The sequence below is a fragment of the Musa acuminata genome, chromosome BXJ3-4 (genome assembly GCF_036884655.1).
Source record: "Musa acuminata AAA Group cultivar baxijiao chromosome BXJ3-4, Cavendish_Baxijiao_AAA, whole genome shotgun sequence".
Classification (NCBI taxonomy): domain Eukaryota; kingdom Viridiplantae; phylum Streptophyta; class Magnoliopsida; order Zingiberales; family Musaceae; genus Musa; species Musa acuminata.
In genome coordinates, this window is record NC_088352.1 from 33,711,349 (window position 1) to 33,783,135 (window position 71,787).

At 38.6% G+C, this 71,787-nt stretch overlaps 5 protein-coding genes across 13 annotated transcripts; 1 reads left to right on the forward strand and 4 right to left on the reverse strand.

The window, feature by feature from the left end:
* Nucleotides 1–283: 283 nt before the first annotated feature.
* LOC135634856 (bZIP transcription factor 1-B-like) lies at nt 284–6,153 on the reverse strand. Of its 6 annotated transcripts, none has more exons than XM_065145528.1 (13): nt 5,939–6,153; nt 5,549–5,743; nt 5,368–5,433; nt 5,173–5,259; nt 4,387–4,479; nt 4,231–4,290; nt 3,966–4,132; nt 3,795–3,849; nt 2,903–2,945; nt 2,541–2,821; nt 1,141–1,218; nt 933–1,058; nt 284–852 (listed from the first exon to the last, which is right to left on the reverse strand). In XM_065145528.1, the coding sequence occupies exons 2-13, from the start codon at nt 5,597–5,599 to the stop codon at nt 712–714; spliced, it is 1,248 nt and encodes a 415-aa protein (XP_065001600.1). In that variant the 5' UTR covers nt 5,600–5,743; nt 5,939–6,153; the 3' UTR covers nt 284–711. The 6 variants fall into 6 exon arrangements, with proteins under 6 accessions (XP_065001600.1, XP_065001597.1, XP_065001601.1 ...); XM_065145525.1 differs by having other exon boundaries at nt 5,549–5,747; XM_065145529.1 differs by having other exon boundaries at nt 3,795–3,846; nt 5,549–5,755.
* A 427-nt stretch (nt 6,154–6,580) lies between these two features.
* LOC135636399 (cellulose synthase-like protein D3) lies at nt 6,581–7,588 on the reverse strand. Its single transcript, XM_065148086.1, has 2 exons — nt 7,571–7,588; nt 6,581–7,363 (listed from the first exon to the last, which is right to left on the reverse strand). Exons 1-2 carry the CDS (start codon nt 7,586–7,588, stop codon nt 6,677–6,679), a joined length of 705 nt encoding a protein of 234 aa, XP_065004158.1. The 3' UTR covers nt 6,581–6,676.
* A 589-nt stretch (nt 7,589–8,177) lies between these two features.
* LOC135584459 (inactive poly [ADP-ribose] polymerase RCD1-like) lies at nt 8,178–13,949 on the forward strand. Of its 3 annotated transcripts, XR_010495814.1 has the most exons (8): nt 8,178–8,334; nt 9,632–10,869; nt 11,061–11,302; nt 11,388–11,464; nt 11,878–12,054; nt 12,139–12,234; nt 12,308–12,430; nt 13,709–13,949. XR_010495814.1 is itself a non-coding variant. In XM_065147674.1 (7 exons), exons 2-7 carry the CDS (start codon nt 9,794–9,796, stop codon nt 13,815–13,817), a joined length of 1,800 nt encoding a protein of 599 aa, XP_065003746.1. In that variant the 5' UTR covers nt 8,178–8,334; nt 9,632–9,793; the 3' UTR covers nt 13,818–13,949. The 3 variants fall into 3 exon arrangements, 2 of the variants coding, with proteins under 2 accessions (XP_065003746.1, XP_065003747.1); XM_065147674.1 differs by lacking the exon at nt 12,308–12,430 and having other exon boundaries at nt 12,139–12,257; XM_065147675.1 differs by lacking the exon at nt 12,308–12,430.
* Nucleotides 13,950–15,206: 1,257 nt separating this feature from the next.
* On the reverse strand, nt 15,207–20,603 carry LOC103982072 (homeobox-leucine zipper protein ROC3). 2 transcript variants are annotated; one of them, XM_018824453.2, is made up of 12 exons: nt 20,401–20,603; nt 19,963–20,243; nt 19,619–19,836; nt 19,385–19,502; nt 18,989–19,177; nt 18,309–18,782; nt 18,116–18,217; nt 17,829–18,041; nt 17,043–17,211; nt 16,667–16,935; nt 16,471–16,566; nt 15,207–16,239 (listed from the first exon to the last, which is right to left on the reverse strand). In XM_018824453.2, the coding sequence occupies exons 2-12, from the start codon at nt 20,107–20,109 to the stop codon at nt 15,832–15,834; spliced, it is 2,403 nt and encodes an 800-aa protein (XP_018679998.2). In that variant the 5' UTR covers nt 20,110–20,243; nt 20,401–20,603; the 3' UTR covers nt 15,207–15,831. The 2 variants fall into 2 exon arrangements, with proteins under 2 accessions (XP_018679998.2, XP_065003745.1); XM_065147673.1 differs by having other exon boundaries at nt 19,619–19,833; nt 20,401–20,601.
* A 42,893-nt stretch (nt 20,604–63,496) lies between these two features.
* On the reverse strand, nt 63,497–65,745 carry LOC103982044 (9-cis-epoxycarotenoid dioxygenase NCED1, chloroplastic). The gene has a single exon (XM_009398842.3). The coding sequence runs from the start codon at nt 65,578–65,580 to the stop codon at nt 63,697–63,699; it is 1,884 nt and encodes a 627-aa protein (XP_009397117.2). The 5' UTR covers nt 65,581–65,745; the 3' UTR covers nt 63,497–63,696.
* Nucleotides 65,746–71,787: the final 6,042 nt, after the last annotated feature.

The following is a 71,787-nucleotide window of genomic DNA, read 5'->3' on the forward strand; positions in this document are numbered from 1 at the left end:
TGCACTATGAGAAGAAGTAAGAGTCTTGAAATTATTTGGTGGCTCTGCAACTTTCAGATTCGTAATGCTGGCAGACTTTATGATGCACTGTTGATTGTGTGCCCTTAACACAGTGATTTATGAGGTCTAAGTTGCCCACCTTGGAGAATCTACAGAGTTTGCATTTGACCTGCAACCTTAGAGAGTGGCTGAAAACAGTAAAATTGGGATTGCAGCCGATGAGAACTCAGATTCAGCCAAAGGAGTTATAAGGCTTTCACATACATATAAAGACCCAACAAAGGGAGCAGTAAACTCTTGGAGAAGTCCATTACATCTAAGAATAGCGTACACACAAGCTTCATAGTTTTGTCCAACAAGGACAATACATAAAACAACTTAATTGTCATAGGAAAGCACTTTTAGCTATCCAATACTCCAATCACGTATCAGTAACAATACCCATATCCTTCTAGTGTGGATGAAAGTACCTATCCTTGCTCAAAATGAAGAGCCAATTGATTCCAGCACTATACACGCTGCTTGGCTTGACTGCTAAAAGATCAGCCAAGACCATTTCATGTGAGCAGCCATGATGAGATGTCCATATAGACAACATGGAACCATAAATTAGCAACTGCATCAATTTTATGTCCGTCTACTAAAACATCGGACACTGTCGAGGTCTAGTCAGGGTTAGGTTTGAGGAAATGGTACAAAGCAGTTGCAATCTCACTGACCACCCTGCTTATCATCTGATTGCCCTGCTTGTGGGTCAGAAACCAAGTTCCTCTTGGTGTTGTCTTCAGCGCATTGGTTGCATTTCTTGATTATTGCATCTTCTTCTTCTTTAGTTTGTTCTCCAGTTCTCTCCTGAAAAGATGGAATATCATTCCTGCAACTTACGTATCACAAGCAGAGAAGAGGTAGCAAACGGTGGCGAAGTTCAATACCTGCAGAGAGCCATTCTGAGCAATAAGTCCATCATATTCTTTCTTGATTCGGTCTACTTCTGCTCTGAGGGCACTATTCTCCTCTTTTAGAACCTCAACACGCTGTGCCAATTCTTCGTACTCTGCCTGGAAGTAACAACCCATTAGCCATGACAATCGTCCACCAAATGTTCTTCAAACAGCTCAGTTTCCACTATACACACTATACCTGCTTGCGCAACCTTGATCGACGTGCAGATTCCCTGTTTGACTGCTTTCTTCTTTGCCTTTTCAGTTCTCTTTCATCCTAAATTCACCAATGATCATACATTTAAACAACAAAAAAGTTGAAAGTCAAGGTGTTGTGTGTTGCAGAATAGACTAAAAGGTTACAAGAAAAGAAAACCAGAAACAAATTTATAGCATCACAGGCCTCTGAGAAGACAAAAGGCATATGATGAACAAAGGACATCAAACATACCGATGAGGTCAAAGAGGGAATATCCAAGGATTCTCATGTCATTTATGTCTTAATGTTAGTTACATTAATTCAGGCTTCATGCTACATGAATAACTCTAGGATTACCAGAGCAACAAATAAACAACAAAAAACAATAACTTGTTCAGCATACAGCAGAATGGAATATGGTATCAAATCCCTGTTATGAAAATAAAACACTTGTGAAATGTCATAGTGCCTATTATCAGATCAAATGTTGGAACATTTACCTACAGATCTGTTTGAAATATCTCATTCCATTGACGGGAAAACCATTAAGGTTAATCTTCACTCATGGACATGCCAGTTAGAGCAGTTCATTATATATGTTGTCTAACGACGAATGGAAAATATAGCCAATCTACAGTCAGACACCATTTTCAAACAACAGAGAGAAAAAACCCTGCCAGAAAGCAGTTGATTAGCTAAAGAGCAGTTTAACAGCAGCATGAATCTTTTCTAGGGATACAGGATACAAATATGACATGACAAAGATGGAAGTTTCAAAAAAAGTAGGACATGATAGGGCAAGAATTTAATAATAAAATAGTACATACCAATCATAATATCTTTTATTTTATTAAACTGATTGAAAAATAACTGTAGTTAAAATCTTGTAAGTAAAGCTAGATTAATTAACAAGAATAGATTATTCTACACAACAATATGGCCCTAAGCATATTATTAAATGGAACAAAAAGCTCATATAATCTTGGGAATAAGATAGTAGCACCGAATGGACCATAAGAGTTGGCCATGAGAAAGCTCAGATAGTCCAACAGTTCACAAGTCAATATTCAAATATCCACCAAGTAGCAAGATTTTCATATGATCTTCCAATAAATGCCAAGAATCCAACACACGTTGAAGAAGTATAAACCACTTAGCAGTATATTCATATGATATGGCATACATTCCAAGGCACATGTGAGAATCTTTCCACATGAAATGGGCATGAAAGCTTTGAAAACTCGTGGCACATACTATTTGAACATCAGCAAGTAAAATGTTCATTTAAACTCAGAACAGTAAAATAGATTATGATCTTACAGTGAGTTAAAACATCTTATGCAATGAATTGGTGGCTAATACATAAAATTAAATAACCAGGATGAAGGATGAGAAAAGACCTGTAGCCAAATCTCTGATGGAACCCTTTTGCTGGCTTCAACAAGTGAACCAGGAACCATAGCTCCTGTGGTTGCTGTTGCAGAAACCTTACCATGCAATGGAGAAATGGCAGATGGCATTGAGGCAGTCCAGTAGTCCATCCCTATATTCAAGTTTGTAGTGGGACCAGAAACCACTCCAGGTACTCCAGCTGCTAGCATAGGCATTATTTGCATTGTCTGATGTAATGTTGCGTGTGACTGTGCAGTCATTATGCCCCTTGTTCCATTCTGGGATGTCTCTGCAATTATACATGGATAAAATGTTATGGACATTATATTCATCAGATTAACTAGGTGGTACAACAATTTATAATGCCTACCATCCGGAGGCCTTTGTCCAACACCAGTCTTTGGTTCTGAGTCCTACACAATTTGTACACCATTAATACTTGACCTACTCAAGAATCATTTAACAAACTTTTGACAGGCTATTAGAAAGAGAATGCTTCCAAACATATATCAACGACTGGTATTTCTACACAACATGCATGCTTGAGAAGATAATTGATGAGTGAGAAATTGAAAAGCAAAAGGAAGATGGATAGCCAGAAAATATAAATTCTGGGTCAAAATTTGTCAGATCCAATAAAAACAATAAGTCAAATATCCTAAGAATAGGGTTATTACCTTGATGGGTCCAACATTTCTGTCCATTGATAAGATGCTAGAACCTCTTTAAAACCAAGTATGTTACTCCTAGGGAGATCACAACACATGGGAGAGATTTTTTTATGTATGACCTCATTTATCATGCTTATAAACAAATCAGAGATATATTAGACAACTTCTTTATGACCTAACATGGGCCTCATTGCAAAAGATCTGACCAAGCTCAGATTCAAAGTTTAGGAGTTTTTACATATATATACCATCCAAAACCTCTAAAAAAATACTACATTTACCATCTCATCTTTAAAAATACATATATACCATTATAAAATTAAAACTTGGTGATATTCAGTTGAATTTTATGTATATCATTAACTTAATTATGCTTGAAACATAAATTGTGTATATTTAATATACTTAATCCTTCATTAACTTTCTTTCATATTTTTCTAACTTCATGTTTATCATCTCCATGGAAAATATAGTTATTAGTATTAGTTTTATCGTTGGAACACTTGATCTAAATATGTTTCAACTTTAGGCTGTAGAACTTGTTTTCTTTTCCACGAACTTCAAGAAAGCATTACATAAGGGATGACTCACAGTCAGAGAGTAAGCATCACTTCTTTCACTTGAATCTTCATTTCCACTGTCACTGCTAAAAACAATAGATTCACATCAACAATATAAATACTTGAATCAAAAGGCTCAAAAGAGCTAGTACATGGAGCATCATGACGATGATTGAAAATAATCAGGACGTTACATCTTTACCTTGGTGATAGCACTCCATTAGCTGCTCCTGATGTTTTATCGAGCTCATTGTCCTTCTTTCCTGTTATCATATTCAAACTTCCAAGACTTCCCTTTGATCTTTGAATGGGAATCCTTTCTTTACCCTCAGATGATTTTGCATCTCCTGTGCTTGCAGGCACACTCCCCTGTTAGATGAAAAAGCAGGTGTTCGCAGGATTCATTACCATTGCACCAACTTTTGGACAATAAGAGATTCGACAGTGTGGGTTAGCAGGCAACTCACACAAGCTTCAGCATTACCATTTGAAGAAGTAGTTGCATACGGACTAAATGGGTGCAAACCCTGCTCAGAGATTGGTGGAAAAGTCAATTAGTGGAATCTTGCAAAAGCAAGTCTTGCTTTTCAAAGGAATGATTCATGGTTCAGTCATGTTCTAACAAGATGTACTGGTGGAACAGATGGATGTGGATATACTCCATGAGGATACATCACATATGGAGGAGGTGGGGTCCCATAGGTTGGCATAAATTGCTGCAAAACGAAAATAATCCTTATAAATACATTCCACTAATGTACATAATTGAGATGCAACAACATGAATAAAAATCACTTGACAGTCATTTGAAGGTATCAATATTATCCTCCTTTGACAGTAGGTATTCAAAATTTAAACTAGGACTACAGCAGGCTAACAGTTTAACATGACAAAACTTTATTAGCCAATGCAGAAACAAACTAGATGAGAAGGCAAGAATGTCACTGTAGACATACATAATGATGATATCATCCCATGGCATAAATCAGAACCATTCATAATCTTTTGGAACACAGACTAAAAGCCGTTGATGGGATCAGCACAAAGCAAAATACACTTTTAAATCAGGTATTGACTGTTACTTCTCTGAATCAACACACTACCTCCACGCTAGATAGTTTACATCTCTACTCATGCATCAATATTGTTTTATGAGACTTTTTTGGTATGCCATAATCAACTCTTCTCTTCTGATGACAGAAATGGCCTCATATGGAATGAACAAAAGTTGGACCGCCAAACAATTTTTGCCACGTTCTGAGTTTCCAAATTCAAGATATCACCCTTTATACCTGAACTCCTCAGACATAGGCAAACACAATCGATCCAGCTACTAAAAAAAGTCTTAAACAATAGCATCTAATAATTGAGAGCAAAAAAAAGGAAAATAGATATTAAAGAAAAACCACCTGTGCTCCCCACATGTAAGGATGAGCCTGAGGACTCGATACCATGGGGGAATGGAAGAAGCCATGTGGAAGCATCGGTGAGTATGCCTATTCAACTCAGATGAAAAATTATAAAGTCATGATGACATCTGAAGACAAATCTATTCTGTGAATTAGCAACATTTATCAATGAGATGAGGAAATTCCAGTTATCACCTGAAATCCAGACCATTCCGGATAGACTGAAACGCTGGGTCTGGCGCTTGTGGCCGGTGGCTGCTCCTGAACAAGGTAAAACCAGAACATATAGAAATTAGGGGAAAAAAATCGAAGATTTTTTACTCTAGATTAGGAGCAAAGAGACCCAGTTCGCAATTGTAAAAGTAGAACGCATTACCTGCGCAGCAGATGTCTTCGACCCCTTGGTATCTGTCTCGCGGCCTCCCATTGTCCAGTATATCCGTCTACCACAACGTATTGCGGTCTATTCCGCTGGTTCTACCCTTCCCTTCTCAAGCCATCTTATTTTCTCTCTCAAGCCATTTCAGCGAGCGAAGATCCTCCACACCGCCGGCCGAATTGCGAACAGCCACTTCCTAAGCCACTAAATTCCGGCTCAGATCTCGCTACAAAACCCTAACTAGTTCGAAACTTTGAGAAAGCAGCATAAAAATCCAATCTTGAGCAGAAAAACATAATGAAGAAACTCGAAGCTGGGAATCCAAGAGGGTCTCGCCCAAAATGAACACGTCGGAGCCGTTCAATGGTGAAAGACGTTGTTACTTACATAAAAAATAACACTCTTGCAGGACAAATCGGAGCTCAAAGCGAGACCACGGACCAAACTACAGCGCAAGTTCTCGGTCCGGCGATCCCGCTCGTCGATCTTCGAGGGGAGAGGAGAGCGAGGAAGGGGAGGAGGAAGATCGAGGAGCAGAGGAGAAGGGCAAAGTCGGAATCCACTGGTTTTTTCGTGGACAAAACTGGAGTAGCCTTTAGTCTACGTGGTGGTCTCGTACGTACTAAGATGGGTACACATGTAGGCGTAGCCGGTATCGAGAGTTCAACGGTTGTGCTGAGTTGACCCGGGCTTAATCCAAACGCAACAGTGTGTCCGACATGGAACTTCCCCTATTTGGAGTGCTACAATATGTCTGCTACATGTGTTTTAATTGGATCGGCTTGTGATCTTTGTCTCTATTCGAATCGTTTCAGCTATCAAGCCTCAAGTCTGTCTTTAACATACCTTGCACACTGAGGCAAGAAGTAGATGAATGTACAAAGAAACTGATGGTATATTTTGCTTATCTACATCATGATTTAATCTGACATATGAACTGCAACTTCTGAACACAATGAAACAGAGATCTTCACAAAGGAGGATATCAAGACCTGTACCATCTCCTCCTTCCAAAGCCACAGCTGCTGCCTCATCGGGTACAAAGGATATGTGATGATCCAGGAAGTGACAGAACAACCATCATCGATAGACAAGGTCAGACGGCACGCGAGTGCAGTGAATGAGTCAAGGGAACGTGTATGATCCGCCGATCTGCGAGTTCGCCGACGGAGGACTGATGACCACCCGCAGCAGTGAGATAGTGATGACGATGAACCCCGACCACAGGTAAACGATCGTCGGTGTCCTCCCCATTAGTCCCTTTGCAAACGGATAGAGATGAGCAAGCACCCAGAAGCTGAAGAACAACCCTGCCAACAGCTTGCTCCACTGAGGGATCACGTCGTCCATTGTCCGGCTCACCCCGACCGCGATGGCGATCGGGTTCACCATTATTATGGTGAGCGGAGGTATCTTCAGCGACGTCCACTTCACCACGTAGAGGTCAGCGTCTCCATCGTCGGCAGCTGACTTTGAGGTGAGCGTGAATGAGATCTCTATGCCGGCGATCACCTTCAGCAACCCTTGAATCACGGCTGCAAGGTGAGCGCTGGTACCGCCATTGAGCCAGAACTGCTCGTTGCGCCACCAATCTTCGAGCGAGATTCCAGACCACCGGATGTCGAGCATGGCCAGCAGACACAGTATCAGGGTGATGACGAGCAGGTGGATGAGGTAGGCCACGCTGAGAGTCTGCACGATGAACTGCCCGGATAACAGCGAGAGTGCCGGTAGGAAGCAGTATCCGATGAGGAAGATGGAGGTGAATGGATATATGCCGACGTTGTAGCAATCCTTTGCAGGACCTTCATCCTGCCAGCAGCAAGAGAATAATGAAACTCCGAGACCGACGAAAGTAATCTACATGTCCAAACGAACAAGAAGCTTTCTAGCGTATCATAATCCAAATGGTTTTCTTTTATCCATTATGCATGTGCATGCATTAAAAAGATTAATTTGGAGGCAAAACAAGGTCAACTTAACATCATATAGATTCTAACTAGTAAGTACTATTCTTACCTGCGTTAATCTTGTCATGGACCTTTCACAGTTTCTTTTCACTATCAATCTCATTAGTGTGTCCACCTTCACCAACTAATATTCTAGTCTGTGAAACAAATTTAGTACGGGCTATAACTCGTTGGATATATAGTATCTGTATAATTCTGGAGTGACCTTTTCTTATTTTCCAACATATACAGGTGACTTTGCATTCAATGCGATGGCCCACGATATATAATTTAAATTGACTAAGGCAGCGCAATACGTGATATCCAAGCCATCTCCACTCGCTGCGTAACCAGTCGTTTTATTCATTCGCTCATCTCACGAGTCAAATCTCTCGCCGAGTAAAAGTCGAACTCGAAGGAACTTCCAAGTCGAAACCAAGAAAATAAACGGTGGGATTCCCTCACGGCGACCCCTCACTAGCCGAGCTTGCAATACCTGCCACCTGTCCGTCTTCTATCTCCTACTTTCGCGCGATCCACGCTCTGCCCACCAACAAAATATCGTACCTTAATCGACGGCCTGTATTCGATGTCATGTTATTATTAGCTTTTGAGATTTGGCGGTAGCCGTTGGATGGCGGATCGCATTGTTCCGTTTTCCTTTGTTCGCAAGAAAGCGGCGGACGATTCGACCGATCGTCCTCCGCTATTTGTAGCCAATCGGCAATCCGCCACTTCGCTCTCGCTCTTCGTCTTCTTTCTCGATCGCGGTCCTCGGGTCTCGAGGAAGAGCGGGAGCCCTCGTCGCGGAGATGTGCTCTCTTATCGTCAACGGTATCGGTTCTTCTCTCCGATCTTGATGTTTGTCCTTTCGCTTGCTGAAATATTGTTTGCGATAAGTTCTCTCTGTGTGATCCGCTTCGTTTCCGTCTTATTTGTGCTTTCCTATAAGATTTTTGGGTAGATCTGTTCTTTCGTGCGTTGTTCTTGGTGGATTATGTTGATAAAGGTTTTGATTTGTAGGTGGGGTGGAATTGAGTGGTTGGGCGCTATTAGTTGTTGTTGATCAAGATGATTAATTATAGTCGGAAAAGGGATGATTGGTTTTTGTTATGGTTGTTTAATGAAATAAGCTAGTTTGAGATGTTAATCCACCGATATTCTCCTTGATGCAACGAGAGCTTAAGGACTAATTACAATAATCCACTCACAGAATGGTACTGAGATGTACATCCTACGCAAACTTTCAGTCACGTTACAATTTCAGAAAGTGCAACAAAAACCATGGAGGGAGGGATCCTTGAAATTTCCTTTCCGAAACGGCCACTAATTCCACACTCCAATCAGCCTCTTTATAGGTGTCTTTCAATATAGTACTCTCAAAATTGACAAAGCCTTTGCCTAGTCAACGGATCTTTTCTTCATCTTGAAGGGGTTTCAGAGTATGGATACTTGTAGATATGAATAAAAATCTGGGTCTAGTACCTGATTCATTTGGCGGTTCTATTGGTACGGTATCGGTACAATATATTAAAATCTTAGTCTAGTACCGATACCAATCAGCAGGCTTATTGGTACGATATTCATACCACACCATGTAGTGGGTGTTGATGCAGATTGGGAAAACCCAATACCGGCTAGTCACTGTAAGCAAAGAGTGAGTGAGAGAGAGAGAGAGAGAGAGAGAGAGAGAGAGACAGAGCAAAGGTGGCGATGTGGCAATACTAATAAGGAGAGGAGGATAGGAGGGGAGTGATGGGGATGGAGAGGAGGTGGCGATGCATTGGAAAGCAGAAGTAGCCAAAGAAGAGTATGAAGAAGAGAGAAAAGGGGGTAGGATTAGTGTCTTTCCATTCTATACTGCTCAGCATCGATTATCTTGCCATCCAGTACTGGTTAGTTCACCAGTCGTTTAGCTAACATTTGTAAGCTTGGATTAGGCAAAATTACTTTGCATACTTTTCAATCGTCAGACCAATAAAAACCAGTCCGTTCTGGCTGGTACAGTCAGTTATTAAACCTTGATTTAATATAATGCATTCTTCCTTTTTTTTTCCTATTTCCTTCGATGATTCTGTTAACATGCTTTACAAGAATATGTTGGACATCATGCTATTTCTATTTATTCCAGGATTTTCTTGCTTGGTGTCTAGCATGATTTGAATTTTTCTATCTATGCTGTGACGGGAAGTTTCTAATTACTAAGTGAGGTGGGCAGCCTTCGTGGAGACCAGTCATTCGAAAAGAATTAGTCAGTGGTTAGTGTACACTTCTTGGAATAAAAATAGAAGAGATGAACAGAAAGGTATTGGATAAAAGTGAAGGTGTTATGCACAATCTGAAGAGGAAGAGAGAATCTGGTGCATGTTTCACTACTTTTGGCCATGGCCTAGTAGCAAATCCACAAATCCCAGATCTAAGGGGTTGCAACATAAAGCGTTGTACAAATGATTTCAGCTGCAGTATTCAGAGTCAAATTCTCAATAAATATTGCAATTTCACAAAAAGTGGTTTGCCAGGTCGGGTGCTATCTTTCGAGGATGGTGAATGGAAAGATTTTGCTGAGAATATCATCAGTTTGGTCCAGGAAGATTTCCGGCTAAAGAAGGCAATTACTGAAGCATATTTTAAGAATCAGCACTTTTTGTTAGACTTTGTCCACATGGTATACATTGATCTGAAAACAGGTTTACAGAAACCGATCGCTTGGATTGATGCAGATGGGAAATGTTATTTCCCGGAAGTATGTCCTGAAAATTATGGATTAAATAGATACCATCATTATGGCAAGGGCAAACAAGTTCACATGATTTGTGATCCAAATGGGACACATGAAATTGATGCCCGTTTGGAGATTTCTGTTAGTGCAGCTGAAAGCTCAAGTTCAGGATCTGATGATGAGGTTATGTCCAATGTCAAGAGGATCAAGAGAGAAGAAAATCCTTTATGTGTTCAAGGCAATGAGACTGTTGGAGAAAATGAGCCATGTCCATTTCTCCCTTCAGATATTTCTGCTTTAGAAAGTTGGCAAGAAAAGAAGGTTAGACCTGCTGGTGATCCACGAGTCAGTGCTGTGCTGGACTTGTTACTCAAGAGTTTGGGCCAAGTAATTGATGCAAAGGACATTCTTAGGATCCTTAAAACTCCAGCAAAAAATGACTTAGGTATGGTTCGATTTAGCCTTTTTCAAGAGCAAGCTATGGTCACCCAAAAAGTCCGTGGCAATGCAAATGTTCGTTATGCCTGGCTTAGTACCTCCAAGGACGTTGTGGAAGAGGTGATGTCGAAGGGAGTTTTGAAGAAACCTATACAGAAGCCTGCTTTTGGCAATGGCATTCATCTGGCACCGGCAAATTGTTCAAATATACGGTGAGGTTTTTTATCATTTTATATGGTGATTGTCTTCTGGCAGTTACCTCAAAACCCTTTATTTTTTGGTTTGGAAGGACAAAAAACCTATTATTTTGCATTTCCTGGTTCCTGTTGGTCATGCACTCTTCTTTATTTTGCTGATCATCGATGGTGAATAAATATCACTAATGCACATGTACCGTCTTCAGTGCAAGCTGTTCTGATATTGACGAAAATGGTGTTGTCCATATGATGTTGTGCCGTGTAATTATGGGGAACATGGAGCTGATTCCGATGGGATCCATGCAGCATCAGCCCAGCAATGAAAATTTTGACAGTGGCATAGATGATCTTCAAAATCCAAAGCGTTATATTATATGGGACTTGAATATGCATACTCATATTTATGCAGAATATATTGTAACTTTAAACTTGCCAACCAATGCTAAAGGTAATTTTCCTGGGGCATCATCCGTCAGTTTCTATATATATTTGTCTTATATATCAAGGCCCTGTACTTTTTTTGGTGATCGCAGAAGGTTTGGTCAGGGAAGCCAGTATATCTAATGTATCTGCTTTGACAAATTCTTATTCACCTCACAGTTTATTTCAGGTGTGTTTTGAAATTTACAATTTTTTAATCCATCTTTCTTGAGAATGCTTAATTAGAGTCAGGTCTCAGTAATAACTATCTGGTAGACTACAAATTAATCCTTCCATTGATGAATATATACCCATCACCGACCATCTGGTCAAAATATTCACATGGTCATGATGGAAATGACTAATCTATTTGTTTCATTAAATTATTTTATTGATGCTGGAACTTTTTTTTGCATGATAAATAATCTGAAGATATCAGTGAACACTTTGCGTAGTAGGATGTTCAATCAGCTGCATTAGATTCCACAACAAAGACCTTAGATTACATAATTTGGACTTCTATTTTGGTGAAACCTGAAGCAGTTGTTTTGTTCTTTTACGTGGTAATGAAGTATTTGATTGTCTTGCCCCTTCTGTGACTAGGATAAGTGTCAGCCATCTCCAGTTGTGGGAAATCAATCTACAGGTTTATTGTCAGGCCGAGCTCCAAAAACTCCAACTTCGCCATGGATGCCATTCTCAATGTTGTTTGCTGCAATTTCAACTAAAGTACCTCCTGAAGACATGGATTTAGTTAATACTCATTATGAAGATTTTAAGGTTGTATTTTCCTTTAATAAACTACAATTACATCACAAGCATATTGGCGTCACAAATAACTCCGTATGCTTTTCCTTTCATCAGAAGAAGAAGATAAGCAGGATTGACCTGATTAAAAAGTTACGCCAGATAGTTGGTGATAAATTGTTGGTTTCTACAATAATGAGGCTGCAACACACGGTTCGTTTTCACAGTTTTGATTGGTATACATTCATTACCTATGAAATTACTGAAATCTCTGTGATTTATCCAGATATGATCTTTTGCCATATGAGGAAACATACATAGATTTAGTCATACAACTTAGGGATCTCTTATTTCGAGCTTCAGTTATTTTAATGGTTTATCTTGGTCTTGCTGGCTCCTGTGAATTTCTGTAAGTTCTTATATTTTTATGGTAGATATCAGATTTTTCTTGCTCTACTACATTGTTAAAATGATTTTATATTTTTCTTGTGGCTAATTTACATTACATCCTTTATCTCTTAGAAAGTTACACTACCTATTCGTGGGTTACAAAGACATTATCTTGGTGAACCTCAGTGAGGTTATCTTGAAAGCGTGCCTTGAGTTAAAAAACTTGGTACTTAAAATTGTGTGAAGTATTGACCTCTCATTTTCTCATGATGGAGTTGGCTCTACGTTATAAATAACAGAACTTAATTGTTGGGCTTCTTCCTAGATTTCTAGTTCGCCAATGAGGATTTAGTTGCCTCTGGGATCTATAATTTCCATGATTTAAGAGTAAATTTATGAAGCTTATGGGATCTATAATTTCCATTCTCAAAGACTGTGGTTCTGAGAAGTTGTCAGAGGCAATTCAGGAGTCTGATTATATTGACCAAACCTGTACTTTGTTCAGCACGATTTGGCGTAGGTTCCCTAGTGGGATGTCCTAATCAAGGGCATCACCAGAGAAGTTTGCATCGTTATGCTACTGTAGACATCATTTTGTTCCCCCATGCTTTATGCTAGTGTAGACATCAATTCCTGCATTTCAGAACTTGGCATATGCTTTGATCTCTATTCACTTTAGGTGCATTCTGCTTCTTGTGTGTCACATCTGATTACACAGGATAAGGATTGCTGGTTTGTTTTAGCAGTCACTTTCTTTATTTTTCTCATGTCATTTTGTTTCTTCCATATTTTAGTTTTCTTTCTAGATAAAAGTGCAATTAGTACTTGCCATTGTGTTCTACAATACACGGTGTAGCCCACTGCAAGGCATTGCATGCCATTGTGCCGGACAATGCAGACACTTTACTGTTCCAACCTAGGCATATTTAGCACAACTCATCGTTTATTCTAAATGCATGGACTAGTTAGATACATGTCTATTTGTTGGTCATTCGGCATGCGAACATCATTCCTTGAGTTACAATCCGTGTGTCAACTGTGCATTTTAACTCCTGCTATATTCTGCCTAAGATTAATCCACTTGCTAGCCACTAGCTACTTTTTGTGCTATGAACAAGTTTCGTGACCTTTAAGCCCCCTTGCTTGCCTGGAAGATAAGATAAACAGCAGACGTTAAGAAAATCACAATGATTTAAAACTTTATATGTTTGATCAAGGGAAATTAATGTCACATATGTTGATGCTCTTACATCCTTCCTATTGCTCGTTAACCATAAGCACCTGCTGTGTTTTGCAGTTACCACCAATGGCCAGACATCCACCTCCAAAATCCTGGTCCAAGGAGCTGCAAACCAAGCCTGGAAATGGTGGAAGCCCCTCCTTGTTTCCAGGTTGGTGTTAGTTAGTATATGGGTCATATCTTAATGGTGTTAGCGGACTCAAACAGGCTGATGATACAGGGAACTACTAGTTCATGCTCTGTAGGAACACATGACAGTCTTTTATTTCGTTATAAATGTGTGTTGATCCTTGGCATCTGGGGATATGTTCTCGCTGCTGCTTTCGCTATTTTTGCTAGTGGACCATTGTGCTGCCCATGGGTAGTTATGGTGTGTCCACGGCTTGCGACCGTTTGTTGCAAGTTGTGATGCACGAGCGGGCAGGTGTGCAGAGATCATCGGTTGGCGATTTAGCGGGATTTACTTATCTAGGGTTGCTGTCTGCATGCCACGTATACTTGAGGTGTATTCATGGGTTGCTCCTTGGAGCCCAAATCGGGCTTCCTGTAGCGCGGCGCAGTGGAGATTAATAACGTATGTCTAAGATTTTCTTTTAAATTTTTTAAAAGATAAGTGAAGATAAAATTTAATTTTAGTATCTTATGAGTGATCTATCAAAAATCTTTCCAGTTAATAAATTACTCAAAACTTTCATAAAATATTTTCGGATTAATAAATGTGGGAAGGCGAGATCAGAGGCAATAAATAATGGAAAATCTAATCCCATTTATTGAATTTGGAAAAGAAACGAAATCTTATGAGAAAGATGAGAAGACATGGTCGACAATGAAATTGCCACTTCCCTTTGTACGAACGAGTTATTGTAATTGTTTCAAGATTCTTTCTGATGCTGCAAATTGCATTGATTAGTTCATTATTCCGATAAAAGGGGACAGACACTGACTAATTCATTTATTTCTTTGATAATATATGTGGTCAACGCACTAATTATGTTTTCAAAAGGTGGCGTGCACAGCACCTTACTGTGTGTGCCTTGAGAGGAAGAGGTAATGACTCCTCTTAAAGCACACACAGTAAGGTGATAACTACACGTCATGGGCACATCTATACGCACCTCCTTGCTTTCATTCACAGTCTACGACTGGAAAACATTGCTCAAGTAAATGTTGACAAAGATTCCAACCCTTTTTTTTTTGGTTTTTTGATGCAATCACTCACTGCAGCAGCCATCGCAGTCGGCATGGACCAGCAAGCACGCTCCCATGCGCGTCTGCGGCCGCCCCATAGTGTACTCATGACAGCTAAAAACCGCGTCTTGCACGACTCATCCATGGGAGACGCAGCACAAGACACAACATACATGTAGCAGAACAAAAACGATGCATCAAGATCCAGCTCACTGTGGTGACAGGTCTGGAGCAGATGCTGTCAAGACCAGCATCCCCATCAATTCTTGCATGTGTGTGGTGACAGGTCCCCTGATAGACAACAAATCCTGAGGTAAAAGGAAGCACAATAGAGATGGGAAACAGCGCAATAAATACACAACATAAATAATCATAATAGTTCATGCATGTTGCATTGAATCCATCCTTACCAACCGGACTCCAACCGAAGCAAGCAAGTATTACACAGCACGTACAAGCAAACTACTGAGAAAGAAGAAGTCAATTCCCGAACCAACACCCTCCTCATCTTTTAGCTCGTGAGAGACGTCGCCGGCTGGGGCGAGGGTCACATCTGGTGCGCTCTTGACTTCCCTCCAACAACCTACATTCCCTTTCCTTGTTCGCTTTCCATTCTACACAATGCTGCTATTTCAACTAATAAACCAAACTTCCTACTGCATTGTTCTTAATTACACATGGTGCGACCTCCACTTTCCCTGGACATCACCTTGGATCCCATTGTTGAGCACCGATACGACCAAAATGGCCCCCCACCATACACTCAGGTTGAACAAGTGAAAACTTGACAAAGTCCCAAGTACACTGAACTGATGTGGGATGCCCTCAAAGATCGTGGGCATAAGCGTCAATGGTTGGGCTTTGTCAAGTAGTCCCTTGTCGCACCAGAATGATGTTGATTCTGGTGTGATGAGAGTGGAGCGAAGCGCAATTCGGTAATATCGAGTAAAATAGTTAGGGTTCAGGTGACTCCAGCCACTTGCCTTTTAGGGCTATTGTTCCGGCGCCATAGCAGCCGGATCGGCCGCGGCGCCACCGCCGAGCACGGCGCTGATCTGTTGCACGGTGTTGCGGAGGTGGTTGTTGATGGCGGTGACGCTGGAGAGGTTGAGCTTGGCAGATGGGACTGCGCTGGCCAGAACCTGCATGCCGATTGTGAGCAGGCATCCGATGGTACTGGCCGAACCATCGCTGCTGGTGATGACGGCGTTTGGTGGGGCAGCGGGCGAGATGACGAAGCCAGTTGGGAGGAGGGGAATATAGGACGGGTCCTCGCCGCTCATCGCCACCTGGACGGCGTCGACGTCGATGGTAGCGTACACGACGATGCTGCCGCCGGAGGGGTGAGTGCTGCTTTCTTGAAGCAGGAGCTCCACACTGTGGGAGGAGTTGCTTGCCGCCTGCGTGGATATATCATTGTTGGCATGCGGAATCATATTCATCAGCAACCAACGACAAAATGAGGCAAACAAATAATATTAGATGTATAAGTAGTTCGTAGTGTAACAAAAGTGCAAACAAATCATCTTTCTTCTTTTCTTATGGTTAAGCAGAAGGAATGATCTAAATACTCCTGCAAAAGATGGAAAGTTTGAGGCAACAAGTCGCAGGCAATAGAAGGGCGTACTGACATTAACACGCAGAAGCGAGACGCAGTTCCTTGGGTGCGAACCATTGGCGATATGAGCCACCTCATGTAAGGAGTTACCGCTTGAGAGAACATCCAACTGCAGCAGAAACAGGCATTTCATTTCAGCTTTGACAAAAAAAAAAAAAAAAAGGGTTCTCTGAAAGCAAGAACAAGCTACTAATCTTATGTTCAGGTACCTGAGACCTCCTTTGCTCGTCCGTCAAAAGCTCGAACACCTGTTGATGAGAGAAAGGAAGCCATGTTGTCGAGACAGCAGTGAGAATAACACCATTTGGCTGGCCAGGTTCAGTATTTTTCCTGGTTGTCACCCTGATTGTGTCATCGGATGATTCAGAAAGAGCTGTCCAAGATTGCATTCCGGAGGCGTGTACGCTGGCGCAGAACGTTCTCATCATTCTCTGTGACAGCTTCATCATATTCTTTCTTGCCTCCGGGGTGGGGATCACTGAAGGGATACACAAGTCCATTTAGATGAGAGAATCACAGCTTATAGAGTATATATATAAAGACAAAGAAACCAGAATCTATGCCTAGCATTATTAGACACTGTACCTCCAAGGTCGGCAATATTTCTGGCCATAAGGCTTGCAAGCCGCTCACATTGCCTTTGCAGGGTTGAAACCCAGCGTGTTGCTCCAAACGCCACGCCGGTGCTGACAAATTGATCAAATATCTGATGCACTGGTTTATCCTCCACCTCTGCATGTTCTACCCACATCACCTGCCCAAACAAGACAGATGAATCTATCCATCCTAAATTTTATTATGACTTGATATCCAAAAACAAATGTCATTAAATGCACAGTTTTAATGCTGCTATTCCCCAAGTCATATGCTTCTGTAATGTTCTCTAAAATTCTAGTGCATAATTTGTTTTATATAATTACAAAAAAAAGTGCCTTGGAACGTTTGCATCCCGATGTTCGATTAATAACATCAGTTCATACAATATTTCATTCCAGTAGGAACGTATGCAGACCCTCCGGTTACCCAGTTCTTTTGAGTTATGATCCATGAACATGGCGGGCATGCCGTGGTCATGATCAGTACAAGCGCCAATCTTATCTTCTATAAGTCAGGTCCTAATGAAAGATGATAACCTTTTGGCTACTAAATTCTGTATTCCCATACATGTCGAAGTTAACATTTTGTGCTTATCATATAATGGAACAAAGACAATTATAATTGATCGTGTACCGATCAATACGAAACCTGTAACTAAATCGAAACTAGTTTCAGTAATTTCACATCATTAAGTTGGGTAATGAAAGAGATTAGAACTGATCTTTTAATTGAAAACATCAACTTAGCAGAAAGAAAACGTAATTCGTTTTGTACCTTGGAATACCCATTGGGCATATCTTGGATGACACAACCAGAGGTCCTCCTTCTATACCAGGGGAGGGACGTTTGAAGGCCATCGACGCAACCATCGACAGGGAAATCAACAATGATCCAAGTACGTTCTTCTGAATTGTGTTGGAGGTACCGGAAGAAATGAGCCTCACGCGCAGGCACCAGAGGAGACAGAAATTGCAGCTCTGCGTGCAACTGTCAATAGCTCCGACATGAGAACACTTGTATCGAACAGGGCGGAAACAACGGTGCAGCAGATGCTAGATTACCAGATGCAAGCAGCCATTGCCATGACCAGCGACTCCTGGACTCAACACCTGAACTGTTGTAGCCTTCGAGACGACGGAAGGAAACAGCCCCATCCATTTGTCCTGGACAGCACGATTAGAAAGAGAAATGACCAACAAGCAGCTCACAAAATGGACTAAGGAACACATACAAATCTTATAACGATTAACTCACGTTATCCAGGAAGGCATCGACCAACGTAATGCTGTTCATAATGACCATGGCGCTGTCCCTGGAAGCCTCGGTCCTAACCTCTCCATGCTGCTGTTTCAAGTCCATCGGCCAGGAGAAGTTTTTTGCATGCTCTTCCAAATCCAAGACCTCCGTGGTGCGACGATCTCTTCTAATCCATAGTGGCCCGTTCGTGCGGCACATCCTGACTAAGTGATCCGCCGCCGTGATTGCTAGGTCCAGAACCAACGGCTTATCTTGGTCCAGGATGAGCATGCCAGAGAAGGGAGAGGCTTGGTCGGAGATCTGTGGAACGGGGATTATGTCATTGCAACTCACCACTGGCGTCTCCTTGAAGTGCCTCGAGTAGATGCCCATGTCGAGATCCAGCGAGGGGAGCAGTATAGGCGGTGCGGGACCTAATGGCTGCTGTTGCCGGCCACTATAGCGGGATGCGATGCAGGATAGACGTTCGAGCTGTACATAAAAAGGCAGCTGAACTGACTGTGTGTCCTCCATAAAGAAGCTGATTCAAAAAGGATGAGATACACACAATCTAGCATGTAGCACAAGAAAAACTTTTTTTTGACTTAGAACTCCAGTTTTCTGCGTCGTCGCATGCATGTGATGTTGTTCCGGGAAGAGGTTAATGAGGTTGACTTGCTGGAACTAGGGTTTAGTACCTCGTCCTTGAGTCGGGCGTTTTCGATGCGCAGTTGCTGCTCGTCGAAAGACATCTCGCCGAGGATCGCCGGGCCGCCGCAGTTGGGGCAGACGACGTTCTGAATCGCAGCCTGCAGCCGGAAGTTCTCGTTCTTCAGGCTCTCGTTCTCGGCTCGCAGTACCACGTTGTCCGCCCGGTCTTGTTGCGCCTTCAGTAGTCCCCAGTCCCAAAACCATATGGATCAGTAAACATTGTGCGCTAATAAGAAATGATTTCTAGTTTTTGATCGTGGTTTGCGGGTGCATGAATGTGCATGCACGGGTGAGGATATGTAGTCATCAAACGATGATAAAAAAGTTAGATGCGGTATAAAAAATGGAAACATGGTGCAAGGATTGGGAACGCATGGGCGGACCTTCATCTGGGTCCGGCGGTTCTGGAACCAGAACTTGACCTGCCGAGGTTTGAGGCTGAGTTCTTGGCTTAGCTTCATCCTCTGCTTCTCGTCCGGGTGCGGACATTCCTTAAACAACCTATTCCAAAAATCAGCATCGGATCATATCAGTCTTCTATGCCCCATCAAAAAGAATAGTCAAAACGAATGATGTATCGAATGAATGAGGAGGTATGTGGGAGAATCTGATCTCACGCTTCCATTTCTTGAATCTGTCGGGTGGTGTGGCGGTGGTAGCGCTTCCTCTTGGCAACCGGCTGTTGCTGCTGCTGCGATGGTGGTTGTTGTTGCAACTCGTTATCATGTTCCTCGCCGCAGCTAAGCACTCCGTCCAAGGGTCCGCTACCAGACCCACTCTCCATCTCCTCTTCTTTGCTCACTCCCCTCCCAATCAACATCAGCCCCTCCTCCTTCTTGCACCAAAACAGATAAATCTTAGCAATAATCTCTTTTGGAAAAGAACAAGAAAAAAAAAAGAAGCAGATGCACAGAGAAAAAAAAAAAAAAAAGTCGATATGTAGGGGAAGACTGGTGCTTACCGGAATGATAGAGGAGAAAGCGTTGAAAGGGGGCATGTTGGCCATGAAGCCGAGGTTAGGGTTTTGGATCGGAGAGGCGAAGAGTGAATCGGGTGACGCAACATTACCACTCACCATGGATGACAGCACTTGGCAATCTCCATACATCTTTAGCCCCTCTTTGGTCACCACTTCTTTTCCCTGATGAAATGGTTAGAAACAAGGAAGCACTCGAGGGTTTTTTGTTTTGCCTTTCTCAAAGCCACACTTCCTCCATCTTCGCCATATCATTCAAACTTCTCCTAAACAGAACCGAACACAACAGAATGGAGAGATCCTTTAAGAAGGAAAAGAAAAGGAGAGTAGATATACCGAGCAAAGAAGAAGAGAGAGGAGATCTGAAAGAGAGGATGGGATAAAGGGAGGAGCAGTAAATGGTGAGAAATAAATACCACTCACCACTGTCGGTGATATTTGGGAGAAAGGAAGGAAGATCAGGAGGATAAAAAAAGATACAAGTCCTCTTCTATTCCGACTTCTCCTCCTCTTCTTCTTCTCCTGCACTGTTTTGTAGACCTACGCTTTGGCTTTCTGTTTTTCTTCTTCCACCTCTCTCTACATGATCTAGATGCTGCTTCACGGACAAACCATAGTAACTCTGCTCTCTCTCTCTATCGGGAGGAGAAGGAGGATTCTCTCTTTTTCTCTCTCTTAGACCAAAAGTTATCCAATATTTATTACTGGTGGGAGGTCATTACTGGGAGGGAGGTTTCACAGGAGGAGGAGGAGGAGGAGGAGGAGGAGGGATGGATGGTAAATGCGACTTTAACTGCGGGTGGCAGAAACCGATCCCCCGCCAGCAAATCCGTCTTGCCCACCGTAACCGACACGTGTCTTTCGGCAGCCCGAGCAGCGATCGGTCTGTTGCCCTAGGTCAACTCCCCTTCCCTCTCCCCCTCTCTGTCTCTCTTCCTCCCTCCCCACCCCCCCCTTACGCGCTTTCGCTCTGTCTTCTACTGCACCTTTTCTCTCTCCGCGGTTCGAAACGTCCCTGGCCGGACCCGCCGTGGCTTCCGAGGTCCACCTACTGGACGGCTCTGATTCGCTTGATGACGTTCGATTTAGTGGTGGAGCGGGAAGTTAAGAAGTCCAACGGGGGGGTTTCCGATATAACAAAAAAAAGGTAATGACGCAGGGGCGGTCAAAGGACTTTGACTTAAGAGCGCAGTCGATGTGAAGAAAAGAGTTTTAGACCTACCTGCCTTGTGAATGGAGGCACCAACGCCCAGCGGATAATTTCGTTGAGGGCCCACCACAACTTTCGATCGCAAGGAAGGTAAACGGTTCGCGTACACCGAGACGAGTAGCAAATGTTGATCGGATCGGTGACGATTGGCCTTCCAAGTGGCACCAATGTTGTGCCATGTGTAATTTAGCGAGAAGGGCAAAGTGAAATGGGATCATTATATGTTGTTACTCTACAAATCAAACCTAACATATATACATATCAAACTTTGAGCGAGAGTCGATATTTCTCGTAACTGCACTCACACAGTGCCTTAAATATCAGGATCTCTCCTCAACACATTTCCAATTCAACTCATATGATGATACTCCCACGAATCTATCGTTAATGCACGCGGCTAGTAATCCACTTCTTATTTCAGAAACATATTATTTGTATAAATAAATTGACTGTCCTTATATATTATTATTATTATTATTATTATTATTATTATTATTATTATGCAATATGATATTGATCTGCCAGATATTTGGGACTTTACTAGATAGAATGTATTGCACATAACAAGGGAAAAAAAGACAAATCTCATGGATTAGGTGGTAGAGGAACATGGCCGTCCCAGGGAAGAACATGCTTCCGCAATCTGCAGTAAACAAAGCAGCATCGCTGTGTGATCTCTAATTCTCTGACACCAACTACCTAATTAATATCTACACATTAACTGGGGGGCATCGTTTGCATCATATGTGCTCTTAATGCTGCTAGTGTTCATCAATAGTCCCGCCTTTGTGTCACTCATCGAACAGCATTTACACAGTGACGTATTGCACAGTCACCACCCGGGCTGAATTACGTGTTTTGTGAATATATACATAAGTATATGTATGTTAAGAAAATTCTGTACGTCGTTTTATTAGTATTTGTGATTTAGTTTTCGAATCACAAAGGTCCTGAAGTGGTGGTCTATGACGGTCAACCGAGTAGAGTTGAACAAGTGGATCGATCGAATTCAACGCTTGCATGGAAGAACGCTGGGAAGGTGTAGCGCTCCGAAGAAGATGAGGGGGACTCGTGGCTTACAGAAAGGCAAAGGAAAGATAGCCAGAAAGGAGAAAGAATTGGGCGTGTACGGCGCCTGAGACGCTTCGTCACTTTGATGCAAACTAGGCAGAGCTGTAGGAGGGAGATGGAAGGGATACGGAGGGAGCGCCACCATTCAATTCGACTCAATTATGTGACGGCCATGTGGAAGCGAAGGGAAGGGGCTTCACACATGCCAGCACATGGGTGCACATCACGCACGCATTCAAGGCACGCTCTTGCCCCTCTTTTTAATGGCTTTCTTGTACGACCATTCCGGAACGCACACTGTGTCATTTGAAATCTTTGAACCTATATGAATTGTCACAGCACCTGATTCGACCATGCGTTGCTATGATATGTGTAATGTTGTGTCTCCCACCGACGTCATCGAGTATAAATGTAGCAGGTCATCGTATCTGACAACGTGGGAGTTTCAGTGAGTGTTATCGCCCGATATGGATGGATGATCACTCTCGACGCCGAATGACTAACTTGACCTGCTCTAAACCCGATGGAGTTGAGGTTTTCCGAGGTGCTGAGGGGTCTCATTGTGACATTGAGCCCGAATCGTCTTTCTCTTTTACATTGTTACGGGGAGTAGCTTATCTTGTAATATTTAGATTAGTTTCGTATCGATAATAAATAAGATTAGGAATAATCTATAATAATATGATAAATATATAATTTTAATTTAAATATTTTATTTAATAATTAATAAAATATAATTAATAAATAGTTAATCTATCATATTCGAATAGTGCTACTTGATATTAGATTCTATTTGAATATAATAAAGAGATTCTGTTATGATAATAGCACGTCTTTGAATATAATGATGTTAAATCTCATATTTTGATGATGAAATTAATTAATAAGTTTGTGATCTAATTAACATTTGAGAAAAATAATATAAAACTAATTTTGATCATAGAAAAGTAAAATAATTATAATAGAAGAATTAGACATTGGGCCGGAGTAAGAGATCGAGCATCAGGTTGAAAAAAATCGAACATTGCACTAAGATCGGATGTTGCAGAACTCAACATGTAGATGAATCAAGCAATACACCGAAGAAAAACACGATGCGTCGGGAGTTCAGACGAACCAATAATATGTTGGATAATATAGAATTCTTGTATTCTAATCGTTAATGTCTTAATCATCATAGTTTAGGTTTTAATTTAGTTAGTTTTAGATGTAACCATGTTAACTCAATTAGGGACCCATTGAGCTTGAATTAGGACTGATTTGGGCTAATTAGAAGGCCTATTCAATAATCCACAGTTAGGTCAAAGTGGTGAAACTGCCTATGAGCTAGAACACATATAAAATGTATGTTTTCTAGTAGACCCAACAGTGGTACTGCATAGACTGGCAATAGTATTGTCAGTACACAATCTTCTATGTTGTTAGGTGATAGTACTGTCCAGACAGTAGTATCGTTAGAACTCTGAAATCCTAGGGATGAGACTTTTTGCCTCTATTTTTAAAGTCATTTTAAACCTATAAATATCGTAGTTATTCTTGTTTAAGATAGAAAAAAAAAAGTGAACGAAATGGCCTGTGATTCTAAGTTATAAACTCTTGAAAAGTGTTTAGTATTTTCCTTTTTCTTTTTAAAGTTTAGAGCTAGTTCTAAACTTGTAGAGCTCATTCTAGTATTACAAGAGGTGTAATACTTGTAAATGTTTTCTCCTAAATCTATGAAAAGAAAAATGAATTATAACAAGGATGGTTGAAATTAGTCCATTGAAATAAGGTTGCGAGTGAAAACCGATGATCTCAATGGAGAAAGAATCAGGAGTGGACGTAGGTTAGAACAATCAAACCATTATAAATTGAATGTGCATTTCCTTTGATACACCTCATTCATATTGTTTTTTAATTTAATTGCTTATTACACTTACTCATATTATAAGTTAAGTATATTTACAATATCGGTTTCATCAAACGAATTTTCAAAGCAAAGTTTTATCCAAAATCAATAATTCACACCCCCCCCTTTTAATATAGTTGAGTATTAACGAAGACGTGAAAAAATTATAATACCCTAATGATTTAAGTCCCTAATGATTTAAGTCAAATAAAATTAATAAACTAATTAGCTCATTGAGTTCGAGTTGACATATTTCCTAAAATAATAGTTATAAAAATATTTCATTAATTATCTTCTTATCCATCAATAGTTATGAAAATATGAATATATTCTATGCATATTGTGATTGACATGACAAATGGATAAGAAAGAGATATATAAATTTAACGGTTATGAAAATATTTTATAAAATAAAAAAATTTGAAGAATATTTCCTATACAGATTGTGGTTGGCATTACTAAAAGAAAGAATAGGGAAGAGATGGATAAAGTTGACCTTGAAGACCATACCCACTCTCACTTTTAGAATTAAAAAAAAATATGTAGAGAATATATATTTTTAATAGAGATTATGATTGACATAATGTATTTGTCCATTCGAACTCCACATAAAGACGAAGAATATGAGAAAATAAAAAAAAAATTATAATTTTGAGTTTAGGCATATTAATTTATCTGGTTACTTACAAATTAGGCCACAGTTATTCTCAAAGCATCATCTGTTAGGTGAGTGAGATGGGCATAAACCTAAGACCGTCATCGAAGCCAGTACGACCACAGAGCCTATATGTATGGCGGACATGATAACACCACCATGAAAGATTGCCAACAAGTCTTAACAACAATTGATTTCACGGAAAAGGAATACATGGTGCTCGCTTATTGAAACCCATCTATCATGACATCGGACGTGTTATCAGAAAGCTAGATTGAAGAGAGATGGGAGTCCCTATGGATGTCGCCTCAATATAGAAACTCAACCACTTCCTTCAGGCTTTAGGCATCGGAAAACTAGTGATCAATTCTTAGGGAAGAGGGATTCGCACAATATAAGCTAAATCTTAATGGTTTCATGAGGGTTCTCACTAACCTAGCTTGCTTGTTATAGCACTTCTGTGGCTGATCAGGGAAGAAAATTGAAGGCATGGATGAATGAGCTCTGATACAGACCACAAAAAAGAATGATAAATGAATGCAGATGCTGAGAGGTGTAAAGTAAGTTTACCCCTTCTGATATTTGTCCTTCAAGTTGAAAGCAAGGAAGCAATTCAATTAAAAACGCAGGCTGCTGGCAATGTAGGAAAACTTGTCACTGCAACAGTTCTGATAGAATGCATTGTGTTACTGATTAGATGTAATCAGCCAGGAGGAAAACTCTCCGAGAAATCCTGAGTCTATCGAAGCTGTTTGCCCACCATGTAGAGACCGAGGCATATGATGTTCTTTTTTGGTCGATGGACTTGGAAGTGCAGGAGGAGTGAGTGATCATGTTGAACTCGTCAGAAGCACTTCCACAGTTGCATCCGTCAAAGATGACTCTCCAGAAGGCCAACAAGTCGTGAATCTGCTCCATGAATTAAATGGAACAAAGGCAGCCATTGATTTCTTCCATCGAATGCCATGGACAGTCACATGAAACAATACTGCAGTGACTAATCAAGCAGGCAGAAACTTGTCATCATGTAATAAATTCACGAGAATAAATGGTCGTTGCAGTCAAAATACAGTATGTGACTACATCGAGATATGTTTACGCAGCGGTTCAGGTGGGATGCGGTTGACCAAGTCCATGGAAATGACACCACGTTGAACAATATGGGACAAGCAAGATAGCATAAACAAAGCGCTGTACAGATGCGACTTTGTTGACTGAGTAAAGTCTGGTCAACTGTCAGAAATGGAGGGAATTGTAACCTGAAACGGTGAGACGACGCTTTGAATCATATGCCTTCGGAACTCAAACTCGTTTGTGACAAGTATTCGCATACAAATATTTTACGCGTTCTTGAAGTGAAGCATCAGGACACGCATTAAACTCTGTCGGGAAATTGAACTCCGGCAGCACAAAGATTTCGTTAGGTTGAATAAGTCAATGGATACAATCAAAGTCTAAATCAGCTATATTATTTTTCGGATAAAAGTTTTCATTAAGACAAGTGATATCATTAAAAATCAGTGTAAAATCAAAAACAAATAATTTCTATTACTTATAAAGTTAAAATACTAACTATAAAAGTTAAAATAATAAAATAAAAGTATAATAAAATATTTATAGGTGTATAAGGACGTAGGTTGTTCCTAGATAACAAGCAATAAGCTTTGAGGTCATCTCATAATAGTTGGATGAATTTTTGAGATAGAATTTTAACTATAATAGTGAGACTTCTTGGCCAACTTTTGCTTTTTATTCTTTTTATTATTGTTAAATATTTCTTTGAAAGCTATTAAGGCCAATAATAACTTAAAAAGATTCTCTGTAATAATGTGGCTATAGGTAGCAAGGAGAGCTATGGAACTTGCAAACCTCATCATCTCTTTCTCTTCTATCTTTTCAGCTTAAGACTGATTAGCTTCTTAAGAAAAGGTATGACTTGATTACTTTTAAGTGGGATTTATAGGATTGATGGCATCCAAAACATAATTTAATTAATAATTCTCTTTACTTTCTTGCAATCATAAGTCTTATTGGGGGTTGCCCTAATCCTAGTCTTACGAGGATTAAGATTGAGCTAACTTATCGATGCTTTCTTCTTTTATAGCCAAGGGGTAGGGTCCTAATTAGATTAGGACTTAGAGCTAACTTGAATATAGTCTTTGGATTCTAGCAAGATCAAATTGGAGTTTGGCTCGAACTCTACTAAATTATCCCTTGTTATGACTTTTCTAATTAAGCGATTCACGTCCCATTGAATCTTGCTTTGAGATTTCTTCTCTTTATCTATAGTTTAGAGTTTTTGTTTTCATCCATCGATATGGTTAGTGTCGTTGTGCTTGGCCATGCTATCTATATACGTTGTTTGATGAGATTTTTCTTATTGCTAATCTCCGTCGACTCAAGGGTTGTCTTTCTCTTTTTGGGGCTTTGAGGTTGTTATTATCTTTTTTGATTTCTTCTCTTTTCTCACGGTGGAAGTAGACTTTGATTTTTTATATCGAGAGATTCATAAGGTTTTGGCAAATATTTACTATTCTCTTTACTTAGCCATCATATGTTATGTCTTCTATGGAATCAATTGGATCTTATATGATAAGGAATTTCTTTCCATCATTTTATAGTTGGTGCTTTTTGGGTAAAAAAAAAGCAGACTACATCTCGATCATAAAAGCTGGTGCTCTCAAGGATGACTTATATGCTAAGTGGGACCATCTTGCATGTCACTTCATTAACGAATCCTTTGGGATAGTGAAGCATATATTACATGTTGGTTGATCTTCATCTTCACATTATGGTAAAGCTATCTAAGAAGATATAGGTAATATTTACATTTCAAAGTGTTTACATTCCTTGCATTGAGTTAGCTATTATAATTTGTCTCCTCAATGCCATTAAGTTTCTAGAATACAAGAAGTTTTGCCCAAAAAAATAAAATTTTACCCTAACTTGGAGCAAGTCTCCGATAGTTTTGGTCACTGCTAGAATTGTATAATCTTCTTTATCATTTTTATCGCCTACTCCTCTATGTAGAAAAGATACAACACTATATGCTACCTACTCAGTTCCTTGGTCAAACACTTCTACATCGATCCGAAATCTCTTATTTTTGGCTATCTTGATGATAAGCTTATCGACACTGGTCTTATGAAGTTTTCTAGCTTGAGCCCTTTTATCTTGTCTTAGTACTTAAAGTTTTCCTTTTGTATTCTCCACCTTCTTAGCCCCCTTTCATGACCATGTACTTTCCCTTCATGAGAGGAATGATCAATAACTCAATAGAAGTCTCACCTTTATGGTACCATGATGTTGTCATACCCATGACCCTACTAATTGTTGTCTTGAATTGTATCCCTTTCTTCGTGATTGATAGATATACCTCTACAGTATTGTAGTACTCCTCCGAGTCCATCTTTATCTTGATCGTCGCTTAGTTTTGGATAACTAAATCCCTCTATACTCATCATCACTTCCTTACCTCTTTTGACCACTTATTTCAATACATATATATATATATATATATATATATATATATATATATATATATATATATATATATATATATATTCTTTGAGCAGTTCTCCTTGGTTAATAGAAAAATAGACTATAACCACCATGTTGTAGGGCTCACATTGATCCAATTCTCCTTGATAGCAACATTCATATAATTTATCTTATCTTCTGATTTGTTGGGATCCTTTAAACGAATATGAGCTATAGAGTAGTTCAATTCTTTGATCGCTCTAATCATACCTCTGTATGACCAAGCCTTCCCATGGGATTCATTAGTATTTAGATTTAGAATCTCCCTTGATGGTACATATCCTTCACATGTTGATGATCAAGGATTTCATCCAATGTAAAATTTGGTACATACATAGAAGACCCGCTTTTATAGTACCATGATATTCACTCGTTGAATATATAGCTCTTCTTGCTATTGTATTGTTCATTGAGGTGGAGTGCTTAATAGCACCTGATCATACCTTTGTATGATCAAGCCCGTCATGAGATTTCTCTCGTAGGTGTCACATTACGTTGAACTATTTTATCATGATCTGTTGTACTATATCTCTTCTAGTGATATCTCTATTGCACTATGATCTTTGAGATGAACTTGGATTATGATATCTTTATATGTAGCCTTTGCTAGCATATCGTAGAGCCTCTGCCACCTTTGATTGTGTTCGCTCCTTTGACAATTGACTTTTGTCTATTTGCTCTTGGGTCACACATGGACAAAACATAGCTCTAGGATAATCCATCGCTTAGTAGCTCTCGAAGTCCACCGACTTTATTAAAATTAGTGTGCTATTGTCTAGATCTTAAGCCCCTACTCCCAACATAATCTTCGCTACCCATAACTTCCTTTATAATAATTCAAATTACAATACTGTGGTATATTCTTCAAGAGTACCCATCTTCATAGTCTCTTACCCTATGTTAAGGCTTTGTGATCCCAGTTTTGCCTCCACAAGTTATGTTACTTTAGTCTCTCCATCAAACGTGATAAAATGCATATGCCTCAAGGCTCCCTTCAATTTTGATACTATATAAGATGAGTTCGCTCAATCATAACGATAGACCTATTAAACAACATGATCTCGCTTTTACTTTTGTAAGAGTTCATGTCTTTAACTTTTGTATAAGAAAAGCTTTGCACCTCTGCTCTATGTTCTATCTTCTATGTTGACTCCCTTCACGTGACTTGAGCATTTCACCAAGTTATTCCACTCCTTAGTTTACAATGAGTTGATGGTGGCCCTCGTGCCTACCATTTTACATGTTAGCCCTTCGTAAGTCTAATCTTCACATTAGCTCTAAGTATGTATTTGTTTGGTGTTGTATAGGGTCACTCCCCCACTTGATCTCACAATATGTCCATCAATGCATTATCTCATGTGAGATCATACGATGACTCTTCACTGCTTGCTCGGTCCATTGAGTTTTAGGAGTTATTATCTTGACATGACCCCCTCAATATGTGCAGTTTATTATAAATGATTCTCCCTTTATAGAATCGAATTTTATCCCTCTTAGATATCTGATGGATCAACTTTTCTATTCATATCATTTCCTTTAGAAATGATGGAGATCACTATCCCCTTAGATTACTCTATCTTATTGAATAAACTATGCATTCTTTGTCACCATGAACATACTTACTAGATTATGACTCTTCACTAATAAAACCTTTATTGCACTCCTTAAGGCTTAGCAACATATTAAACCTATTGTATACTTCAGTCTCGTATGGGTGTATTCTTTCCATACTAAAAAGAAAGATTCTATGCTTCACAGTATTGAGTTTCAGTCACCTTGGGATGGCCCATGGATAATTCATTATTCGTATACAAGTTCTTGCATAAGTACTAATTCTTTGAGTTAGTAATTCACCTCACTTTTATGAGTTTTGCACAACTCTTTTAGTTGTAGAGCAACTCATCTCTTCTTGCTGTTGGAAAATCTAGGGGTAACATCACATGCATAGTGGAAGAACATAGAAATAAAATCATCAATTTCCCAAAGATGTGTTCATCATTGTACAAAGATTGGTGCGTAAAATCTATAAAACTTAAAACTACGTATATGAAAGATTGTGTTACCTAGAGAGATCGTATATCAATGAATCCTTGCATATCTCTAGGAGAGGGTGAAGGAGGTCAAGTGTCCTCATCTCTAGCGGTGATTCATATAACAGGGCTGCAACGATACTCCTCAAGTCTCCAGGCCTACTAACTGAGGAGGAGAGGGGAAGGAGAATAGGAGAGGCAACCCAAAAAGGCTTTAGCCTATGAACCATTGGTTCCCTACTATTTATAGAGGTCATATGTCAACTTAACCCTAATGGATCCTGCCCTATTGGGTATTAGATCTCCATCTAACTACCTAAGCCTCTTAGATTAGTATATCTCTATCAAATAATCTCTCATTAGCTCTTATTAGATCTCATCCATATGATCCAATAATTCAGGGGCTTATTGGATATCCAATAAAATAAGGGCTTTGACGGATATCTCGTCGCAAGGCCTACCACATGTGTATGACCCTCTAGGCCCAATATTAAGCTGACCATGAGTCATATATGTCAGACCTCCTTTTGGCTCAGTGAATTATTATCTCCAGAATAATTCACTCAACTCATCGATTGTGGACATACTAGGCCACTATGCCGTAGTCCCAAGACGATACAGGGGAATCCAATCCATTAGACATGTTTATCCTCAGTTACCATATATTTATAGTCCCTCATCCATCTAATATCCCAAAGATCATATAGTAGGCATGGTGTTTGTTAGGATCGAGAATTGGGGTCGGCACTAAAACCATATACTTCGTTTTGATTAAAACAGTTTCCGACGTAAACTCGTTTCGTAAAGGTAATACTTTGAAAGCATACGTAAACATATTAAAGGAAGTAAGCTATTAAAGAGATTTGTAGTATGTAAATGATAGGAAGTAAATGCAAACCAGAGTTTTAGAGTGGTTCGGTCAACGTGACCTACATCTACTTCCGGCTTCCTCCTCCGACGAGGTCACCGGCGTCCACTAGAGGCATTCCTTCAATAGGCGAAGGCCAATCACCTTTTACACCCCTCTTCTCATTTTACCGGGTTTAGGAGTTAACCCTTACAAGCACTCACTCTCCTCTTTTAAACAGGATTCTAACACTTAGACTTGGAGGAGGGAATTTCTAAAATGATTGCAGTAGCGTTTCTTTGCTTTTAGACTCTATGTGCTTGTGTGCTTTAACCAGGGATGAGAAGGGTATTTACAAGCTTCAAGTTGACTCAAACTTGGAGCCTAAAACTGTCCCATCTCGGGTTCCCCGGGCACGGGCGATATTACCGCCTACGTTGGGCGGTACCACCGCCTAGTTGTCACGACCTTAGCTGGAATTGCCTAAGGCGTGAGGCACCCTTGCGGCCAAAGACTCGAAGCTAGCGTGCGTTGTCAAAATCGCGGGTCACCCGTGCGGCAAAGACGCGAACTTAGCTTGCGTTGCCTAAGTCGCGCTTCGCCCTTGCGATCTTGCTCCGCAAGGATCAGCCACTTTGTAACCTCTCGCAGGTCCCGAAGGACCTGTAAAAGAGAAAGAAAGTTAGATCGAAAGAACGAGCAACGGACAAGTCCCGAAGTCTCGCGAAAAGGGAAGCTTTACAAGCAAATCGTCGAACACCTTGTGTGCACAAGAGAAAAGAGGGAGAGGGAGGAAAACAAGGCTTTCAAGGATGAACGAACAGCTGCAAGCCCACAAACAGCCGCTCACCTGGTCCCAGGCGCAACACCAAGTTCCCGTAAAGGTCACGTGCGAACTTGCGAAAGAGTGTTCAACGCCCGGTATATAACCGAAGCCCCATCCAGCCATGTGCCACCCGGGGGGTTCCTGGGTGCTGAGATGGCTGACATTTTGGTGAGCGGAGGCAGCACTCCGCTCACCTCCCGCGGCACGCGAAAACGGAGCCGTTTTGGGCTGTTTTGGGGCTGTTTTGCTTGGTTCGGTGAGCGATCGCTTTTGCAACGCTGCAGCTGGTTCGAACTTACATATTTACAGCAAAATGACCCAAAACCATAAGAAAACATGCTGTCAAGCAGCTGTACACGCGGGTGTGAGCGACGAACGGTTCGTTGAACGGAATTGTTGCGGGTGCGCGACGACCGTTCGTGACATTCTCCCCCACTTAAACTGTCGACGCCCTCGTCGACGCTTGTTGATAGTTGTTGATGACTTCTTCTTCATGTCGCAAGGCGTCTTCAGGCTCCCAACTGGCTTCAGTTCGGGGAAGCTTTCGCCACTTCACCAAGTACTCTGTCTGTTCCACTCCGCTGGGTAGCTTTACCTTACGATCCGCCAGAATGGTTTCCACTCGCTTCTCGTAGGAGGCTGTGATGGGAGGAAGCCGAGTTGGAACACTTCGAGAAGCGTCTTGCGGATCCGAATGGTAGGCCTTCAGGTTGCTGGCGTGAAGAACGTTGTGAATTTTGAACCACGCCGGCAGCTGCAACTTGTAAGAAACATTGCCTACTCTGCTGATAATTGGGAAGGGCCCTTCATACTTACGCACCAATCCTTTGTGAACTCTGTTCCTGAAGAATTGGAGTGATGCTGGTTGGAGCTTTACCAACACCAAATCGCCAACTTTGAACTCTTGTGGTCGCCTTCCCAAGTCTGCCCACTTCTTCATCCGTTTTGCCGCCTTCTCCAAGTAAGCTCGCGCAATATCGGCATTTCGATGCCACTCCTTTGCGAAATGATAGGCTGATGGACTACTCCCAGTATACCCAATTGCCATAGTGTGCGGAGTCGACGGTTGTTGTCCTGTGATAATTTCGAAGGGGCTCTTGTTGGATGCAGAGCTCCGCTGCAAGTTGTAGGAGAATTGGGCGATGTCCAACAGCTTCACCCAATCTCGTTGATTGGCACTCACGTAGTGCCGGAGATACTGCTCCAAGAGCGAATTTATTCTTTCAGTCTGACCATCCGTCTGGGGGTGGAGGCTTGTGTTGAATCTCGGATTTTGATGATGAAGTCAATTGTCATTTGTTATCTAATCTATGTGTTGAGATAAGTGTGCAGGATTAACTACGATGAGAGTAAGACAAGCAGCAGGTGTTGCGCCGGAGTCAAGATCATGATCACGTTGGGAGTTCGAGAGTTCGACGGAAGTTCGGACGGTCGTCGGAGGTTCAGAGAGAACAGATCCGAGAAGTCCAAAAGCTTGCCAAGCGAAGCTCGTCGGAACTCGCCAAGTGGATCGTCGCAAAGTCCAGGAGTATGCCGGATGTCCGCAGAAGGATCACCGAGGGTTATCGGTTGATCGACGGAAGTTGGCAGGAAACTCGCCGGAAGAAGCGATTGACGCATCGGAGCAAAGCTGCAGAAGTTGTCTTAGAGTTAATCGTAGTTAGCATGATGATTAAGCATGAAAATGGGAGGTGATCCCATTAGCTTAATCTTGGGGCAATTGGGCCCCTGAAAAGATTCAAAGTGGGCCGAATGGAATGAACCATTCGGACCCTGATTGCACCAGGAGGTGCAACCGCCTGGGCTGTGGGGTTGGGAGGTGCAACCGCCCCAGCCAGGAGGTGCAACCGCCTGGGCTGTGGGGTTGGGAGGTGCAACCGCCCCAGCCAGGAGGTGCAACCGCCAGGGCTGCGAGGCTGGGAGGTGCAACCGCCCCAGCCAAGAGGTTGCACCGCCAGAGCTCAAGTTCCGAGCTCTGCCAGGCGATGCAACCACCGAGCTCAGTCTTCGAGCTCTGGCAGAGAGGTGCATCAGCCTGAGCTCAGTCTCGAGCTCTGCCAGGTGATGCAATCACCGAGCTCAGTCTTCGAGCTCTGGCAGAGAGGTGGATCAGCCTGAGCTCAGCTTGGAGCTCTGCCAGGTGATGCAACCACCGAGCTCAGTTTCGAGCTCTGCCAGGTGATGCAATCACCAAGCTCAGTCTTCGAGCTCTGCCAGGTGATGCAACCATCGAGCTCAGTCTTCGAGCTCTGGCAGAGAGAAGCAATCGGAAGAGCTCAGTCTTCGAGCTCTGCCAGGCGGTGCCACCTCTCCAGTCGAGAGGTGCAACCGCCTGATCCCAGAATTCTGGGATTTGATCGATTTGATCGTTTTGAGCTCGAATTTTGAATTGGGTTGGGGCCTATAAATACCCCACCCATTCAGCACTGAAAAGATACAGACCTATACCGAAATCTTGATCTTTTCTGTGATTCTAAGAGCTCAAAAGTGTTGTAAAGCCTTTAAGTCTCCTCCTTCTGTTCTTCAAGTTTTCAATTGTAAAGTGAGGAGAGAAAGGTCTGTAAAGGTTGTCTCCTGAGCCTGTCAAAAGGAGAGAAATTGTAAGAGGGAAGTTTGGCCTTCGCCCATTGAAGGAAGGCACCTAGTTGACGTCGGCAACCTCATCGGTGGAGGAAGCCAAAAGTGGAGTAGGTCAAGGCTGACCGAACCACTCTAAATCTCTGGTTTGCGTTTATTTTCGAGCACTTTATCATTACTGCAAACCTCCCTCATCACTACTGCTCTCTGCGCTTTCACGAACAAGTTCTAAGTGCTGATCTTCCAAATCTGCATTCAGACGTAAATTCGTATTTTCATACATTACAGTTTACGTTTACGTTTGATTCTGCAGAACTGTTTTCCGCGCTTTTACGAACGAGCTTCCTTGCAGTTTACGCTTACATTTTAATCCTATTAATAACTGCAATCTGTCCTCTACGATTTTACGAACGAGTTTCAACATTTAGACGTAAAACTGCATTCAGACGTAAATCGGCTTTCCTCGCTCAATCATCAGATTTCAGTTCACGTTTACGTCTTGATTTCAACTGCATACTGCCTTCTGTGAGTATACAAACGAGTTTCAAAGTTTAGACGTAAATCTGCGTCTAGACGTAAAACTGCGTTTAGACGTAAATCTGCGTTTAGACGTAAAACTGCGTTTAGACGTAAAACTGCGTTTAGACGTAAATCTACGTTTAGACGTAAAACTGCGTTTAGACGTAAAACTGCGTTTAGACGTAAATCTGCGTTTAGACGTAAATCTGCATTTAGACGTAAATCTGAGTTTAGACGCAAAACTGCGCTTAGACGCAAAACTGCGCTTAAACGCAATCTGCGCTTAGACGCAAACTGCACTTAGATACAAACTGAGAATTTGCTTTTGCATCATAATAGTTTTTGAACGAACGCAGCTTTTGGTTTATAAATTATTATAAGATTTCCGCTGCACTAATTCACCCCCCCCCTCTTAGTGCTCTTGATCCTAACAGCTTGTAGAGAAGTATAACTTTGACCCCAACAATTTGAATAGCTCGGTCCAGAATCGTCCCAAGAACCGAGCATCCCGATCACTAATGATATTGTGTGGGACTCCCCAATACTTCACTACACCCTTCATCATCAGTCTAGCCGCCTCTTCAGCTGAACAATGTAGGGGGGCAGCAATGAAAGTTACATACTTTGAAAACCGATCGACCACCACGAGTATCGATCCAAGTCCCCCTACAGGTGGCAAACTTGATATGAAGTCTAAGGAAATGCTCTCCCATGGCCTTTCTGGTACGGGCAACGGCTCCAAAAGTCCCACCGGCTTCCGCTGCTCCGCCTTGTCTTGTTGGCAAGTAAGGCATGTTCGAACATACTCCTCCACATCAATCCCCATCTTTGGCCAGTAGAAGGCCCTCTCCACGAGAGCCAACGTTCTGTGAATGCCGGGGTGTCCAGCCCAAAGGGAATCGTGACACTCTTTTAAGAGTTCACGCCTCAAATTGTCCACTCGGGGAACATAAACCCTATTCCCTTTTGTGTAAACAAGTCCCTCCTGGACCCAAAATCGTCGTGCCTTGCCTTCTTTGATGAGCTGCATCAGGATAACTGCCTGGGGATCACTATACAGTCCATCTCTGATTCGGGAAAGGAAGTTGGAGTGTAACTGACTTGCTTGGCCTCTGCCCTCCAGTTGTGCAGCATTCACGCATTCCACTTTCCGACTCAGCGCATCGGCCACGACATTCGCCTTCCCGGGCTTGTATTCCATTGCCATATCAAATTCAGCCAGGAAGTCCTGCCACCGTGCTTGCTTTGGGGAGAGCTTCTTCTGAGTTTGGAAATAACTCAGGGCGATGTTGTCTGTCCTCAGCACAAATCGCGACCCGAGAAGGTAGTGTCGCCAAACTCGTAGACAGTGAATCACTGCTGTCATCTCCTTCTCATGCACTGGATACCGCCTCTCGGTCTCGTTGAGTTTGCGGCTCTCGTAGGCCACCGGATGACCTTCCTGCATGAGTACTCCTCCAATAGCGAAGTCCGAAGCATCTGTGTGGACTTCAAAGGGCTCTCCATAGTTTGGCAATTTGAGCACTGGTTCTTCTAGGACAGCAGCTTTCAGGTCTTGGAATGCTATCTCACATTTGTCCGACCACTTCCAAGGCTGCTCCTTCTTCAGCAACTCTGTCAGTGGGGTTGCCCGCTTCGAATACCCGGCAATGAAGCGTCGATAGTAGTTGACGAAACCAAGGAAGGATCTCAACTCTGGCACCTTCTTTGGAGTTCGCCATTCCGCAACTGCTTGCACCTTCGACTTGTCCATCCAAATGGAGCCATCACCGATTCGATGCCCCAAGAATAGGATCTCAGTTTGAGCAAAGTAGCATTTCTCCCTTTTTACGAACAACGTGTTCTCCCTGAGAACCTTGAAAATCGTCCGAAGGTGCTTGACATGCTCCTCGAGCGTTTGGCTGTAGACGACGATATCGTCCAAGTAGACGACCACGAACTTATCCAAATACTCCTTGAATAGCTGGTTCATGAGAGTACAGAATGTGGCCGGAGCGTTGGTTAAGCCAAAAGGCATCACCAAGAACTCAAACGCTCCGTATCTGGTCACACAAGTAGTCTTTGCTTCGTCGCCTTCAGCAATGCGCACCTGCCAATATCCCGACCGAAGGTCGAGTTTCGAGAAATACTTCGCCTTGCCCAATTGATCGAACAAGTCCGCAATGAGCGGGATGGGATACTTGTTCTTCACTGTTACTTTGTTGAGGGCTCTGTAGTCGACACATAATCGGAGACTCCCATCTTGTTTCTTCTGGAAGAGAACTGGAGCTCCGAAAGGTGCTTTTGAGCTGCGGATGAGACCACCGCTTAGCAGTTCACCTAACTGCTTTCTGAGTTCGGCCAACTCTGGCGGGGGCATGCGGTAGGGTGGTCTCGCTGGAGGCTTCACTCCTGGCTCCAGCTCGATACTATGATCCACGCCTCTGCGTGGTGGAAGAGTCTTCGGCAACTCGGGTGGCATAACGTCTTTGAACTCCTTCAGGACGTTTGCCACCACAGCAGGTTCTTGAATGGCCTCTTCGTTGAGTGGCTCTAGCTTCATAGCAGCCACGAATGTCAGTTCGCCCTTTCGCACCCCTTTCTTCAATTGTAACGCCGAAATATGTTGGGGCTCCTTGGTTCTTCTCCGAGAGACGGGAACCACGCAGGGGTCGTCGCCTCCCATCATACATAAGGAGTTCAAGAACGGCATCGGCACCAACTTCGCCGCGTGCATAAATTCCATTCCAAGAATCACTTGGAAGTCGTCCAGTGGCACGGCCATCATGTTGGTGTTTCCGCTCCAAGTCCCGATTTTGATAGGAACACCCTTCGCCAACCCGGAGATTCGCCTGGCCTCCGAGTTCACCGCTTTCATTCGGCTTGGGCTCTTCTCCAAGATCAACCCAAGTCGTTGTGCTTCACGATCGGCTATGAAGTTGTGGGTAGCGCCCGTGTCCACCATTGCACGGGTCATTTGGCCATTCAGCTTGATGTCTACGTACATCAACTCACCACTTCCTGCTTTCTGTTGCTTTGTCTTGTTGTTCTCCCCCACTTGACCCCGCATAGCGTTCAACAAACGCATTGCTCCCATTCGGGGTCCTTGCGACTCTTCGTCATCGCTGCTAGATTCTGAACTGCTCGAGCTAAGAGCAACAGCTTTGCCCTTGTCCGATCGGGGAGGGTGGATGGAAGCCGTCAAAGCATTGAGTGCCTGTTTCTGTGGGCACTCCCTTACCATGTGCGGTCCTCCGCACAAGAAGCATCCTCCAGGTTTTGAGACCTTGCCTTTCGGGTTCGGCCCTTTGTGGGAGCTCTTCTTCTTCTGTTCGCCCCCGAGCTCCTTCCCTCGAGAATGTTTTGGAGGGCGATTGTTTGAAGATTGTTTCCTTCTCGTTGGGTCTTCAGAGGAAACGAAGTCGGTGAGCCTTTCTGCAGCTGCAATTGCCCCGACCACGTCGGTAACATTCCTTCGATTCAGCTCCTGTTGAGCCCATGGTTTCAAACCATCAAGGAAGCTGAACAACTTGTCCTTCTCGGACATGTCCTGTATGTCCAGCATCAGTGCAGAAAACTGCTTCACATAGTCTCGGATGGTAGTACTTTGGCGGAGTTGTCTCAACTTCCTTCTCGCGACGAACTCTGTGTTCTCCGGTAGAAACTGAGTTCTCAACTCCCGCTTCAAGTCTTCCCATGTGTCGACTCGACACCGACCTTGTTGGATCTCCTCCCAACGAGTTCGCCACCAAAGTTTCGCATCTCCATTCAGATACATTGTTGCTATAGAGACTTTGGTATCTTCAGAATCGGGCCTCGTAGCTCGGAAGTATTGCTCCATGTCGAACAAAAAGTTCTCGAGTTCTTTGGCATCTCTAGCCCCTCCGTATCCATGGGGCTCAGGTGCCCTCAAGTTTTGTGGCGGTGCAACGCGGGTGTTGCCTCCTCCCGCATTTAGCGTCCTTGTGAGCATAGCCACCTTTGCCGTGAGTTCCGCCACAACATCCTGTAAGTGTAGCACGGAGTCCTTGGTGTCATCAGACAGTCGGTCGACTAGGGCCTCGACCTTGTCGATCCTGGACTCCGCTTCCTCTTGCGAGCTCTCTACCCCAACAAGCCTTTGTTGGCCATGGTAGAGTTCCTCCATGCTCGCTTCCAGAACATCCAGGCGGGTTTCCGCCGTCGTGAGTCTCTCTTTATGACTCTTTTTCCCCGTTAGCGCACCAGATTGCGCTTCCTCCGCTCGCGGAGAGTTGCCAACTTCTCGCTCATCCTGTTCGCTGCCGCGATCCTCGTGAGCGGCTCCAATAGCATGAGAGCGAGTGTGCACATGCAGCCCACCTGCGGCTGCTTGGGGCAAGGTTCTGGCTTGCCCCGTCTTGCTTGATTCGCCACGATGCTTTGCCATGGCGAAGTTGCGAAGTTCGTTCGCTGTTCGATCGAAGAGCTTGCCCGCTCTGATACCACAATGTCACGACCTTAGCTGGAATTGCCTAAGGCGTGAGGCACCCTTGCGGCCAAAGACTCGAAGCTAGCGTGCGTTGTCAAAATCGCGGGTCACCCGTGCGGCAAAGACGCGAACTTAGCTTGCGTTGCCTAAGTCGCGCTTCGCCCTTGCGATCTTGCTCCGCAAGGATCAGCCACTTTGTAACCTCTCGCAGGTCCCGAAGGACCTGTAAAAGAGAAAGAAAGTTAGATCGAAAGAACGAGCAACGGACAAGTCCCGAAGTCTCGCGAAAAGGGAAGCTTTACAAGCAAATCGTCGAACACCTTGTGTGCAGAAGAGAAAAGAGGGAGAGGGAGGAAAACAAGGCTTTCAAGGATGAACGAACAGCTGCAAGCCCACAAACAGCCGCTCACCTGGTCCCAGGCGCAACACCAAGTTCCCGTAAAGGTCACGTGCGAACTTGCGAAAGAGTGTTCAACGCCCGGTATATAACCGAAGCCCCATCCAGCCATGTGCCACCCGGGGGGTTCCTGGGTGCTGAGATGGCTGACATTTTGGTGAGCGGAGGCAGCACTCCGCTCACCTCCCGCGGCACGCGAAAACGGAGCCGTTTTGGGCTGTTTTGGGGCTGTTTTGCTCGGTTCGGTGAGCGATCGCTTTTGCAACGCTGCAGCTGGTTCGAACTTACATATTTACAGCAAAATGACCCAAAACCATAAGAAAACATGCTGTCAAGCAGCTGTACACGCGGGTGTGAGTGACGAACGGTTCGTTGAACGGAATTGTTGCGGGTGCGCGACGACCGTTCGTGACATAGTGTCAGTCGACACTGACATTGTCCTAGGCGGTACCACTACCCATGTCTGGCGGTACCACCGCCCAAGGGGTAGTGCTAGGTGGTACTATCGCCCAAACTGGCGGCATCACCGCCTGACACCCTGCCAAGAGCGGTACAACCGCCCAAACTTGTGGTACCACCGCCTGACACAATCTCAAAGATTGTGCCATGACAGTGAGACTTCTTGGGACATTGTTTAGGCCTCTTATTGGACCCAACACAGTTCTTACATGGGCCTAGCTAGCCCCTAATTGGGTTGGCCCAAATCCAAGCCCAATTATGTACTAACTATGAAATCCTAAGACATTTGCTAAGCTAAACAAGTCCATATGTCTATTCTTCCGGTGAGCATACGACGATCTTCTGGCGAACCTCCGATGATCTCTTGGCAATGTTCCGGCGGACTCCCGGTAATCTCTTGGACTTCACGACGATCTTCTTGGCGAGTTCCGACGAGCTTCTTTGACAAGCTCCGAGACTTCTCAACTGGTTCCGACAGAACTTCTAACGAACGTCCGGACTTCCGACGAACTCTCGAACTCCAACGAAGTCGCATCCTTGACTCCGAGACTTCATTTTACTTTATGCCTTGCTATCATAGTTAATCCTACACATGTAAAAACACACTTTGATCTAGACAATTAATACTAAGCATTAATCAAGTTGTCCGGCATGTCATTGGTCCGTCGACGCTTCGTCCGATTCTTCGGTGCATTGTCCTCTCTTGCGGCCTATTGCCCAATCGGTCAGTTGGCTCCATAACTCCGATATCCTTAGCGGAATATATGTTCTTCTTAGCCCGATGCTCGAATCCACGGCCCGAAGCCTTCTATCGATACGTCGACCGTTCCTCCGGCCCGACGTCCAATCTTTTGACATGTTTTCCTTCGGTACAACATGATTTTTCCTGCTTTAATTGTTTCATCCTGATTAAATCATCCCGCGTCACTCAAAATGTAGATTAAAATATAAACATATATCGATTGGTTTCATCATCAAAATATAAGATTCAATAATGTTGTCAGACCTATATAGTTTCTACTCGAGTCTCACTCTAATTGGATTCTCCCAGAGAACTCTTTCTCTCTCAATCCGAATGACCCAGGGCAGAGATTTGCCTAAGTAAGAACATATAAGATATTCCTCTCATGACATTGAGAGTGGATGATCCTCTATCGACACTCAATAGTCCTCGTAAGGTTGGCTACTACTCCCGATGACCGACGGTACTAGATCTAGAAATTCTAGACCTATTAAGTCCGGTATCAAAGAGTGAAGTACTCATATAGGACATCCTTTGTATTTCAAGTCTAAGGACCAAATACACCACTTTGACTACGAAATCACTGTTTGATAATAAGACATCATCAACCATCCAGCATTCCATACGCAGATCAATCAGTGAACTCATTCTCTAATGAGCACATGTACTATATCCCTAGTGTCCTCACACAAATAGTTATGAAACCAGTTGCATCCATCATATAGATAGGTATACAACACACCAGTCTATCCGGTTATCTCGATGTCCCTCTCGAGTACCCTATGACTAGGATTATTTAGGATCTATGTTTAAAGGTGAATCAGTCTTATTATCATGATCTCATCACAATCTGATTCCTATTGCACAGATCCATGAATATCACAATAATAAGTAAAAAGACTACATGTCAAGTCACACGTGTCATCACTCAAATGATTGACTTGCAAGATATCTATAACTAGCACTTGTATAGTCTCATCCTTTGCCAAGTGCCTCTACTTGCCTTGAGCACTGTCAAGTTTTGTTGCCATCATTGAGTCGTAGCTCGAACATAGTCATCATAACCTTTGTACGATATGTGTTCTTCTTAGCTCGCTTGTCCTCGTGATGTCTCTCTCACGGTTAACCATTACTCTAAATACCAATCTCAGATGCCTGATTCTCTGAGTGACTCTTTTCCCTATATCTCTATGTTTATTTCCTCAAATAGTCACGCATGTTAGTTACCATCAAGACAGTCCCATTAGTCCCCTATGTTTACATGTCATGTATTTCTAAGTGTGTTTGTCTCGCTCTAATACCATATGATACAGACTTAATTAGTTTGGCCTAAGCCATGTAGCACCCTTACATGTTCATCCATAAATCATCAGCCTTCTTAAAGTCTCTTATGGTGCCTTAAGGACTTGTAAAAGTGAAGATAGGTTAAAAAAAGTATTTAATTCAAGATCTCACAAGTAGACATTACTAGTCATAGGTGCCCTACAAGCCAATCACGTAAGTGATGACACATGTGATATTATATGCACTCTTTTTTTCTCATTATTTATTTGATATTTTCTCGCTTTATATTGCCTATTGCATATATTGTGATGTTAATGGATTTGTGCAATAAGAATTGGATCGTGATGAGATTACAATAAGAAGACTGATTCACCTTTAAACACATATCCTAAATAATCCCAATCCTATGTTACTCGAGAGGGATACCGAGATAACTGGATAGACTAGTGTGCTGTATACCCGTCTATATAATGAAAGCAACTAATCTCATAGCTGCTCATGTGGGGACACTAGGGATATAGTACAAGTGCTCATTGGAGAATGAGTTCATTGATCGACCCGCTTATGAAATGCTGGATAGTTGATGATACCTCATTATTAGATAGTAATTTTATCTCCCTCGTGGTGTATATGTTCCTTAAACTTGAGAAACCAAGGATGTCATATATGAGTACTTCATTCATATAGGACATCAAGAGTGACAGCCAATCTTACGAGGGCTATTGAGTGTCGATAGAGGATCATTCACCCTTAGTGTCATGAGAGAAATATCTTATGTGTTCTTGCTCAGACAAATCTCTGGCTAGGGTCATTCGGATTGAGAGAGAAAGAGTTCTTTAAGAAAATTTGATTAGAACAAGACTCGAGTAGAAATCGCATGAGCCTGATAGCACCATGCCCGATATATGGTCTCTGGGATATTAAATTAATGAGGGACTATAGATACATGATAACTGAGGATGAATAGGTCAAATGGATTAGATTCTCCTATATCGTTTGGGGACTGCGGTGTAGTGGCCTAATACGTCCGTAGTCAATGAGTCGAGTGAATTATTATAAAGATAATAATTCACTAAGCTAAAAGGAGTTCTAATAGGTATGACTCACAATCAGCTCAATTTTAGGCCTAAAGGGTCATACACATATAGTATGTATTGTGATGAGTAGAGGTTCAGATATCTGTTAGAGCTCATATCTTATTGGATATCCAATAAGCCCCTGAATTATTAGATCTTGTGGATAAGATCCAATAAGAGCCAACGAGAGATTATTAGGTAGAAATCCACTAATCTAAGAGGCTTGGGTAGTTTTATGGAGATCTAGTACCAAACAAGACAAGGTCCATTATGGTTAAATTGATAGGGGATTTCTATAAATAGGAGGGAACCAAAATGTCATAGGCTAGATCATTTTTTATTACCACCTCCTATTCTTCTTGCCCCCTCTCCTCCTCAACCAGTAGCCCCTATTTGGGGCGTGTCGACAACAAGAAGGGTTGACCCCCTTCTTGATCCCATGGTGCATGTGGGAAGGAGGATTGTGCAGCGATTTGAAAAGTGTTTTCGCAGCTCCTGCCATGTGGATCACTACTAGAGGGGATGATAGTTGACCTTTTTCATCCTCTCTCATATATTTATAGGATTTCAAGGATATACGATATCTCTAAGTAACACACATCCCTTAATATGTACGATTTTTTAGGTTTTGTAGGTTTTTGCATATCAATCTTTGCACGACAATAAGAAACTAATTTTTATAAAATTTATTATTTTTGTTTTCTATTTTTCTGCTGCACATGTGATGTCACCCTAGGTTTGCCAATCAATCATATGACTAAAGAGTCTAAGATAGTCCGCTATAGTTAAACGTTTTCACAAGTATCCACATGATACTACTATATAATAAGACAATAAACTAGCCCTAGATAATACACTAAAGGCTCATTCAACCGTGTGCCACCAAGGTAGTTTTAGGGTGTTGTATTGGCTGACACTCCATACCACTCTATGGAGTTAGAAAAACTCCAAAATGGTTACCTAGATAACTTATTTTTGGATAGTTTTACCTTTGTATGATGACTACACATAACTTATGTTTATAAGACTAAGTTAACCATGAAAGCTAATCAAAATAGGGCTACCAAATCTACTATAAGCCCTTTATATACTATGTAAAGCACGAACAAAATCGAAAGACACGAATATACATAAATATTACATCGAACACCCTTTGTACAGATTTATCTATGGCAAACTGGTTGATCCAAAGAAGAGAAAAGTTGACATTTAGATAAGCTTTGTTGAGGCTAGTGTAATCAACAAGCAGTCATCATTTTTCATTACTTATAGTAAGAACTACACTAGCAAGCCACTTGAGATAGTAGACCTCATGAATAAAGTTAATTTACCTCTTCTTCCTTCGTAGCTTATCGGTTTGGGATGAATCTTCGGGGCTTCGGTTAGACGAACCAATGTGCGAGATTGATGTTGAGTTGAGCTGAGCTGTGCTTTGATCAATGCCGAGTATGTTGCTTGGTGACCAACTGAACACTTCCTAGTTCAGGTGTAAGAAATTGACTAGTTCCTTCTTCTCATCAAATAGTTCCTTCTTCTTATTTTGATGGCGCGATCTGGCCGCTTAGGATCCAAGAAGATCTCATCTAAGGGCTTTCTTGCTTAGGATGAGCATTCGCTAGCATAAGGTCTTGTAGGTCCATTTGTTAGATAGACAACATTGCCTTCTTGGGCAAGATGATCAATATCGGGTAGCATTGCTTTGACCCCCTTGGGTCACTTAGTTCATCAATCACTAAAATGCCTGATCCACCCTGCAATATCATCGAAATGCTTCAATAGACTTACAAAGAGCATTCAAATGTTTAAACATACACCAAAGAAACACTTCTACAAGAAGAACTTACAGGGCTTTTATAGACATAGATTTCTTAGAAAAGCAAGGGACTCTAAAAGAGCATCAGTTAGCTTCTAAGACCGAAGTGGTTCTCTATGGCTTGTCGATACCCTTGTCAGATGAACTAACGGGTGTATATAGAGATACAACAAAGTCAGGAGATTTCTAGCGTTGTCATAGTTTCTATGTTTTATGTAACAAAATTGATATCCGGCTATTGAGGTGGCCTGATTCTTTTATTCTAGTGATAATGCATTCTTTATCTTGCAAGTATCTTTTTAGTATTGCACTCTGATGCATACGAAATATCTTTTTAGTATTGCAAGTGTGACCATTTTAAGCTTGCAAGGGAGATGAGAAACTTATTTCTCCGACGAATTCTCTTTCAAGAAAATACAATAGACTTTTGCCCTTTTTGCGTCTACTCCATTTCTCAGTGTTCCATTATGAATTAACTGATTTTTAACTCCAAAAGTTCATGCTACGATCATTGTTTCATACTCCGGATTGATCTAATGACCTTGAGAATATTATTTCTGCCCATAACAGTGACGGTAGGTATTATTGGAGGAGTTGTTTATACTATTTATTATAAGAAGAATGGTTCATGCAACTCTTGCTAATATTCCATGATGATTTTTGTTGGAACCATCTCCTAGATAGATGCAATCTTGAACTTATTGTGATGATTTTTTTTTTCATTTTAAATACTTTTATAAACTCTCGAGTGAGACGATTAATGCAATATTCTTATTTTATAAACAAAAAATTATTATTTTTGGTCACCCTCCACATTTCTATTAGTGTAGAAAAACTTAAGAAATAAAAATTACTTTCTCATATAAGTGTAATGTATCTAACAATTTATGAGAAGTCAATATGGTTTCTCATCAGTTTTATTAGTCCTTTGCTTAAAAAATAAACTATTTTGTTATCTTTTTCTAGTAATACAAGTTTGTACCATCTTCTTTGTACTAATCTATTTTTATGTATTTTATTATAATATGCTACTATATAGATTATTCTAATTGTGTTTATTACATTTACTATGGCTTCGATTTCACCATCTGTTGAAGTTAGTATTATATTTCCCACTGCTATATCTACATATTTCTTTCTTGAATTCTATCTAACACCGATCCCCATGCATTGTCAAAGGTTTCTCTTTTTATAATTATTGTAGAATCTATCTTGGAATTCTCAATTGTGGTAGGTCTTTTATTCTTTCTACTAGTTTTTTTATCTCCTAGATTAAAGTGTTTTTTTGTCTTGACTTTTTTAATATGTTGTATAGATGTTCTTATATATTTAGTGCCTAAAATTTTTTATAATTTTTTTTGTTTCTTGTGAGTTATTTGACATAGGTGTCAGAACCCTGTTCTCTAGACATAATATATTAAGCTAATAGAACATGTATAAGCAACATATGACATCAATATAGAATCGCATCTATATTGATTATAACATAACAGATTACATGTTAGCAACATATAATAATAAGCTATTATTAGGTGTCATTAATAGAGTGTTTGTATTATATAATATAAAAACCTTCAATATCTAACTATTGCTTCAAAACTCAAGCTTACAATCAGTTTTAGTAAAATAATATCATCTATAAATAAAATATATTTCGGGGAGTTTGATCAATGTCAAAATGTTAGGACTTGAAGAGGACCCTTGTTATTGTGTTATGCTAATAGAAATAAATATTTATTTTAGTAAATAAATAACTTCTATTATTGATCATTTAGATATAAAACCAAATTGATTTGTAAAGACATTTGGTTTATATCTTATTTGACTTTTCAATATTCTTTCTTAAAGTTTCAAAATGTGATTCATAATTATAAAGTTTTGGATATCCTCATTATTCTTTTAAATTGGTTCTATAAAACTCTTTCTCTATCTCTTTGAGATCTTTCTGATTCTCAAAATCTTATTGAATAAACTAGTCAACCAAGCAAGGTTATTAAACTTAAGATCTAAGTCATAGGATCATATGATCTTATAGAATTAGCTTAGGCTTTCTAGATCTTGTAACATAAAAGGTGTGGAATCTACTTAGTAAGATGGATCGACTCAAGCATATCAAATCAACTTAGTTGTCTTTATATAAGAAAAATTAGTTGAACTCACCTTTAAAGACAAAACGATGTGAAAGTAAGGAGACAAATGCAAGTCCTAAAACTTGTTATTGCATGCAATGAGAAAATGTTGTGAACCTCATCAACTAATTATTTAACTCCAACGATCATTACTTCTCTCCGATATCCCATAAGAGAGATGAGGAGACAAGCCTTATTGCTTATAATGAATTGCTGGCAACATTGTGGACCATGATGGATCATCACAAGTATAATGTCTTCTCTCTAAATAGTCTATGTTCCTGTCTTTTCCTCCTATTTTCTCTTATATCCTCTCTTCTCCTCTCCTATCCTTCTTTCTTTCTCTCTCTCCTTCCTTTATCCTCCCATCTTCTCTTATTCTTCTTTCTCCTACCTCTCTTCTCATTTGTTCTCCTCCCATCTCCCATCTCATCTCTTCTCTTCTCCTCTTCTACTCTCTCTTCTCATCCATCGCAATCTTTGTTTTTGTTTGGCCATAATCTCATATCTAATGTTCCTACTTGCAATATGAGATGTTGCCACTGTTAGGATGACCAAACTTATGTAACCAATCTTTTGCAGAAATGCGAGACTATAAGTTTACACAATACAAAACAAAATAGCATTCGCATAAATTAAGTAGCCAACCGTTCCACGTGCAAAGTAACCAGTGCTTTGACATCATTGGATTTTAACTTAGAGCAAATTTAGTGACTCAAGTGAAGATCTCTCTTTTTGTCATCTTTATGAACAATTAACTACAGTTTGCAATGCATTATCTTTTTATTTTTTACATGAGATAACCATCGTAGATTTTTTACTATATTGCTTTTTCATATGCTTATTTTCTCTTTGTCAAAACATATGTTCTAAGATGAAAAATACTCTTAAAAATTAATCGGATAGGAGTTTGGTATATAATTTGAAAACAACCAAGGAAAATCAAATATAAACTCTATGAAAATATTATCTTAACTGGGATATATCATATTAAGCATCATTTAGTATGTACTCCAAAAGATGTTGAGACATGTAAAAGTGTTTCTGATGATATAAGAAAATAAATGATAGTCTTTAATGGAAAAGACTGATAATTTTTATTTGAGCAACATTCAAAAAACCATTAACCAATTATTTAAAAGATGAGGCTTGTCAACAGATGGCCTTTTTTTTTTTTCTACGCCAATATCATCATATTTAATTATGTCAAAAACCATGAATTATGAAAGTCTTTGAATTAATTAGAAAGTTTGGATGTGGATCTGAAACTCCTTTTTTTCATGAGATTATGTATACAAGCCTTAGGTATAAAAGTCTTTGAATTAGTTTACAATCTCTTTACCATCTTAGATTGGAAAGCGAGTTATTCTTTGGTTTATATACTCTTTCAATTCTTAACGGGATATTATGATAAGTATAGGGATATTATCTATCTTTTATAATAAGTATCTATGAATAGAGGTGTAACTTTAAGAGAGAGTTGGTGGTGGTGTAAGAAAGTTTAAAAATCAATTAATAAAAAAAGATCATTTTTAAATATAAGCTAAATTATAAAAATGAGGAGAAATTTAAAAGACATATAACATCTAAAAGAGGAAAAAGAGTTATGATAATTTTTATAAGGCTTATGATATATAAGGCTTATGATAATATAAAAGATAATTTATAAGGTTTATGATAATTTTTATAATAAGTTAGACAATAAGAACGACAAAAGAATATATATTGAATTGTTAAAGCTATCAAAGGGAAGAGAACAAATTTAAATAATATTAGATGCATTAAGAATGAAGATAAAAGGTTCTTATTAGTAATAATAAAATAGAGAAAGATGAAAAAACTATCTTTATATTTTTTTAATAAAAATTTCATGGATAATGGAGCCATAAATAAAGATAATAGTGGTAGGTTTAATAATCATATATTTGTTTATAAAATTAGATAAATGAGCTTAAAAGAAAGATTTTTAAAAGATGAAAATAAGTAAAAGTGTGGAACTTGATGGTATCCTATTGAAGTTTCAAAAAGTTAAAAGAGATATAGGAATACTTTGGTTGACTAGTTACTAGAAAAATCTTGAGATCTAGAAAATTGCTTAATAAATGGAAAAAGAGTTTTAGTCCCAATTTATTAGAATAAGAGTGATATCCAAAAAAAAGTTTTAATTATAGAGGAATTAAGTTTATGATAGTGATTGAAAGTCAAATAAGATGTGAAATAAATATCTCTAGAGATTAATTTCATTTTATTTTTGGAAGAAAATGGCAGAAGCTATTTATTTATTGAGATCATTATTAAAAAATGATAGAGAGAAAAATATTTATATTTATTAATTTAGAGAAAACTTATAATAAAGTTCTTAGAGATTTATTATGGTAGATTTTATAAAAGATATATATTTACTAATTATATTGTTATTATAAAAGATATATATGATAGTATAGTGGTTGCTATTAGAACTACATAAAGTAAGTTTAATGAGTTTTTTTTATTAGTATTAGACTAAGCCAAGAATCCATATTAAGTCATTATCTTTTCACGTTAGTAATAGACAAACTTATAACTTATATTGAGAATAAACCTACTTGATGTATTTTTTATTATTAATATTATTTTAGTTAATAAGAGTTTAAATAAAATTAATTTTGAATTTAAGTTGTAGAGATAAACTTGAAAAGTAAATATTCTTAATTAAGTAAGACTAAGATTAAATATATGAGATGTTACTTTAATAATATTATGATTATATTTGAGTATATAGTTAAATTGTGTGGATAAAAAGTTTCATTAAATAAAGTTTTATATATCTTTGATCAATTATTTAGTAATATAGAAAGAAAGGTGAAGATATTATCTATAAAGTAAAGTGCAAACTAGATTGTTAAAATAAAGAGGGGCATTAGGAGTTTTATATGATTATGGATACCTCTTAAATTAAAAATAATAAGAGCATTATTGTTTATGGATTTGAGTATTAGATGATTAATAAATAATATATATAAGATATTTGTATCATTAAGATGAGAAAACTAAGGTGGATGTTTCAAGTTACTAAAAATGATAGAAAATAAATTTTATTTGTGAAAATTTAAGCATAGTTTTGATAGAGGATAAAATGATGGAGAGCTATTTAAGATGATACAAATATGTGCTAAGAAGACATTTAAATGTTATAATTACAAGATGTAAAACTATTTCTAGTAATGATATGCAGAGAGGTAAAGTAAGACATAGAAAGACTTTATTAGATATTATAAATAAAGAAGTAAATACTCTTAATTTAAATAAAAATATAAATTTTTCATAGAGCTTAATGGTGGGATAATAATGATGTTGCATGTGGATTTTAAGGCTTTGTTGTTATTATTGCCTATTAAATTTTCTTTTTTATTTTAGGAATAAGTGTATAAGTTTGGATCATACAAGACATAACATGCCAAGTGCAATAGTAAATTTCATTGAGAAATGTAAAACAACTCAATCTTTATCATGAATCTTTAGGACACTTTAAAACACTCAATAATAGAGGGTATCAAAGTTCTTTTATCATTCATGTTTAATGAGACTTTTAATTCTATTTTAGCTTTAATTTTTTAGCAAGTTTTTAGTTAGTGAAACTATAGATTGACTATATATCTGCAATGGAATCTGACTAGATGATTCTTTATGAAAGCAATAAATTTTATAAACATGTGTTTCCCTTCATACCATAAAGGATATATTTGGAAGATCAATTGAGACTCTTAATATATTTCTATATTTTTTTAATATCACCTATCAAATACATCACTAATATCTAAGGTTTTCTTTCTCATTTTCAATGTTCTAAGTAGTTACCTTATAAGCTATGTACTTGTTGTTTAAGTTTTGCTTCTCACTATATTTGATTCATAGATCATTTCTTCACCTTTCTGCTAGTGAGAATAATTATTTTAGTGGTCTTAATACCTACATTTGGGTATAAAGACCTTCCTTATTTTTTTACACCCAAATGTATCAATCATTCAAAAATTTATAATTTCAAAAAAAAAATTTAATATTAATTCTAGAATACTTACTAAAATACTTGTTGATGGTATAAAACCTATCTTTAGTTGTCCTATTTCTTTAGAGTAATTTTTTTTTCTCCCAAGCTATATTATTTATGATAATATTACTAAGAAAATTGCTCATGACTCTAAAGATGTTAACTCATTTGTTATTCCTAACTAGATCTTTAGAAAGCTCATGATAAACTATGATAGAATGCTATCATCAAGGCTTATAGAATTTTAAATGTTTACCAAAAAATTTGTTAATTGGATCAAAAATTGTATCTCTTCCCTGTATATTTGCATATCTTGTAGATGGGAAGATTTCAAACTATTTTTAAGAGCCAAAGAGATAAGACAATCCTTTTTCACCTTACCATGGTGGCCCAACTTCTTTCCATGATGCTTAACCAAGCTATAAATGAAGGTAACTTAATCCCTTTTAACTTTAAGCACAAAATCAAAGTATCACATTTGATGTAGGTTGATGAGATATTAATTCTTGTTGGGGCTAATAAGAAATCTTGTGAAATCATTAAGAAAATCTTTTCTGAGGATATTACTAACAAAAGGATCAATTTAAATTAATTTTTTTCCCCTAGAAATACTCCTAGGGAAAAGATAAGAGAATTTTCTCTTTCTTCAATGTTAGGAAGGATAAATTTTCTTTTATATATCTTGATTCTTTGATCTCTCTTTGAAAAGGCCCCTAATTCTATATTCGATGGTATGTCTTTGAATATCCAAAAGAAACATGGTTATTGGAATAGCTCTAACCTTTCCTAAGTTGGCAAATTACTCTTGAGTGTTTTATGCATCACCAATTCATGCTCTCAAAATTACTTGATTTCTTAAAAAGAATCCACATAGAATAAAAAGTATTATTAAAAATTTTCTATAGCAAAACAGAATCATTCTAAAGGAATGGATTAGGATCTTTGTGTCAAAAACAAAATCAACAACCATTAACCAAATCAACACATAGCTTCATAAGGGCCTTGAACATCTACAATAATAATGCAGATAACTATTGGAATTATATATGAAAATTTTCAATCATTCCAAGAGTTCAGGTGTTTTGCTTGAAACTATTTCATAAAACATTACCTACCATTGATAGATTAGCTAAGCTGAACATTTACTGTAATCACATCAAATATTTAAGTTAGGAATTGATTTTCTTTCCTTACTTGTTATTATAATTTAAGGAAATCTTAATCTACTTCCTTGTTTGTTGATATGAATTAAGGAAATAACTAGTAAGTATTCCAAATATGATGATATCATATTTGTTAGTATATTAAATGGAAATAATTTATATTAAATAAATACGAAAATTAAATTTTATTTCCCTTAATAGAGGCTCACCACCTCCTATTTAAAGGGGAGGGATTTCTCTCTTTCGTTCCTTACCTAGTCGAGCCTGACAACGGGAGGAACGAGGAGTTACACCCTGTTGACAAGAGAACGAGGAGTTACACCCTATTGACAAGAGGTAGGTTTTCCCTACCTTTCTTAAAAGTTTTAGCTTTTATTTTGATTCTTTAAACGTTGAAAGTTTTATAGTTTGAAAAATGTGTATCAATTCTTTAAATGTCAAATTTTTTTGTATTAAAGTAATCAGTTAAAGTTTTCAAAATATTCTCTGACCCATGATTAAGGTTTTTATTGTAGAATTAAATATGTTAAAAAGGTATATGTTTTATATGATATATTTTCTGTATTACAGTTTATCTTTAATCTTATCTGGATTAAAATCTTGTTAGACTAGAATATGTTATCTAAAATCCCTTTTTGATATTCTTTGATCTGAATTTTAAAATATATTATTCTGAATGATTTAAAATATGACTAGAATATGTTGAAATTTTATGTGTTGAAAACATGATTTTTATTTGAATTTAGAAAGCTATTTCCTTGTGTTAAAAACTTATCTCCTAGTCCATCTTTTAATGTCTTATGATTTCTAGTCAAATTGAGAATGTTATTTCTTTGTATTAAAACTTTTCTCTTCATCTATCTTTTAATGCATTATTATGTTTTCATATATGTTGTTAATGGGTATATGCTATGACTAGTCCATGGGCTAAGGCTGGATCAGTTTTATGTAATGCATGCTCAATCATGTATAATGCACATGACCAATAGATGGACTGGCTCAATCTAACCCAATATTATTGTTGAACTTGAGCCCAAATATTGATTGAATTAAACTATACTTGATTAGTCTAGATCAATTCAGGGTGATTCCGAATTGATTGATTTATTCAAGTTAGTTTAACCTAAATTGAACTTAATCTAGTCTAAATTATACTAGTCTAGGGTGGTTCCAGACCAGTTAAATAAGGATTAGAGATCAGTTCAGTTAGGCTCTAGTAAATCGAGTTCAATTGAATCGATTAAACTAGAGTTCAAGCCAATTGAGGGTTAATTTATATTATTTGATATTGATGATTTTTTGAAAGAGACGTTTTAAATATGTTATTTCATCCCGAAATGGATATGACCAGTGTGAGATTATATTCCTGCCAAGAGCAGGTAGGGCGATTCCCTTCAGGGATTAGCGGACCGTCAGACGTGGCGGCTGGACGGTTCCTCCATCCGCTGTTGGGAGGAACGTGTCCCCACTTTGGCGGGTGTGGGACACCACTCCATCCGCTGTTGGGAGTGTGATATGAGTTTGCCTCCATCCGCTGTTGGGAGAACACAAACTCATCCCGTAGGATAAAGCCTCTCCATCCGCTGTTGGGGGAGTGCTCCTTCGGGTACTTGATATACGCCAATGGGATGATTGATTGAATTTTGGTCATGTATTTATCTTGATTTGACTTTTGGGGTTCCTACTCAGCGTTGCTGAATTTTCTTTGTTTTTGATTTTCAGAGCAGCCTCCCTCTAGTACTAAATCGGATTCCAGTGGAGAGCGAACATTCCTCTACCGCTAGGTAGAGCCACTTGGATGACTCTTGAAGTTAACTTTTCTATTTGTAATTTGATGAATAAATGAATTGTAATAAATGGTTATAGATGATGAATAAAGTGATGTTTATTTATTTGGCCTGTGTGAAAATATATGAAAAAAAAAAAAAAAATCAGGATGTGACAATTTTTATGGTATCAGAGCATGGTCTAGGGCCTGTAGGTGTATTAGGTCCCTTGATTGACTTTAACCAATGATTGTCTTTAACCTATTATAAGAGTAATAGAGTCAATTCCAAAGATTAGTGGTTTTATCACTCGGGGTGCTCATGGTCGCAATGCTACTAGTGTACGCACTCGGAGAGGTGTTCATACAAATAATAAGTTGGAAACTCTTTGACAGTTGATCAGATATATATCAATTGTGTAATTATTATTAAAGGTAATGATTTGCTAGTAGATCTTATTATACTAGAATTTCAAGATTTCGATGCTATCTTGGGTATGGACTGACTTTCAACATACCATGCAAGTGTCGATTGTTTCCGGAAGACTATTACTTTTTCACCCTTAGATCAACCATCTTTCAAGTTCAATGGGATTCAGGAAATATTCCCTTATATTATTTCAGCTTTGAGTGCCACCCAATTATTACTCAAAGGATGTCAGGGATACTTGACCTTTATTTTTTGAGAAGAATCTAAGAAGCCAGTATTAAAGGACATCCCCATTGTACGGGATTTTCCAGATGTTTTTCCCGAAAATCTACTTGCACTACTACCAAATAGATAGATTGAATTTACAATTGATCTTCTACCTGGCACTGCACCTATTTTTAAACCTCAGTATAGAATGGCACCAATTGAGTTGGAGGAGTTAAAGAAACAGATCCAAGAGCATTTGGACAAGGGTTTTATTCGATCCAGTGTATCACCTTGGGGTGCCCCTATCTTATTTGTGAAGAAGAAAGATGGATCTATGCGACTATGCATCGATTATAGACAACTCAATCAAGTGACCATAAAGAATACATATCCCCTTCCCTGAATAGATGACCTATTAGATCAACTTCAAGGTACTCAGGTATACTCGAAAATTGATTTAAGATTTGGGTATCATCAACTGAAGATAAGAGAAGGAGACGTACAAAAAAAAAAAAAAACTGCTTTTAGAACAAGATATGGTCATTATGAATTCTTAGTAATGCCTTTTGGACTCACAAATGCACCGACTGCCTTCATGGATCTTATGAATAGGGTGTTCCACCCTTATCTTGATAAATTTGTAATTGTGTTCATTGATGATATCTTGATCTACTATAAAAGCATAGTAGAGCATGAACACCATCTTAAGATAGTTTTGGAAGTCCAAAGGCAAGAGAGACTATATGCCAAACTAAGCAAGAGCAACTTCTAGCTTAACGAAATTATGTTTCTCGGTCATGTAATTTCAAGTGCTGGTATATCTGTTGACTCTCATAAGATTGAAGTCGTGATAAAATGGAAGCAACCTTCTAATGTTTCAGAGATTAGAAGCTTTTTAGGTTTGGTTAGATACTATAGAAGATTCGTAGAAGACTTTTTAAAAATAGTAGCACCATTGACCAGATTGACACAAAAGAATATAAAGTTCATGTGGGATGATAAATGTCAACAAAGTTTTCAAGAATTGAAGAAGGAATTAACCAGTGCTCCTATATTGGTGATTCCTTCGGGGGGAGAAGGTTTTGTAGTGTATAGCGACGCCTCACTATAAGGGCTTGGTTACATTCTAATGCAAAACGAGAGGGTAGTTGTTTATGCATCGAGGCAATTAAAGCCTCGTGAGAAGAACTATCCTACTCATGACTTAGAGTTAGCAGCTATCATTTCTGCACTGAAAATTTGGAGGCATTATCTCTATGGACAGACTTTTGAAATCTTCACGGATCATAAGAGTCTCAAATATATTTTCACACAGAAAGATTTAAATATGAGACAAAGAAGGTGGTTGGACTTTCTAAAGGATTATGATTTTAATATCAACTACCATCCTGGGAAAGTTAATGTAGTTGCTGATGCCTTAAGCAGAAATACCTATAGTCTTGTAGCCTATATGAATATTCAAAGGAATTTTATAATGACGGAGTTGGCAGACTTAAAACTTAAACTTTTATTGGAGACAAATAAAGGTTTTCTTACGTGTCTGATGGCACAATCATACTTGGTGGAAAAGGTTAAAGAAAGTTAGAAGGAAGATACATATCTTCAAATGATAGTTAAGGACATAGCTCAAGGATCTAGACCTGAATTCCTCCAAGCCGTAGATAGTTCTATTACATTCCATAATCGACTTTGTGTTCCCGAAAGCCATCCAGTAAAGATGCAATTATTGGATGAGGCACATAGATCAAAATTTAACATCCATCCCGGGACTACTAAGATGTATCGAGATTTATGCCAAAACTATTGGTGGCGTGGTATGAAGAGAGATATAGCAGAATTTGTTTCTAAATGTTTGATATGCCAACAAGTGAAGATAGAACATCGAGTACCTACAGGAAAATTATAAAGGATTTTGATTCCTGAATGGAAGTGGGAGCAAGTCACTATGGATTTCGTGACAGGATTACCCAAGACTGTGAAAGGATATGATGAAATTTGGGTAATAGTAGACAGACTTACTAAATCTGCTCACTTCCTTCCTATTAACAAGAAGTATCATTGGATAAACTAGCAAGCTTATATATTAAGGAAATCATTCGATATCATGGGGTGCCAGTTAGCATTATCTCAGATAGAGATCCAAGATTCACCTCTAAATTTTGGGGAAGTCTACAAAAAAATCTTTGGGCACGCAGTTAAAGTTTAGTACAGCTTTTCATCCCCAAACTGATGGCCAATCTGAAAGGACAATACAAACTCTTGAAGACCTCTTAAGAGCATGTGCTTTGGACTTTGGTGGGAGTTGAGATATGCACTTGCATCTAATTAAGTTTTCTTATAATAATAGTTATCACACTAGCTTACAGATGGCTCCATTTGAAACTCTTTATGGAAGAAAGTGCAGATCACCTGTATATTGGGATGAGGTAGGAGAACAGAAGCTTTTGGGGCCTCAATTAATTCAAAAAGATGCTGATAATATTCGAATTATACGTCAAAGATTATTAACCGCTTAAAGTCATCAGAAAAGTTATGCAGATCGAAGGCGAAGAGATCTAGAGTTCGAAATTGGTGAGCATATCTTCTTAAAGGTGTCACCAACCAAGATAGTTATGAGGTGTGGTCAAAGGGGGAAGTTAGCCCCAAGATTTATTGGCCATTTGAGATCTTACAAAAGGTTAGGCCTGTAGCATACAGATTGGTATTTTCCCCGGCTTTGGCTAGCATTCATGATGTATTCCACGTGTCAATGCTTCAAAGATATATCAGGGATCCATCACATGTCATATCTTACCAACCTCTATAATTACGAGATGATGCCACTTTTAGAGAACAACCAACCCAGATCTTGGAAAGAAAAGAACATGTTCTAACGAACAAAATTATACCTTTGGTAAAGATTTGTTGGCAACACCATTCAGACCAAGAGGCAACATGGGAAAGAGAAGAAGATATACGAGAGCAGTATCCTCATCTATTCTATTAAGGTAAGCTAAATTTGGGGACCAAATTTTCTATAGGAGGGGAGAAATGTAATCACATCAAATATTTAAGTTAGGAATTGATTTTCTTTCCTTACTTGTTATTATAATTTAAGGAAATCTTAATCTACTTCCTTGTTTGTTGATATGAATTAAGGAAATAACTAGTAAGTATTCCAAATATGATGATATCATATTTGTTAGTATATTAAATGGAAATAATTTATATTAAATAAATACGAAAATTAAATTTTATTTCCCTTAATAGAGGCTCACCACCTCCTATTTAAAGGGGAGGGATTTCTCTCTTTCGTTCCTTACCTAGTCGAGCCTGACAACGGGAGGAACGAGGAGTTACACCCTGTTGACAAGAGAACGAGGAGTTACACCCTATTGACAAGAGGTAGGTTTTCCCTACCTTTCTTAAAAGTTTTAGCTTTTATTTTGATTCTTTAAACGTTGAAAGTTTTATAGTTTGAAAAATGTGTATCAATTCTTTAAATGTCAAATTTTTTGTATTAAAGTAATCAGTTAAAGTTTTCAAAATATTCTCTGACCCATGATTAAGGTTTTTATTGTAGAATTAAATATGTTAAAAAGGTATATGTTTTATATGATATATTTTCTATATTACAGTTTATCTTTAATCTTATCTGGATTAAAATCTTGTTAGACTAGAATATGTTATCTAAAATCCCTTTTTGATATTCTTTGATCTGAATTTTAAAATATATTATTCTGAATGATTTAAAATATGACTAGAATATGTTGAAATTTTATGTGTTGAAAACATGATTTTTATTTGAATTTAGAAAGCTATTTCCTTGTGTTAAAAACTTATCTCCTAGTCCATCTTTTAATGTCTTATGATTTCTAGTCAAATTGATAATGTTATTTCTTTGTATTAAAACTTTTCTCTTCATCTATCTTTTAATGCATTATTATGTTTTCATATATGTTGTTAATGGGTATATGCTATGACTAGTCCATGGGCTAAGGCTGGATCAGTTTTATGTAATGCATGCTCAATCATGTATAATGCACATGACCAATAGATGGACTGGCTCAATCTAGCCCAATATTATTGTTGAACTTGAGCCCAAATATTGATTGAATTAAACTATACTTGATTAGTCTAGATCAATTCAGGGTGATTCCGAATTGATTGACTTATTCAAGTTAGTTTAACCTAAATTGAACTTAATCTAGTCTAAATTATACTAGTCTAGGGTGGTTCCAGACCAGTTAAATAAGGATTAGAGATCAGTTCAGTTAGGCTCTAGTAAATCGAGTTCAATTGAATCGATTAAACTAGAGTTCAAGCCAATTGAGGGTTAATTTATATTATTTGATATTGATGATTTTTTGAAAGAGACGTTTTAAATATGTTATTTCATCCCGAAATGGATATGACCAGTGTGAGATTATATTCCTGCCAAGAGCAGGTAGGGCGATTCCCTTCGGGGATTAGCGGGCCGTCAGACGTGGCGGCTGGACGGTTCCTCCATCCGCTGTTGGGAGGAACGTGTCCCCACTTTGGCGGGTGTGGGACACCACTCCATCCGCTGTTGGGAGTGTGATATGAGTTTGCCTCCATCCGCTGTTGGGAGAACACAAACTCATCCCGTAGGATAAAGCCTCTCCATCCGCTGTTGGGGGAGTGCTCCTTCGGGTACTTGATATACGCCAATGGGATGATTGATTGAATTTTGGTCATGTATTTATCTTGATTTGACTTTTGGGGTTCCTACTCAGCGTTGCTGAATTTTCTTTGTTTTTGATTTTCAGAGCAGCCTCCCTCTAGTACTAAATCGAATTCCAGTGGAGAGCGAACATTCCTCTACCGCTAGGTAGAGCCACTTGGATGACTCTTAAAGTTAACTTTTCTATTTGTAATTTGATGAATAAATGAATTGTAATAAATGGTTATAGATGATGAATAAAGTGATGTTTATTTATTTGGCCTCTGTGAAAATATATGAAAAAAAAAAAAAATCAGGATGTGACATTTACCCTAATCATACATGTTATTTATGTTATAAAGATTTTGATAAAAAAGATCATTTATTTTTTTATTGTCTATTTGCAAAGAGGGTATGGTAGGACTTTGAAAATAAACTTAATGTGTTCTTTGATTTTTTGAATGATTGGAAAAATGGTGCCATGATGATATGCTCTTTAGGATATCAAGAAATTTGACTCTCATATTATTTATAAAGCTTTTGCTTATATATTGAGTTCTACATTTTTTTGACAAGTTTGAAAGCAGAAGAAACCACAAGAGGGTTGATGCAAATTAAACTCTTATGGTTCTTTTTATCGATAGGAGGACTTTAGAGGGGTGAGCTTTGTCATCAAATCTGGCAATAGAAAATGCATCATCATCCATCATGCAAGGGAGCTCTTGGAAGGTTAGGTTACAAGAAATTAAAATTACAATTGGGCTCTCAAAAACTTGAAGTCAAATCAGATGCTAAACTACTAATCAAAGTCTTAATCAAAAGAGAAACCCTCTCTTGGTTTCTTATCGAAACTTTTTGATGATATTTTAGATATTACTAAATTATTTATCAAGTGTAAATTCTCTTTTATATATCAAGAAGGAAATCGATGTGCAAACTAACTTCACACTTTGCTAGTAGAATTAGGACATCTTCCTATTCCCATTAAAATTATAATTGGGCCCTAGAATTTGTCAATATTCTATACTTTAAGAAGCGATTTGTCATATATTAATCAAGTAATAAAATCATTATTTTCTTTGGAAAAAAATTAATATGCTTCTAAATAGGAAACAATTCAGACTAAAATTTTAGAGATAAGATGACTGATTAAAAAACCCTAGCTAAATTAGTGATGTAGAAGGTTTTTTCAACAAAGGTTCTAAATAAATTTAAGGAAAGTGTTGTTATGACTGTTTGTGAATACTGAGGTTTTAGATCACCTACAGAAATATCAAATAAAAATTCATGCAAAATTTATAAGTGGATATTATTTATTGTTTCAAAAGCTTCTTATTGTTTGTCACATATTCATTTTGAAGAAAATTCAAAACTCTTTAGGTAATTTTTCTGAAAAAGAATATTTTTTTTCTCAAAGGTGGCCCTATTTTTGTTTATCCCAAATGAAACCTCTTTTTTTATATAATATCTAAAATAACCCTTATTAATCTCGATAATAATTTTCCCATCAATTATATTATTTTGGGCCATTATAGTATTTTGGTCACCACAACAAAAGTACTATAATGCCTATTTAAAAATATTATAGATGATACAAGTATACTCATAACATCAACCAAACTAACTTCAAGCCTAAACATTATTGGAAAAAAACTATAAATAAGTCAAACGAAATCAAAACACACAAGAAATCATTTGATATATCTAACTAGGATTTTGCTATATATTTATAATAGTTTATGAATAAATAACATCATCCTAATCGGGCCGAGGAGCATGGTATGATTTGTCATATATGAATCAAGTAATAAAATTATTATTTTCTTTTAATTTTTTTAATATGCTTCTAAATAGGATATACACCAGGCTAAAATTTTAAAGATACAATGGCTGATCTCATAAACCTAGCTAAATTAGTGATATGGAAGATTTTTTTAGTGAAGGTTCTAAACAAATTTGAGGAAAGTGTTGCAAGGACTTTTTTTATGCAGATGAGGTTTTAGATCACCTAGAGAAATAACAAATAAAAAATTCATACAAAATTTATAAGAGTATATTATTTATTGTTTCAAAAGCTTCTTATTGTTTGTAGTAGATTCAATTTAGGAGAAAACTCTAAACTCTTTAAACAATTTTTTTGAAAAAGAATTTTTTTTCAAGATGCCCCCTATTTTTGTTTATCCCAAATGATGCCCCTTATTTTTAAATATCTAAAATACCCCTTACTTTTCCCACCAATTGTACTATTTTGATCCGTTATAGTATTTTGGTCACCACAACAAAAATACTATAATGCCTATTTAAAAATATTATAGATGATACAAATATACTCATAACATCAATCAAACAAACTTCAAGCCGAAACATTATTGAAAAAAACTATAAGTAAGTCAAACAAAATCAAAACACACTAGAAATCATTTGATATATCTAACTAGGATTTGATATACATTAATAATTGTTTATGAATAAATAACATCACCCTAATAGGGATCAAGAATTAGTCTATTACAGTGTTTTAGTCACTATTATAAAAATACTATAAAACCTATTGAAAACACTATAAATGATTCAAATGGACTCATAAATTCAATTAAATCAATTATAAATATTAAAATATGATATCATAATGATCTACGACATTCAAAAAAGCATAATATATATCACTTATAGTATCTTTCGACATCTAAAAAAAAACTATAATTCTATTGAAAAAATATTATAAATATATCAAATAAAAAAAATATAATAATTCAAAACTGATAAAAAAAATTAGTGGGAAATGTAATGTTAGGGTTGTTGAGGGGTATTTTAAAAATTATATGAATTAGGAGGTATCATTTGGAAAAAAAAAATACATATGTCTTTTGAAAACAAATTATTTTTTTTTTTTTTTTTGTGGGAAATCGCTAACTCTTTTTATTTTATCATCCCTAAAGGACCAATGAGATTGGTCTTCAAAATGGAAGGACGAAAAGGGCAACTTTCCATCATTCCTACATCGGTACATACTGAAAGGACTACAAAATAATAATAATAGAGTTGCTAAAATAAAAGCTGGACCGTAGCAGCATGCTATCAACCAAGATTAGCAGTAGAATTTCATGTTAAGGTTTTGACCAAAATTTAGTACAATGTTAAGGTTCTTTTTTAACTGTGTTTGGAATACTCGTGAACTCAATCTTAATCCAACTGTGACTCGGTTTCATGAACACATTTACTATTGATTAAAACTAATTAAAATTATATACGGGCTAAAATTAGTTCACCGAAGGTTTCACTTATGCTGGAGCCAATTCTTTTGTCCACTTAGACCCTTTGAGCGATTTAAGGTATTAAGTTGGACCTACGGAAGCAGTCGGTCTTTTATCTTGGAAAATATTCGATGCAAGGCGTTTTTAATTAGGTAATGATAATTTTTAAGTAATCAAAGTTGAGCTGTGTAAAATCATCAAAGATTTACATCAGAACAACTCTATAAGAAGCGATATGATTACCTTTCAGGTTGATACGATTATTTCCAGACTGTGTTTCGTGTTGTCTTTTTCGATGCACGTCCCATCAATCTTTTTGTCTTTTTTTTTTGTTAGCTTTAATAATAATTATCAATCGAGATGCTCCATGTCTTTCACGCTATCTTCTATACATCGAATGAAATGGACACTTGATGCTTAGCTCTTTGGTCTTCGTTTCGTTGAACATTCATTCCCTCCATGTTTTGGTAATCGCTTATGTTGGTGAATGCTGCCAATATTTTAATTGCAACGGTAGGTATAATGAACATCACGAAGACAAACATTATATCACGTGAAAGTATCTATAGCATAGAGGGGACATATAAGGAGTCTTGTTTACACTATTTTCGGAGTCGTCGACGGTCATCGTCAGCGTACCTGCTGAAGCATGACACACCATCCTTGTCTGTCGAGTGTTACTGTCTGCTTAGATCGTATACCCATGCAGTGATCATTTCTACGGGCGTTGTGATCGTAGCTCAGCCTGAGACACAAAGAGCCCGTGAAATCCGTAAGGAACACGGTGCGGCAGCAGGACCTCCGCAACGATGTCCAAGTCCGGCGATTGAGCGTCCATCACCACGAATCTCGATTCGCCACTCCCCTCGTCGTGCACGTAAGAAACCACGTACCCTTCGTCCTCCCCCTCTCTCTCCCCATCGGCCACGAAGAACGGCTCTCCTCCGAAGCAGGTTGAACCGAAGTCCCGCCGAGCCACCACGCAGTCGCTCTTGCCGGCCAATGTCAAGTCGAGCTTGACGACCCCAGATATCTTGGGCATCGGATCACCCACCCCAAGGTAGGCATAGCGGTTTTTCCGGCCCATATAACGAGGATTTATGACACCAAAGTCGATGTTGGCCGCCGACATCGGTGTCCGCGACACGGCCCCGCTCCCAAGGTCAATCCGCACCATCTCCAAGCAGCTGTGGACGAGCTCCATCCTGTCCAAGGCGTGCTCGACGGAGAGGACGTTGGGGGCCACCAGCACTAGCTCGTCCCCATCTTCCCACGCGTTGAGCGCGTGGACGGGGTTGAAGCCGGGCACCTCGAACCAGCGCATCTCTGCTTCGGAGGTGGCGTAGCGAGGGAGCACTCCGATGCGAGGCACCTTCCCGTTGTCCGACCCTACCGGCGCACCCCCGCCCAGAACCATATCCATCGGTTTCATCACAATCTGGAGGTCTGGGAAGATAGCGTATCGTTCTGTGATTGCGAAGTCATGCAGGAACGATGGCTGCCGCATCGAGAAGATGGGCACGTCGTCTCCCGACTTGTTCCCGTCGGAGTCAAACCAGAAATAAGTGAGGAAGGGAGGGACGGGACCATAACGGAAGGCAAACAGCTCCCCCGTGACAGGATCCTTCTTGGGGTGGGCGGTCATCCCCATGAAGAGCCGCCCCTCGAAGTCACAGCGGCCCAGCGTGGCAACGTCGCCGTCATCTGAAGACACGCGCACGGCATAGGGCAGGTCCGACTCGCCCAGAGCGTAGAGTCGGCCACCAAAAAAGGCCAAGCTAGTGTTCGCGAGGCCCACCCCCTCGGCCGGGTTCATCTGCCCCGTCAGTACCCTGACGGCAGAAACAGCGCCGCGCGCCATACCAGCGGCTCCGTGGAAGGCGGAGAATATGCTGGGGAGGACAGGGGCGCCCGCATCGCGCTCGAGGAGGTACCTGTAAGTGCGAACGTAGCGGGAGCAGAGGATGGCGGGGGACATTCCGTCGCTCCCTGCCGGGGGGAGAAGGAGCGAGTGGAGCATGCCGTCTCCGTCGAAGAGATGATGAGGCCCTCTGGGAAGGTGCTGAGGGTTCGGTCCGTTGCGGATGTAGGCGCCTCCGGCGAGGCAGCGTGGTATGGCGCCCCGGACCACGGGACAGGATGTCGGAGGAAGCTCGTCCACTGGAGCGAAGTTGTTGGACAGGACGTGGCGTGGATCGACGGAGGGACGGAGAACGGGTGGATCAATGAAGTTATTGATGAGCTCGTCGAGTGCGTTGCAAAAGATCGCCTGCGGGGAGGGTGCTGCTCGTACCCGTGACACTGGTGCTGGCTGGAGACGGGGAGGAATTGGCCTGTGGTTGGTCCGCTGGCTGATTCCTGAGTCCTGTTTGTTATCCTGATACGGGGTGGTGGTGGTGGTGGTGGTGGATGTGGGAGCAGTTTTGGTTTTGGGCTCCGCGGCACGAGGTTTCTCCTCTATTCTAACGGCCGATATGCGGAGGAAAGAACGAGGAGGAAAGGAGGAGGATGTTGGTGGTGGAAGCCTGGATGGACCAAGCATTCGGAGCCGGCGGGAGGTGGCCGACACTGAGGAAGACGACGAGATCAGGAGGACATCCATTTTACTGGATGAACAAAGGCAGAAAATGTGGTCCACTGGCGTTAGCGCCTCCTCTCCTCGCCTCTCGGTTTCCTCCCTTGGAGGATGAGTGGTGCGAGTGGCGAGCGTGGGGACCGACCTTCATTTATGGTTGCTCCGCTCCTCTCCTCTCCTCTCCTCTCCGACCAACCTGTGGATATAACTTAACCTGAGTCCCACCTGAAATAATTGATACCTTCGACAGCAACCTTAATTTCTCTTTCTGATATTTGAATTTTATTTTCATATTCACAATCATAATAAACCGTATTCACGTATTTACGGATGTTGATCAGCTCTGCAGATCACAAGATCCATCGATTTTTTTTCCTTGGGATGCCTATTGGATGGATGCTTGCTTTCGTCGATTGATGACAAATGCGGCCAAAAATCTTCTCTCCTCCTTTCTGTGTCGGACAATAACTATAATAACCAATCACTTCTATCGTCTTTGTTCACGGCAACGATGCCCGTTATATCTTTTCGACAATAATGGAGATATTTTGTTCCCCCATTTATTTGATTCACGGTGTACCATTACTCACCTCTCGTAAAACATGAGGCATCTGAGTGTCTCCGATATATCCATTAGTTTATCAATTATCATTTAAATAAAATGTGTATGAAATATTGGAATGATCGATCAAGGCGTAAATTATGTTTGATTAATATTGGAAATCCTAATCGATAGAATATAAGATTTTTTTATAAAATCTCTCTATTCTATTGAGGAAAATCCTTTATTCTGTTGATGAAAATCCTTCGTTCTAATTTGTATAAATAGGAGAGGAACATGTTAATATATTTAAGTCAAAATTATTTCAATAAAACTTCTTCAGTGATTATTCTTATCTTTTATTATTTTTATCACTAATGATCTTCATTTATTACATAACCTAATCAATCCATGTGGAGAATAATAATAGTCATGAATAAAAACAAGTTGGGAAAACATATATGAAAGTAGAAGAAATGATATCCGATCTTCAAATTAATTTGGAAAATTTCTAATGGAAGGTTCAAGTATTTTGTAAATAAAGTTCTTTGAAATAGACAATTTTATTTTTATTGAATGTATGAAAGTAACTTTTTTTCATCTATTGACGTAAGAGTTTGAAATATTTATTTTTTGTGGTTGAAGATATAGAATATGTTCCAATATTGACATGGAAAATATAATTATCAAAGATTTGAGGACCATAGATCTTGATAATTATCTGGTGAAAATATAATTATCAAATATTCGTGTGAGATGTGGTTGCTGTCCTTTCGTTTGAGCTAAAAAAAAAAAAAAAAATAGAGACTTCTTCTCTCCTCTAATCCCTTCTCTCAAGATTTCTCCTTCTAGTCTCCTCTTCGGTTTGGTTGAGATCAATTTAAGGAAATTCAATAATAAATAAGTTTTTTTTTAATTTATAATTTAGGTCATTTTAAGACCCTCCTCAATATCTTAATGTGGGAAGTTTTTAGATGAAAAAAATTATTTTAACCTCTTTTTTAAAAATAATATAATCTCTTTCAAGATCAGTGTAACTTTAGAGTTTTGACTTAAATTTTCAGAAAACCTTAATATAATTTTAAAAATAATATAATCTCTTTTTTAAAAATAATATAATCTCTTTCAATGTGGGAAGGATAGGTTTAAATGACCCTCATTTGAGGCTCATTTCACATATAACATTACTTCAAAAAAACATAAATTCTTAATGGGCCATTAATTTTTCCAAGGATGAAATTAGCCACAAAAAGTCTTCATTTTTCCATTAAAATCAGCCCCACAACTCAAGGTAATATTGTTGAGTAATAGAACCCTAATTGGCCATTTGTCTCATCTTGTTTACATTTAAATGATATATTTACAGTTATTAGACCCTTATAAGGCTCAAAATTAACTAACTGAAAATGCCATATTTTATCCTATTATTGGACCCCTCAAATAAGTAATTTCACACAATCTTTCACAAAAAAAACAATGCAAAATATGTAATTTCTCCTTTGTTGGAAAATTTTATTAAAATACATAGAAATTTATATTAAATATCTATTTAATAGAAAATTTAATTATTATAGGTATTGGAACCCAGAAACCTTTCACAATAAATTTGGATTAGATTAATCAGTCACTACAACTTTAAACGGAGCTTTGGTTTGAGAATCAAATCATGTTAGCACATAATAGTGTAAGTTATACATTGGAAAATCAACTAGTGTAAGTTATACGTCAAAAAATAAAATAAAATAAACTAAAGTGTTACAAATCATAAGGAGGTTAGTTTGTAGGGACTAACTTGAGATTTTCAGAGATGCTAAGAAAATTTTAAAGGGTCGATTATAGTGATATCACCGAAAGAGCACCTAAAGAGAGATTGAGTTCTTTGTGGCCACTTCCTATCAAGGAAAAAGCCTTAGGGACACTTCCTAGTGGGAGACCTTAGAGATGGAAGAGACTAAAAACGTGTTAAAGAGTCGATATGACTCTCAGGGAGAAAAATGTCTTGTCAAATTTGAGGAGAAGACTAAATCTAATTCAAGAGAATTGTGATTTTTTTTTTTTTTTGGTTTAGGATGAGGTTAGTTTTTGGTTTTTTTTATTGGACCTGTACAGGTATCTTCACAAGACTAGATCTAATTGAAAAAATAAATATGAGAGCGTTGGATGGAAAAAAAAATGATCTTTAAGAATTTTGACGAAAAATATTCTATTTAAAAATACAAGTTTGATCGAGAAACTTCAGTTATTAAATATTTTAACATGATTAAGGATTTTATTAGAGTGTCACGATTGATTATGAATTGATAAATATTTCTAGATTAAAGTATTATCAGCAGAGGAGTAAATAAGCAAAGAAAGCGACACGAAGCAAATCGTATGAGATTAACCGAGGATCAACAAACAAAGAGGAGGAGGAGATTGAGGAGGTAACAAAAAGTGGCAGCAGAGATAAGGACATGTTTTAGTCCCATTTCTGAAGAATTGCAGACGAAAGAACTTAAATGGCGTGATAATTTATTTATGTTCCGTCGTGTTGCAGCGGCGACATGCTTAACGTGTTAGTGGTGCTTTGTGTCCACGCAGAGTGGCGGTTTGTAAGATGCTCGACGGGCGGGCCATGCGGTTGCTCTCGACATGACAAGTTGGACAAGGGAACGATGGGTACATTTTAGACAGGCGGGCCATTTGTTTTCTCTTCCACGTCAAGTAGTGTACGAGAACGATGAGTGCATTGGTGGAGGACAACAATGGCTTAGCACAAGGAACATCTGACTCAACACCTAACTTGCACCTTTTTCCTACGAAAATCGTGTAAGCATTAACAAATCATAATATATTATTATTTTATAAAAATATTAATATTAAAAATTAAAAATTAAATGATGATATATCTTTAAATTTATAATATATTCCTTTTAATATTGCTCAGAAAATTATTATTTGATTTGCAGGTATTTGGATATGAGATTTACAATTATATCGATATGTAAGATCCATGGATTTAGGGATAAAGAGAATACGAGAGAGAGAAGATCTATAATCTCTAATTGATTGGTTCAAATGCTTGTCTTTTTGTAGTTAAGAGTACAGGGTTTAGGATAAGTAATTAAGATAGTTCCTCTCATTAATATCATCTTCTAAGGAATCATTTTTTTTTTTCTATATTAGCTGATAACAATAATTAAAATCTAATTATATCCATAATATATCTTACCTAATTAGATAGGATCGCATAATCTATCATTTTTTCACTTGGCTTATTAATTGATAAGATACAAAATAGTTCAAAATCAAGAATAAATAAAATAAAATTTATTTAAAAATAATTTTACTTAATTAGATTTTAAATTTTGAAAATCTTTTATATGCACAAAAATAAAAAAAATGCTAATAAGTCTAATAAATATAATAATACTATATTAAGTCTGATTAGCCATACGATTCATAGCAATTATATATTATCAATATTATACTTTCTTTTATATACTATAACACTATTAACTCTTCTTAATATAGTATAAAATAACCCATATAATTTATCTTATCAAGATGATTCTATCATCATATTTAATAATAATATGTATATATATAAAAGTGTGAATAAGATAGTAAAAATAAATAACTTTAAGTATATAAACAAGAATATCCATTATAATATTAACTCAAATATGTATTACTATATATTTTATGGGTTGCTCAAAAATCCAATTGTAAGAATATATTCTTTTAAACACTTTAGACAATACGTCTTAATTGAATAGATCAAGTATAGTAGAACTCAAATTATTAATTGATATTAGTTATTTCTGGACTCTTTTTCTCTAATCATCAGGTACTTTATACGAGAATACATAGAGTTACAATAGTACTTATCATTCTTAGAAAAGAAAGTTACTATGATATATCACAAAGTATCTTTAATGACTTGACAATTGAGTCTGATCATACCAAGACTTGAGATAAAATTTTACGACCATAAAATTTGATTAGTGACGTCAAAGTATACCACAAAATCATCTTCCATTATTAATAATATAATAATATATTACTTTTATTTTTTTTCCTATAAATCGTCTCTCGAGAGACAAATCATAAAGTAGACTTTTTGTTATCAAGACAATTAACAAAATTAGCACTTGAAAATATCATCATATCAATTTCATGTACATGAGCATATCATATTTCATCTTTTTCAAATATCTTATTATTTTCTTTGTAATAGTATTTTTCTTAAATTTAAAGTAAGTGATAATATCAAAAAACTTAATATATTATTATTTAGAAGCTTGTTTATGGTCATAAATAGATTTCTTAAATCTGCATGCCAAATTTTATATTTTTATATTTTTTTACGAATCGTTTAAGCTAACCTAAATAAATCTAGATCCACAATAAAAAAATTTGTTTTCATATTCATATGATATTACTTAAAATCATAATGAGTTATTAATGTCAAGATAATTTTTTATGACTTCATTAAAAACTAAATAGTTAAGCTTTTGTATATCTAAAAATTGATAGTTACACTTCTCCTTTTTATTGATGACAAATGGGGAGAAATAATGAATAGTTGGTATCGGAGCCATATTTTTTTCTCTTTTGATTTAACACCCAAGAGAAATGACTCTTTTCAACTTTCAAGTGGGTCACTCTATCATTCGTCTTCCTATGTTTAATGAGACGGACTATACTTATTGGAAAACTTGGATGAGAGTTTTCTTGCTTTCATTGAACTCCGATTTATGGAATATCGTTGAAAACAGAGTTCAAAAGTCTTCTCTTCCAATGAACGAATGAAATGATGTGGAGAAGATGACTTTCTCTTTGAATGTCAAGGCTATGAATACTTTGTTTTATGCTTTGGATAAAAATGAATTCAATCGAGTTTATATTTACGAAATGGCTTATAAGATTTGGCATACTCTTGAAATCATACATGAAGGCACTAGTAGAGTTAAAAATTCAAAAATTAATCTTTTGATGCATGATTTCAAATTGTTTCGTATGCAATCAAGTGAAACTATTATTAAAATATACACCTGTTTTATGGATGTCGTCAATAATTTAAAAGTACTTGGTAAAAGTTTTTCAAATCTTGAACTTGTGAATAAAGTTTTATGTTCTTTTCCTAAAATCTAAGATTGAAAAATAACTATAGAGACAAAGAACTTAAACAATTTTTCATTGGAAGAACTTATTAGTTCATTGATGACATAAAATAATATGCAAGATACATTATGAACATGATGAACTTGAGAATAACTTTTCAAAGAATAGAAAGGACTTGGCACTTAGAACAAAAGAAGATCACTCAAGCGAAAGCTCAAGTGATGATAACATATAACTTCTTTCTAGTCATAGGTGCATTACAAGCCAATCATATGAGTGATGGAATGTGTGACTTGACACGCAATCATTTTGCTTATTATTATTATTTGATATTTTATCATTTTTTATTACCTATTGCTTGAATATATTGTGATGTCCATGGATCTATGCAATAAGAATCAGATCGTAATGAGATCGATTCGTCTTAAAACACAAATCCTAAATAATCCCGGTCATAGGTTACTCGATAGGGACATTGAGATAACTGGACAAACTGGTGTGCTGTATATCCGTCCATATAATGGAAGTAGCTTGTCTTATAGTTGCTCATGTGGGGATACTAGGGATACAGTATAGGTGCTCATTTG

Bases quoted from the DNA above. Each gene is read 5' to 3' on its own strand.
- LOC135634856 (XM_065145528.1), bottom strand. From the start codon at position 5,599: ATGGGAGGCCGCGAGACAGATACCAAGGGGTCGAAGACATCTGCTGCG. The intron at 4,133-4,230 runs GTGAGTTGCCTG...TTCATCTAACAG, and splicing joins ATGGTAATGCTGAAGCTTGT to GGGAGTGTGCCTGCAAGCAC. The intron at 853-932 runs GTATTGAACTTC...CCATCTTTTCAG, and splicing joins CTCAGAATGGCTCTCTGCAG to GAGAGAACTGGAGAACAAAC.
- LOC135584459 (XM_065147674.1), top strand. From the start codon at position 9,794: ATGAACAGAAAGGTATTGGATAAAAGTGAAGGTGTTATGCACAATCTG. The intron at 11,465-11,877 runs GTGTGTTTTGAA...TTCTGTGACTAG, and splicing joins CACCTCACAGTTTATTTCAG to GATAAGTGTCAGCCATCTCC. The intron at 12,055-12,138 runs GTTGTATTTTCC...TCCTTTCATCAG, and splicing joins CTCATTATGAAGATTTTAAG to AAGAAGAAGATAAGCAGGAT.
- LOC103982072 (XM_018824453.2), bottom strand. From the start codon at position 20,109: ATGTATGGAGATTGCCAAGTGCTGTCATCCATGGTGAGTGGTAATGTT. The intron at 18,042-18,115 runs GTAATCTAGCAT...AGCTATTGACAG, and splicing joins GCAATGGCTGCTTGCATCTG to TTGCACGCAGAGCTGCAATT. The intron at 16,936-17,042 runs GTACAGTGTCTA...GTATCCCTTCAG, and splicing joins AAATATTGCCGACCTTGGAG to TGATCCCCACCCCGGAGGCA.
- LOC103982044 (XM_009398842.3), bottom strand. From the start codon at position 65,580: ATGGATGTCCTCCTGATCTCGTCGTCTTCCTCAGTGTCGGCCACCTCC.